The sequence below is a fragment of the Arvicola amphibius genome, chromosome 4 (genome assembly GCF_903992535.2).
Source record: "Arvicola amphibius chromosome 4, mArvAmp1.2, whole genome shotgun sequence".
Lineage (NCBI taxonomy): Eukaryota > Metazoa > Chordata > Mammalia > Rodentia > Cricetidae > Arvicola > Arvicola amphibius.
Window position 1 is genome coordinate 74,793,791 of NC_052050.1, and position 72,089 is coordinate 74,865,879.

Genomic DNA, 72,089 nt, shown 5'->3' on the forward strand with positions numbered 1-72,089 from the left:
TACTCTATGTTAAGACCAAGGTCCTCCCAACTCCCCCCAGGTCCAGGAAGGTGATCAACCAAGCTGAGACGGCTCACACAGAGCCTGTCCATGCAGAAGAGTCAAAGATCAGCGCCTTTGTCCTTGGCTTCTCTGTCAGCCTCCACCGTCGGCCACATTCAGAGAGTCTGGTTTGGTCTCATGTTCCATCAGTCCCAATCCAACTGGAGTTGATCTCCCGTTAGTTCTGTCCGACCGTCTCCATGGGTGAACGCACCCCTCACGGTCCTGACTTTCTTTCTCATGTTCTCTCTCCTGCTCCTCATCAGGACCTTGGGAGCTCAGTCCGGTGCTCCAAGGTGGGGCTCAGTCATTTTCTTCATCTATTGCCAGGTGGAGGTTCTATGGTGATATGCAAGAAATTCATCAGTATGGCTATAGGAACTGGCCTTTTCAGGCTCCCTCTACTCAGCTGCCCAAGGAACTAACTGGAGGCGTCTCCCTGGAAACCTGGGAACCCCTCTAGGGTCAAGTCTCTTGACAACCCTCAGATGGCTCCCTAAATTAAGATATATGCTTCCCTGCTCCCATATCCACCCTTCCTGTATCTCAAGCATCCTATTCCTCCGAGCTCCCCCCATTCTCCCCTTCACGCTTTTCTCTCCCCATCTTCCCTTGGCCGCGTCTCGCCCAACCCTCAAGTTCCCAATTTTTGCCTGGCGATCGTGTCTACTTCCAATATCCAGGAGGATTACTATATCTTTTTTGGGGGGTTCACCTTCTTATTATCTTCTCAAGGATCCCAAATTATAGGCTCGATGTCCTTTAATTATGGGTAGAAACCGATTATGAGTGAATACATCCCATGTTCATCTTTTTGGGTCTGGGTTACCTCACTCAGAATAGTGTTTTCTATTTCCATCCATTTGCATGCAAAATTCAAGATGTCATTGTTTTTTACCGCTGAGTAGTATTCTAGCATGTATATATTCCACAGTTTCTTCATCCATTCTTCCACTGAGGGGCATCTAGGTTGTTTCCAGGATCTGGCTATTACAAATAATGCTGCTATGAACATAGTTGAGCAAATGCTTTTGTAGTATGATTGGGCATCTCTTGGGTAGATTCCCAATAGTGGAATTGCTGGGTCCTGGGGTAGGTTGATCCCGAATTTCCTGAGAAACCGCCACACTGCTTTCCAAAGTGGTTGCACAAGTGTGCATTCCCACCAGCAATGGATGAGTGTACCCCTTACCCCACAACCTCTCCAGCAAAGGTTATTATTGGTGTTTTGGATTTTAGCCAATCTGACAGGTGTAAGATGGTATCTCAAAGTTGTTTTGATTTGCATTTCCCTGATAGCTAGGGAGGTTGAGCATGACCTTAAGTGTCTTTTGGCCATTTGAACTTCTTCTGTTGAGAATTCTCTGTTCAGTTCAGCGCCCCATTTTTTTAATTGGGTTAATTAGCATTTTAAAGTCTAGTCTCTTGAGTTCCTTATATATTTTAGAGATCAGACCTTTGTCAGTTGCAGGGTTGGTGAAGATCTTTTCCCAGTCAGTAGGCTGCCTTTGTGTCTTAGTGACAATGTCCTTTGCTTTACAGAAGCTGCTCAGCTTCAGGAGGTCCCATTTATTCAATGTTGCCCTTAATGTCTGTGCAGCTGGGGCTATGCGTAGGAAACAGTCTCCTGTGCCCATTTGTTGTAGAGTACTTCCCACTTTCTCCTCTATCAAGCTCAATTAATATTGAGGTCTTTAATCCATTTGGACTTGAGTTTTGTGCATGGTGATAGATATGGATCTACTTTCATTCTTCTACAGGTTGACATCCAGTTATGCCAGCACCATTTGTTGAAGATGCCCTCCTTCTTCCATTGTGTACTTTTGGCTCCTTTATCAAAAATCAGGTGTTCGTAGGTTTGTGGTTTTAGATCCGGGTCTTCTATACGATTCCATTGGTCAACTTCTCTGTTTTTATACCAATACCAAGCTGTTTTCAATACTGTAGCTCTGTAATAGAGTTTGAAGTCAGGGATGGTAATGCCTCCAGAAGTACCTTTATTGTATAAGATTTTTTTTTGGCTATCCTGGGTTTCTTGTTTTTCCATATAAAGTTGATTATTGTTCTCTCAATATCTGTGAAGAATTTTGATGGGACCTTGATGGGGATTGCATTGAATCTATAGATTGCTTTTGGTAGAATTGCCATTTTTACTATGTTGATCCTCCCAATCCACGAGCAGGGGAGATCCTTCCATTTTCTGGTATCCTCTTCAATTTCTTTCTTCAAAGACTTAAAGTTCTTGTCAAATAAATCCTTTACTTCCTTGGTTAGAGATATTCCTAGATACCTTATGCTATTTGTGGCTATTGTGAAAGGTGATACTTCTCGGATTTCCCTCTCTGCTTCCTTATCCTTTGTGTATAGGAGGGCGACTGATTTTTTGGAGTTGATCTTGTAACCTGCCACATTACTGAAGGAGTTTATCAGCTGTAGGAGTTCTTTGGTGGAGTTTTTGGGGTCGCTTATGTATACTATCATATCATCTGCAAATAATGAAAGTTTAACTTCTTCCTTTCCAAATCGAATCCCCTTGATTCCCTTATGTTGTCTTATTGCTATTGCTAGAACTTCAAGCACTATATTGAAGAGATAAGGAGAGAGTGGACAGCCTTGTCGTGTTCCTGAATTTAGTGGGATAGCCTTGAGTTTCTCTCCGTTTAATTTGATGTTAGCTGTCGGCTTGCTGTAAATAGCTTTTATTATATTTAGGAATGACCCTTGTATCCCTAATCTCTCCAAGACCTTTATCATAAAAGGGTGCTGAATTTTGTCAAATGCTTTTTCAGCATCTAATGAGATGACCATATGGTTTTTTTCCTTCAGTTTATTTATATGATGGATTACATTGATAGATTTTCGTATGTTGAACCAGCCCTGCATCTCTGGGATGAAGCCTACTTGATCGTAATGGATAATTTTTCTAATGTGTTCTTGGATTCGGTTTGCCAGTATTTTATTGAGAATTTTTGCGTCAATGTTCATGAGTGAGATTGGCCTGTAATTCTCTTTCTTGGTTGAGTCTTTGTGTGGTTTAGGTATCAGGGTAACTGTAGCTTCATAGAAGGAATTTGGCAGTGACTCTTGTGTTTCTATATTATGAAATACCTTAAGGAGTATAGGTATTAGGTCTTCTTGGAAGTTCTGGTAGAATTCCGCATTGAAACCATCTGGTCCTGGGCTCTTTTTGGTAGGGAGGTTTCTGATAACAGTTTCTAATTCTTCGCGACTAACAGGACTATTTAGAGCATTTACCTGGTCCTGGTTTAACTTTGATATATGGTATTTATCTAAAAAACTGTCCATTTCTTTTACATTTTCCAATTTTGTGGCATACAGGCTTTTGTAGTAAGATCTAATGATTCTCTGAATTTCCTCTGTGTCTGTGGTTATGTTCCCCTTTTCATTTCTGATCTTATTAATTTGCGTGTTCTCCCTCTGCTGTTTGATTAGTTTGGCTAAGGGTTTGTCAATCTTGTTGATTTTCTCCAAGAACCAGCTTCTTGTTTCATTGATTCTTTGGATTGTTTTCTGTGTTTCTATTTTGTTGATTTCTGCCCTCAGTTTGATTATTTCCAGTCTTCTACTTCTCCTAGGTGAGTCTGCTTCTTTTTTTTCCAGAGCTTTCAGGTGTGCTGTTAAGTCACCAATGAGTGCTTTCTCCATTTTCTTTAAGTGGGCACTTAGTGCTATGAACTTTCCTCTTAGCACTGCTTTCATTGTGTCCCATAGGTTTGAGTATGTTGTGAGTATGTTGAGTATGTCTTTGTTTTCATTAAATTCAAGAAAGACTTTAATTTCTTTCTTTATTTCTTCCTTGACCCAGGTGTGGTTCAGTAGTTGACTGTTCAGTTTCCATGAGTTTGTGGGCTTTCTGGGGGTAGCATTTTTGTTGAATTCTAATTTTAATCCATGGTGATCTGATAAGACACAGGTGGTTACTAATATTTTTTTGTAACTGTGGAAGTTTGCTTTGTTACCAAGTATATGGTCAATTTTCGAAAAGGTTCCATGAGCCACAGAGAAGAAGGTATATTCTTTCCTATTTGGGTGGAATGTTCTATAGATGTCTGTTAAGTCCATTTGGTTCATTACCTCCATTAAGTCTTTCAATTCTCTGTTAGGTTTCTGTCTGATTGACCTGTCCATTGGTGAGAGAGGAGTGTTGAAGTCTCCAACTATTAGTGTGTGTGGTTTGATGGCTGCCTTGAGTTCTAGAAGTGTTTCTTTTACATAAGTCGGAGCTTTTATATTAGGGGCATAGATATTCAGGATTGAGACTTCATTCTGAAGGATTTTTCCTGTTATGAGTATAAAGTGTCCTTTTCCATCTCTTCTGATTGATTTTAGTTTGACGTCAACTTTGTTGGAAATTAGTATGACCACACTGGCTTGTTTCTTAGGGCCATTTGCTTGATAAACCTTTTCCCAACCCTTTACTCTGAGTAGGTGTCTGTCTTTGTGGTTGAGGTATGTTTCTTGTAAACAGCAAAATGTTGGATCCTGTTTTCGTATCCAATCTCTTAGCCTGTGCCTTTTTATAGGTGAACTGAGTCCATTGATATTAAGTGATATTAATGACCAGTGGTTGTTAACTCCGGTCATTTTTTGTAGTAGAGTTTGTGTGTTTCCCTTCTTCTAGTTGTGCTGGTGAAGGGTCGCTAGATGCCTGAGTTATTGTGGGCGTTGTTGGACTCCTTGGTTTGTGATTTTCCTTCTATTACTTTCTGCAAGGCTGGATTTGTGGCTATGTATTGTTTAAATCTGTTTTTGTCCTGGAATATCTTGTTTTCTCCATCAATGGTGAATGCAAGCTTTGCTGGGTATAGTAGTCTAGGCTTGCATTCATGTTCCCTTAGTGTCTGTAGCACATCTATCCAAGCTCTTCTGGCTTTCATGGTTTCCATTGAGAAATCAGGTGTAATTCTGATAGGTTTCCCTTTATATGTTACTTGACCTTTTTCCTTTGCAGCTCTTAATATCTGTTCTTTATTCTGTATGTTTTGTGATTTGATTATTATATGGTGTGGGGATGCTTTCTTTTGATCCAGTCTATTTGGTGTTCTGTAGGCTTCTTGTACCTTCATAGGAACATCCTTCTTTAGGTTGGGGAAGTTTTCTTCTATAATTTTGTTGAATATGTTTTCTGGGCCTTTGAGTTGTAATTCTTCTCCTTCTTCTACCCCAATTATTTTTAGGTTTGGTCTTTTCATGGTGTCCCAGATTTCCTGGATGTTTTGTGTTAAGAATTTGTTAGATTTGTTTAGTTCTTTAATCTGTGAGTTTATTTCCTCTATAGTAACTTCAGAGTCCGAGATTCTTTCTTCCATCTCTTGTATTCGGTTGGAAATACTTGTCTCTGAAGTTTCTGTTCGTTTACTCAGAATTTCCATTTTCAGTCTTCCCTCAGATTGTGTTTTCTTCAATACCTCCATTTCATTTATCAGGTCTTGTACTGTTTCCCTTACCTGTTTGATTGCTTTTTCTTGTTTTTCTTGGGTATCTTTGAGAGATTTATTTATTTTGTCTACCTTTTTGTTTGTCATCTCCATTTCTTTATGGCAGTTTTTTACCTCCTGTTTAAGGTCCTCTATTATTTTCATAAAGTACTGTTTAAGGTCGGTTTCTTCTATATCTTCTGGGGTAGGGTGTTCAATTCTTGTTGTTTCGGGATGTCTGGATTGTGGTGATGTCATGTTGCCTTTCATGTTGTTGGAGGAGCTCCTGCATTGGCACCTGCCCATCTCTTCCTTCAAAAGGAGCTGGGAGGCGCTTGGTGTCCTAGACCAATCTTTGCTGTGACTGAAACTGGTTGGATCTCCCCAGTGCCAGAGGAGGACCTATTCCTTGCAGTCAGAATCTGAAGAAGCCCGCACTCCCTTGCAGGAATCCTCAGACCTGCCTGGAGGCCAGAGTCTGACCCCTTTGGGTGGATGGCCTTAGTACAGGAGCAGGACACCTGAAAACACTAGGGAAGGCTTGGGAGAGGCAGGGGCGTGAGAAACAGAGAGAAGCCTGCAGAGGGAGCTGGGGGGAGGGTGTCTGTGCTCTCTTCCAGGGAAGGTTGCCCCAGGGTCCGCATTCACTCACCAGTTCAGATGGAACTTCAGGGCACAGGATCCGGGATTCCAGGCAGCCCAGGGACACCGCCCGGACAAAAGGGCCAAGGTGGGGGCAGGGCGGGATGGAATATCACACAGCGAACCTGGCAGCACAATCTGAAGGAGCCCGCACCCCTCCGCAGGAATCCTCAGACCAGGACTACAGGTTTTCAAAATACGACCTGATGATTCTCTTGATTTCCTCCATGCCTGTTGTTATGTCCCCCTTTTCGTTTCTGATTTTATTAATTTGGATATTCTTGCTCTGCCTTTTGGTTAGTTTGGATAAAGGTTTGTCTATTTTGTTGATTTTCTTGAAGAACGAACTCTTCATCTCATTGATTCTTTGTATTGTTTTCTTTTTTTCTATTTTGTTGATTTCAGTTCTCAATTTGATTATTTCCTGACGTCTAGTCCTCCTGGGTGAATTTGCTTCTTTTTGTTCTAGAGTTTTCAGGTGTTCTGTTAACTCACTAGTGTGGGATTTTTCCAGATTATTTATGTAGGCATTTAGTGCTATGAACTTTCCTCTTAACACTGCTTTTATTGTGTCCCATAAATCTGGGTATGTTGTGTAGTCATTTTTGGTGAATTTTAGGAAGTCTTTAATTTCTCCCTTTATTTCTTGCTTGACATATTGGTGATTCAGATGAGCATTGCTCAATTTTCATGTGTTTGTAGCCTTTCTAAAATTAGTGTTGCTATTGAATTATAATTTTAAGCTATGGTGGTTCAATAAGGTAGATGTGGTTTTTCTGTTTTTTTATTTATCTGTTAAGGTTTGCTTTGTTACAGAGTGTGTGGTCAATTTTTGAGAAGGTTTCATGAGGTGCTGAGAAGAAGGTATATTCTTTTATGTTTGAATAGAATGTTCTATAGATGTCTATTAAATCCATTTGAGTCATAAAGTCTGTTAGTTCTCTTATTTCTCTGTTAATTTTCGGACCGACCTGTCCATTGGTGAGAGTGGGGTGTTGAAGTCTCTTACTATTAGTGTGTGAGGTTTAATGTGTGATTTAAGCTTTAGTAGTGTTTCTTTTACATGCAAGGGTGCCCTTGTATTTGGAGCATAGATGTTCAGAATTGAGATTTCCTCATGATGGATTTTTCCTGTGACTAATATGAAATGTCCTTTTTTGTCTCTTTTGATTGATTTTAGTTTGAAGTCTATTTTGTTAGATATTAGGATAGATACACCAGCTTTAGGTCCATTTAGTTGGAAAAATTTTTCCCAACCCCTTACTCTGAGGTTATGTCTGTTGTTGAAATTGAGGTGTATTTCTTATATGCATCAGAAGGATGAATTCTGTTTTCATATCTAATCTGTTATCCTGTGTCTTTTTATAGGTGAGTTGAGTTCATTTATATTATGGGATGTTAATGGCCAGTGATTGCTAGTTCCTGTTATTTTAGTTTTTGTTGTTGGTATTGTTATTGTGTGTGTTTTCCCCTTCTTTGGGATTTACTGCTCTGAGGTCATCTATTGTCTGTGTTTTTGTTGATGTAGCCAACTTCCTCGGGTTGGAGTTTTCCTTCTAGTACTTTGTGTAGGACTGGGTTTGTGGCTAGGTTTTAGTTAAATCTAGTTCTGTCATGGAATATCTTGTTTTGTCCATTGATGGTGATTGAAAGTTTTACTGGGTATAGTAGTCTGGGCTGGCATCCATGGTCTCTTAATGTCTGCATAAGGCTTGACCGGGACCTTCTGGCTTTCATTGTTTCCATTGAGAAGTCAGGTATAATTCTTGAAATTCTCTTTCCATCTCTTGTATTCTGCTGGAAATGGAAACCACCTAAGAGTCCTGATTTTTTTCCCCATATTTTCCATTTCCAGAATTCCCTCGGTTTGTTTTCTTTATTGTCTCTATTTATTTATTTATTGTTGCTGACTTGGGCCTACTCTGGCAGGCATTGCTTTCTTGGGCCTGGTCCTGTGGAAGGTCACTGGCTCAGGCCTGCTTCCTCCAAGGTTGCTCCCTCATACCTGCTCTGGCGGAGCTTGCTAGCTCAGGTCTGCTCTGGCAGCTGTCCCTGTCTCGGGCCTGTTCCCACAGATGTCACTGACATGAGCCTGGGCCTGGCCCTGTGGCACAGAGGTTGCTGGCTTGGGCCTCGACTTTGTTGTTCCTTTAGAAAGAGGCCTTTGCTGCTCTGTGATGTACAGTTATGGGTTCTGGTATTACCACTGCTCCAAACTTCCTGTGTGGTTTGTATGCAATTTAGATGGTGAGAAACAAAACAAAGCAATACAACCCAAAGTGATTTAAACCATAAAGGTGTGGTAGTTCATATAACAGGAAGCCCAGGAGTTCAGATACCTGATGTGACCAGCGACTTGAACACAGTACTGTCTACACAGTAGACACAGCTCTAGTCTACACAGACCCCAGAGCATCTCACGAGAGCAGGACTGTCTCCTTGTTTCTTTTCCCTTTTTCTCCCTTATAACTAAGGAAAGCATTTCCTAAAGGGTTTCCAGGGGGCTGCCTTAATATTTTGTTGGTGAGTGTTGATCTCCCATCTCTTCTCTGCAGTGAATTCATTGCAGTTGGCTTCCACATATTTGTTCTCTCTAAGTCCTGCTTTCTGAGTTCCTGGATGTATGCTAAATGATTAAACAAATAAAATTTAGGTCCTGACATCAAGAAATAAAAGGGTAGAATTAGTCCCATAACAACTTCCATGACCTTAAAGCAGTCTGTTGCCTCTCTGGGTTTCAGTTGGAGACAAAGTATTTACCATCACAGAATGTAATGTACCTGAAAGAATGGCATACACATTTCTTAATAGGGTTTTGGGAGGACGAACTTAACATCTCTGTCCTACCTATGTTGTCACTGGATGAGGTCATTAAAGCCCATGGTGTATCAGCTTCTTGACAGCTATGACCTGTGACAAATTCTGCCTACGTACTTTTCTCTGTATCTTGGACTTTAAATGCCTATAATGAACGTGGGCTAGGGGAGACACACACACACACACACACACACACACACACACACACACAGAGAGAGAGAGAGAGAGAGAGAGAGAGAGAGAGAGAGAGAGAGAGAGAGAACACTCTTTAACTAGCATTTTACTTTCTCAGGATGAAAGAGATTTGCCCTCTTGATTTTTGAGATGATAAACAAGAATTTAGACTCTGTAGATGATGTCAAATTCTTATTCCTCTCTCTACTGGTAGGGGTGGGGGAAAACCAGCATTTCTATTTGTTTTATATTTATAATTTCTTTTTTATGTTTTTTTCTTTGTTTTCTTTGGATACACCTAAGCTTGGGTTTCAGAATTGCTCCGAACAATAAATCTAATGTTTTCTGTTATCTAAGGAAAATGGGTTTGTAGTATTTTTATAAAGCCCTAGTCTCCTGCATATGGAGAATAAAATTAATGGAACATTGTAATAAATGCTGATTTTCTATACCCCACTTGGCAAAGTCTAAATTGAATGACTTTACTTAAAGCTTTGCTGGAAGAGACCTAATTAATTAAAAACACCAGGGTTAAACAATTGGCCATCCATCTTTGAGCACAAGTGAGGGACACGGTCCATATGACATTCCGCAGAAGAGAAAAATGAGCAATTGCTTGGGTCCTAGATGATCCTGACTTGGCAGGGCACCCTTGAGACTTTTAAAAAAATCTTTCCCATTTTCTTGAGACATATGGACTCTACACCATTGTCATACTTAATCTGAGAAATTGGGTTCCCATGCATTCTGTTTGTTTAATTCCTTGCATGAGGCCTGCGGCTGGGGCCCTGTGTGTTTGTAGTAGTTGGAGTCAGCTTTTGTTCGGCTTTAAGATGAAGTAAGACAAAACCATAAACATGCGACAAAACACCAGAATATAAAGGGGATTATTGGTGCTATAATTAAAGAAGTAGGATGCTGTTGTTCCAGTTGTCTCTCCGCCCCTGCAACCACATGCCCCTTTACTAACTTAGGAACAAAAGAGACACATTTTTTTCCAGACGGCCCTGGAGTTTATTTTAATGAGAGCCCTCTTAAGCCTGCACATGGTTGGAGAAAATTTAATGGACAAGGAAAGAGGGTCTTTCGTGGGGGTCTTAGAATTTATGGAATCATCGGACTAGACCTAAATGTCTGAGAATCATGCAATTCAATCTCGTAAGTTACGTGAGAACATCTACCTTCCCGTGTGTATATTATCTTCATTGCTGTAAGGTCCGGATACATCTGCAGTGCAGTTCAGAGGACCGGCATCTGTAGGGAATGAGCTTCTCGAGAAAAGAGAGTCACTGTTCCTCAGTCCGGGTTTGAATCCGAAAGCGACTGTCATTTCTGCCTTATGTGAGTGGACCCCGGCTATCACTCCTGACTCTGAGAAGCTGTGTGGGAACACACACTGTTGAGCCATCATTCCCTCTGAACTGAATCATTCTGTCTTGGAAGGAAGGGTGAGCCCCCTCATGGAGGTTGATGAGGCTTGGGGAGGCTTGGAAAAATTCCAAGATTCATAAGGGCTCTCCCTGAGGTTAAATTTGCAGGTAACAATTGCTGGGGAGACTCTTTGTAGGTGCCCAGGGGGTGGGGGTGGGGCAAATACAGGCTTGTTTATGTCTCTCCAAGAAAAGGCACGCATGCATACATGCACGCAATGCAGACATGCAAATTTAAAGAAAAAGTGGTTTTCAAAGAATATCAGGCTCCCTCCTAGGGAATTCAATTGAGGAGAACCAACTCAACTAACTGCTTTTGGAAAGTAGGATAAGCCACAGGGTGAAAATCAAGTGTAGTCCTGGGCTAGGAACTTCCCCTTCTCTTTCTCATCTAATCCACTGGCATTGCTGACTGTCCCTACCTTAAATATGTATCCAGGATCCAGCTGCGTCTTAGCACCCTGGCAGCATTCATGCCCATGCCCTTGATGTCCTTACTCCTGTGATACTCTTGACCCAGAAAACATTGAGCATCCATCCCATGACCCAGAAAATCTAGACCATCTATCCTATGATTCCTGTTCATTGCCAGCCTATCATTTGCCACAGCTTCTTAAAGCAGAGAGAAGGGTGGAGCCAGCCTAGGTTTCGGATATGACCTTTTAGCTTTGGGAAGCTGACAGCCTGCAGGGAAGTAGGCACCATTCCTGCTCCGTCTTTGGGAATTGAGTCAAGAAGAGAGTGTTTTCTATGAAGATGAAACACGTGGGGGCCGATCTTAATCCAGACAGTTGTAAAATGGAGGAGGAGGGGGTTGAGGAGATGGACCAGCAGGAAAAGTATTGCGATGCCTATTTAGAGACCTGGGTTTGCACCCCTATAAACCATGTGAAAGCCAGGTGTAGAAGTGGCTTTGTAAATGTCATTGTCATTACTCCTAGTATAAGATGGGAGAAGCTGTAGAAGCTCTTGGCCCAGCCAGCCTAGCATATGCAGCAGTGAATGAGAGAGCCTGTCTCAATGTGGGAGGTGTGGACCGACATCCGAGATTGTCCTCTGACTGTACATATGCTGTGTGTGGTATGCTCACACTAGTGCTCACATTTGTAACACACACACACACACACACACACACACACACACACACACACACACACACGCAGGAAGAGAATCAAGAGCTCCAGCAAGACTGGGTAGCAGTTACTATGGATTCTTGACAAGAGGGTAGTTGTCAAATTGCCCACATGGTAGAGTGTTTTGGGTATACCATGTAGAATTCTCCATTTGTCAAGCATTCGTTCCATGTTACAAAAGACATTTCCCAGAGAAAGTAAGAGAAGGTCACAGATGTCTGTTGGAGGGAGTGAGTTGCTTGTTCGTCCTGGCCGCCCAGACAAAAATAACCACACAGAAACTATATTAATTAAAACACTGATTGACTCATTAGCTCTAGCTTCTTATTAGCTAACTCTTACATCTTAATTTAACCCATTTCTATTAATCGGTGTATTGCCATGTGACAGTGGCTTACCAGCAAAGATTTGGCATGTCTGACTCTGGCCGCTCCATGGTGTCTCTCTGACTCCGCCCCTTTCTCCCAACATTCAGTCCAGTCCTCTCCATCTACCTAAGTTCTGCCCTATCAACAGGCCAAGGCAGTTTCTTTATTCATTAAAGGTAATCACAGCACACAGAGGGGTCTCCCACATCCAGTGCCTCTCAGTCATTTGAAGTGGTGTGTGTGTATGTTTCTCAAGCCTCTGTGTTCAAAGTGGACATGGAGGAAAACAGAGTTCAAATGAGATAATGCAGGTCTTGTTGGCGGCTGCCATCCTGCTCTCTACCCTGCTACTTGCAGGGCAAGAACCAGAAAGATGCTTTTATAGCTATTCGATCTAGCATAGACAATGCTGTATCTACAAGGAGCAGCAGAGCTGAGGCAATGATACCGACAACTAACTAACGACTAAAACCTGAAGTCACAATAGTAGGGGGAAAAGAGACAGCGGGAAAGGAGAGGTCCTGAAGATTGACCCCAAGTCTCAGAGCTAGGGCAATGCTTTCTGCTACTAAACTGTATCCTCAGCCAATTTCTCAAGTTTTACTCCCTTTTTGAAAAGGCCAGTGTCCTCATTGTCAATGGCGTAGGATTGATAGTTGAAAGTCAGAATCAAAGTCCCACACTTTTGTATGAAGCTAGGAAAGTATGCCTCGAACTTTTCTATGTGTGTTCTTCTTCAGTTTCTACCTCCAGGGCCATCATGGTGCAGAAGCTGACGGAATCCTGTGCGTTTCCTGCACACCACAACTAGAATGTGCGTCACCAGGGTGGGACTTGCTCGCTGGGTGAAAGGTGATGATTTCTAGGCTCATCTCTTTGGACTTCAGATCTTTCCATTGTCTTCCAGATGTGCTCCAGAACATCTCCCTCTGTGACAGGCAAATGGCCTTGTGACCTCAGCCAACCTTTCATGTGGACCCAGACTCCATCTGCACATTGATGTTTTTGCTTCTGTAATGGCCTGTCCATCACCTCAGGGCTATGAGATGGACTAGAGAGCATTCCACTCCCTTCTGGTGCTTTCTTTGTCTCCTCCACTCACTGCAAATGCTTAATATTCTCCTTCCCTTCCCCCATACAGAGGACTCCAGTTTGGGGTTTAGAGATATCTTTTTTTTTATCTCCTACTCTTCCATCATTCTTTTAAGTTTATCGTTCAGGTAGAGAGCCTATTCTGTATCTTCTGCCTCCAACAGCTTTTTACAAAAATCTGTTCTATCCTAACCTCATCCTTGTAGCCATTCCCCACATTTTCACAGCCCGAATCTCCTGAAATCCTGGAAGCAGAAAAATCTTACCTCGGAATCATCCTCTACTTTTTAAAAATGCACATGCTGTCTATGAGTGGTGTGTGTGTATCCTGTGGGTGTGTGGGTGTGTGCAATCATGCATGTGTACACATATAGAGGTCAGAGAATACTCTTAGGTGTTGATCCTCAGACGACTTTCATCTTTTGTTTGCCACAGGGATCTCTCATTGGCCTGGGATGTTGCCATTTATGTCAGACTAGCTGGCTGGCAAGCTTCTAAGGATTGGCCTGTTTCTGCCTCCCATCTTTCCATCACTGGGGTTGCAAGACTGTACCATCATGCCTAATTTTTTTCATGGGATCTGGGGATCCCCATGCTTGTGAGCCAAGTGCTTCATAGGCTGAACCAGTGCCCGATCCCTGACTTCAGTGGAACTTCAGTAGCCACATTTTGTTGGTATGAGAATTTCTAGACCTTGACCCCACTTATTTTCACTGTCAAGCAACTCCTTTCTTTTTCCTATTTTCTAAGCTTAAGTTCTATGGTGGCTGCGGTGCTGACCCCTTTAATGGTACATCTGATAGGGAGGTTCAGAGAGAATATACTGAGCATGCTTAGCTCAACTCCTCCCTGTTCTTGGTACAAAGCCAGCAGACCTGCAGATAGCACATTTGTCTGAGACGTCTTCAAAGGTAGAATATTGCCTGGCTTAGTGATGTTCTCTATGTAGGCGAAAATGTTAATGGTGGGTTCAATATTAGGAAACATATTTACCCACACGTTAAAGTACATTTATTAACATACCAGTTCAGTAAAGCTTATAAGTACTCTTCTTCTTAAACAACAAAAACCAACACAAGCAAACAAGCACTGTAGAAGGAATAATTAAGCCTATTATGAACCAGCTGATCCAAAAGTCATATGAACGGCTGTAGAGATGGCTCAGCAGTTTAAAGCACTTGCTGATGTTGCAGAGGACTTGGGTTCACTTCTAAGCATCCACAAACTGGCTCACAACCATCTGGAACTCCAGTTCCCGAGGATCTGACACCCTCTCCTGACTTCTGCAAACACCAAGCTTGTGTATAGTACATTCAGACAACACACACATAAAGTGAAACATGCAACTCTAAAAGTTATATGGCATTGAAAGATCAATCTGTTTTCAGTATCTTGTGCTTTATGCCTCCACCATAGAAACCAAAGGCAACGCAATTAAAGTTGTTATTTGTTTATTATTGTCTGTAATTCTTCAGCTATATATTGATTTTACAGTTTTTTGTTAAATATCAAGCTATGATCTAGGTGGATGCAAATTGTCCAAGTTAGGTGTCTTTGAAAACTTAATGTTGTGCCAGGATGCTATGCTAAGCAATTTAGTGTGTGACCACCTGGGTCCTCTTCCAACACTGCCATCAGTAGATGCTGCTCCTCACCCCACTTTTTGGTGGTATGGGGATTGAACATAGGGCCTCAGATATGCTAGGGAAACCTGTCTTCATATCCTTCCTTTAAAGAGACATTTAATAATTTACTCAAGGTCACACATCTAGTAAGTGGGAGGGCCTGCATTCATATTCTCTCTCTCTCTCTCTCTCTCTCTCTCTGTGTGTGTGTGTGTGTGTGTGTGCGCGCGCGTGTGTTGCATGAGTATAAAGGTGGAAGATGTAACTCCTTAGGTACCTTCCTTTCTTCTTCTTTTCTTCCCATCCTTCCTCCCTCCTTTTTGAATTAAAAAATGATTTAAAACTTCATTACAAAAACACATAAAAAAGAAAATCACGCCCTGACCTTTTTGACAGGGTCTCTCACTGGCCTGAAACTTCCCAAGTACATTAAGCTGTCTGTCCAGTAAGTTCCAGGGAATCTACCTATTTCCATCCTCCTGGTTCTGGGATTTCAAGTGTGTGCTAACATGCCTGTGTTTTCAGAGCCTGGATTCTGGTCACGATGAGAAGCTACTGCACAGCTGAGCAACAAATAAATAATGAGTTGAGCTACCAATGAAGGAACAACTCTTGATTCTCATCTCAAGTCATTGCTCTTTCTTTTCTAAATATTTCTATGCTTTGAAGGTAGGAGAGTCTAATATTTCCAGTTGTTTAATCAGGAAATTTTAAACTACAGATAACAATATTCACCGGGAAGTGGTTTAAACACTGTTATCACATGTAGGAAGAGTCCCTAGGGGAGGTGGTACTTACACTGCTGGGGAGGTGATTAAGGCCAAGAATCTGGATCGATTTCTTCATGGTAGTTGTACCAACCCTGTACCTAGCTGTTCTAAAGGATGGAAGGACTTGATTGAGAGGATCAATATCAAAGACTGAACTGGGCTGGTACAGAGCAAGATGCCTAGTAACTGAATAGGACTAGTTACTCAAGTTTATTTCAAACAAACAACCAAACAACCTGAAACCTTCTTTCAAAAATACTAACAACCCAACCTAGAAAGTCTGAATTCCCGGGGACATGTTGTGGGCTCATGTTCTATGTAGATGGATTAGGAGTGACCAAGGGCTGTAGAGCAAGCTCTAAAATAAAGCCAACATGAGGACTCAGCAGAGAATAACCAGAGCCACATGCTTAGCACCTAGGGAACAACACAGAAGCACGAGAAATTGGGGAAACCGGGCTGCATGCACAAGTGAGGTAGTTGCTTATGCATAAGGTAGGAGGTAGTGCTTACATCTTGCCTGTGTGTTATGGCACCTATCAGACCAAGACTCCCATCAACAGCTAGGGAAAGGAGCTGAACTAGTTTGGACACAAAGAGAATCAGAAATAACTGTAAGAATGGAAAGGCTTTCCCATCAAGTAACTGCTCTCCAAGGGAGGAATAAGAGGAACGATGCAGCATGAATTATGTTCTTAAAAATGTTCAGGATTATAGCATAAATCATCTACTATTTTTGGAAGGAAACTTTATTTTTGATAATTTTATACATGCATACAATGTATTTTGATTATATTCCCCCTCCCTCGTACATCACACTCTCTCTCCTCCTTCTGGAACCCTCCTTTTTCCCAACATTCCCCCCTCTGACTGTGTGTGTATATGTGGGTCATGTGTGAGTGTGTGTATGTGTGTGTGCATGTGTGTTTTTTAAATGACCACTTAGTATAATTTTGGTGACCTGCATGAGCAGGAGTGTGGGGTTATTTACTTGTTATGGGCTACTTATCAGTGGCTACACTTATAAGGGAAAAAATAATACCTGGTTTCCCAGCAATCATAGATTGGTAATAGAGCCTTAGCTGGGGAAGGGGACTCACCTGTGCCTTCTCCATCCAGGCTGGCACGGTGGGTCCTCCATTCATCCTGGCATGCTGGTGGGTCCTCCATCTGTCCTGGCATGCTGGTGGGCTTAATTTTGAGTAGGTCTTGTGCAGGTGACCAAAACTGTTATTATTTTTTAATCACAGGATCCATGCCCAGAAGACAGCTCTTCACACTACTCCTTTCTACCCTCTGCTCTTAGAGTCTGTCTGCCTCCTCTTCCAAAACGTTTCTGGAGTCTCTGGACAATGTGTGCAATACAGATGTTCCTTTGAAGACTGCCCTTCTTAGTCTCCGAAGTTTGATTCCCTGTACTAACTGCAGGCCACTGAAAAAGGGAGCGTCTTTCACCAGGGTTGGAAGGCACTGCCAATCTATGAGGAGTATTAACATAAATGTTTAGAAGGCAATTTGACAATACGAGAGGTACTGCTGTTAATGGAAAGGATGTCGGAGACAATGTCTGTGCAGTTCTGCAGCACTAAGCAGTCTATTTGTGATGGTCTTGATGGAGTGAGCAAGGCGCTCACCCATTAGTTCTGCAATCGAGCGGCACACAGTTTCTGGCATTTCCCTGCGTTACTTGTACTGCATTTTCCCTTCCTGGAATGAAGAGTTACTTACCACAGTGAACATCTTTCACTGGGTTCATGAACAATGTAGCATAACCGAGTCATAAACAGAATGCTGTCAAATATATATCTTCCCATAATAGATCCTATACCTTAAAACGCCTACAGGGAATCACTTTAAAGTCTGTAACACGCAGTAGTTTTGATACGGCTGGTTGAGCTATGTAGAAATGATTAAAAAAAGGAGTAATAAATTCAGATTTTACACCAGGCACCAAGCATTAAGCCAAAATGAAACTACCGTACTCAGATCTTCCACAGCTTAGGGCTAATTAGACCTACATTTCCAAATGGCAGGAACATCATGCAATGCCACAATTGTTATAATAACTATATTCTCATTGAATGCGGGCTGTGATTTACTCTAGCAGTGCCTGCCAGGGCTAATGAAAGATCTAGGAGGAAATCTATCGGGGGTGTTGGGATAAAAGGGGGAGCATCTCCTCTGGGCAACTCTCTGCACTGGACTTCTGAAGGGTCATTCTTTGGCAGGCTAGACACAGCCCAGGGTTCAGTAATGTGCCTTTGAAGTTTAATTACCACTGAAACACAACACTTCTCAGAATGACCAAGTTTCCTACAGATTTAAGGACAAGTGATAGCGCATATGCTCTTGGAGATGCTGGATTAAGCGTGGCTTTATCATTCCAGTTCTTGCCACACATGTAGCACTTAGTAAATAGATTATCTTTCATATGTGTCTGGGTATTTTGCCTGGGTGTATGTATGTCTGTGAACCACATGCACGCCTGGTACCAGAAGGAGGTATCCATCCTCTGGACCTGGCATTGCAGATGGCTGCAAGCCACCACGTGAATGGTAGGGATTGAATCTGGGTCCTCTGGAAGAGCAGCCAGGGCCTTGAACTGCTACCATCTTTCCAGCCTTCTCTACTATTGTTTTTTAAAGCGCTCCCTCTATGGGTTGAAATTTATTGTTGGTCCTAACTTGACTTGGGGCTCTACACGGAAGCACGATTTTAAGGGATATTTGGTACTTAGTGATTTTCATGTTCCAAATTGCCCTAGGGGAAAAAATTCACATAAGCAAAGGTAGTACAGGATCTCTGTTGATGCTGGCAAGGGTGCAAATATGCTTAGTACTGGCTTGAGAAACTAGGGCTTGACTCTATGGGAAGCTTGTCTGAATTCCCCACCCCACCTTTCTGAAGGAAAGCCTTTGTGCTAGTGGGAGGATGGCGTGCAGAGTATGTCCCATGGACAGTCACACAGAAAGCCAAGTAGATACGTAGAGAGGATTCTTTGCAAATGGTCAATGGAACCATGAGTGTGGACCTGTATATATTCTTGGCTCACAGCATTGCTATAGAATGATATCAGCAACACTACTGATGTTAGTTGTGTTTCCTGACTTATCAAATCCTTATTGGCATCTTAAGATGAAGTTCAGACATTAGAGCCTTTCTTCCATGCCAGCATCTGGACCAAGCTTTTACATGTGTAGTGGTTTCTAATCTTCTCAACAGCCCTCTGTCACGGGTAATATTAGCTCTATCTTTTAAAATCAGAAAACAGATTCGGTGTGGTTATATCTATGGCTGTGTAACAGCAGGCAGTAGTCTAATCTCAGTTTGTAGGTTTGTTAGAGCCAGCAGTCATGATCCCACCACTGTTCCCATGTTTCCTTCTGTGAAGGTGTGAGGCTGCATTCGCTCTTTAGAACTGCGTTGGCTCAGCATCCCTTGATGCTCCTGGCTTTGTAGTATGTGACTTCATGCTTTTTGGCTGTAAGTCAAGGAATGATTCAGTCCTCCCATCATCCTGGATTGAGGTGAAGTCTGGCTGTTCTCAGCATCATATTAGATGGCATTAATAAAGAGCCTGAGGAGTGGTCCCTGGTTTTGAAAAAGCTCACATGAAGCATTCACTGGACAGAACAAGGTAGTGAGTACTCAAAGGCTAGCCTAACGGTATCAGTTCACAGTGTCATAACCTGATTCTTGAACCCAGGTGTCACATCTCTGCTCAGTACTCTTTACCGGTGACTCTGGATATGATCTCAGAACCTTCTCGATACAGCACACCAGGTATAAGCCACAACTATTTAGTTACCCTTTCTCCTGTAAAGATTGTTGCCACTTGGAGGAATGGGGATGAGTGAGACCTGCAGTGGCCTGTGAAATCTGTAGGACTGATAGGTTCACACTCCACTTTAAAGGAGACAGAGATACCATGTAGGTGTGGGGTAGCAGATAGGGGTGTTCTTGCAGGAAGAAGAATGTTAGTTAAGCCCTTGGGGTTGGAAGAGAGGGAGTAACCTCCTGGGAACAGGAGGGGAGCAACTTCCTTAATATAGGTGCTCTTGGGAGAGAAGGAGACTTTTTTGACTTGCTTTTGGCCTATTTTTGAGCAACACAGGGATAATAAGAGAGTGAGAATTATCCCATGTATTCAGGTTATTGTGCCTCTCATACCGCTTCTGCACACATGCCTCATCTCATTCTCAGAGCAACCTTGGAAGGTGCCACTCATATTTGCATTTTGTAGGAGAGAAGGAATAAAACCTGGGGACAGGTCACGTAGCTTGTTATATAGCTAGTGTGGAAGGGCATTCAAATTCCAAAACCATCATAGAGACCTTACCAAGAAATCCCTACCTGATGCTAGAGACTGCCCTCTGAGTGTGGTACTCCCTGATCTGAGCTCACTAATGTATGCTCTTACAAATGCACAGTATGAATGCAATGAATAATTGTACAAGGGAAATAGATCACATTGATGCACCACATATGTACATTCTATTCACATCTAAGTATCCATGCTCTTGTTACATGCACATACACATATGTATGCACACATACATGCTTGTACCATGTATGGCTCATTCTTCTATCAGAAACTACTTGTTTCTTGGACTCCACACATAAGTTTATATGACTCAAAGCTTATAACAGGCCCAGGAGGACTCTCTCCTTCTCTTAGAAGCCTGGACTAAGACACACAGAGGGGCTAGAGAACTGGCTCAGTTGGCAATGTGCTTGATGCACAGGAATGGCAACCTGGCTTCAACCCCCAGCACCCACATAGAAAACTAAATGCTATGCAGTATGAGCCCAGATAAGGTAAAGACAGGGGCATCCCTCAAGCTTGTGGGTAAGCCAGTCTAATCAAATCTGTGAGCTTTGGGTTCAGTGAGAGATCTGTCTAAGAACATAGAGTAGAGAGTGATAGAGTTCTCTAGTTTCCACGCATATGTGCAAAGAAATGCATGTGAACACACACACACACACACACACACACACACACACACACGACATGCAAAGCCATAATACAGAAGAAGCACAATCATTGAGTTGAAGCGCTCTAGAGAAAACCCAAGTCATGACTCTAGCCACCGTGTTCTTGTCTGTCCTTTGCTCTGTTTAACCAACTCTTTATTCTGCAAGCTTCATGGTGAAGCTCCAGGAATTGCTTCACTCTGTTGAGTCAGTTTCTGTTGCCACCAAAGAGACTTAATTGATGTAAATCATCTCTCCATTTTATTGCACTGACGGGGTCCATTCCAGAGAGAATTGTGGCCAGTGAGATGCCGAAGGCAAGGAAGGAACATTTTGTTGCTTTGTTAGAACACTGTCCGTGGGGTAGGGTCATAATGGAGAAGAGACTGATATATGAGGTCCTTCTAGAATTTGCAGTAATGAACCATCTACTGAGGAGGTCCAGGAAAGAGTGTCCTTAGTCTGAGTCCATGAATTATGAAGTCTGGCCTGACATTAAATTTTCTTGGTTGTCATTTGCTTTGTCTTTTCTCTTAGCCCCCTTCCCTTCTAGTAGTAAATAACATGGTGGCAAGGAAAAAAGTATACCTTCTCTGTTCATTTCCACAAAAGTGTCTTGACTGGCGCTTCATATCACGGCAGATTCTCCGAGGAATGCAGAGGCAAGTTTCGAGCTAAAGGATGCAACTACAATAATGTAGTTCAATGCTTATTTCTACAGATGAGGAAATAGAAAGAGCAGCACGGACCACTGCTGTGATGAAAGGGCATGGTGAAAGTCTACGATCCCCTAGTCCTTAGTCCCTGTGGCAGTGGTTACAGCTCCTGATCCGTCTCTTGGAATTCAGATGAGTTGTGGCATGAAAACATGAGGACATTAGGCATACCCAGCCCTAAAAGAAGTCTTATTCCCTTTCTCAGTTGGGTAATGCCACAGAAACCAATGACCGCAACATAAAATGAATGGTTTCAGGTCTATGATAGATATTTGAATGCTTCTCATGTTTCTTCCCCAAGATTAGCACTGACCTTTGCTGTTAATTGAGATTTTGTAGGTGATAGTTGTCCAGAGGAAAGATGTGTTGAGCTGTATGACATATGGAAATCTGCTCTACATCCATAGGCACAGAGGGCCCCGATGATGAGAGGTTGACAGATGACAGGCACATATATTCACAACTTCTACTTCACAGAGAAATATGTGTACCAGACTCTTGCCATTTGTCTAGTTAAAAGATTCTGGCACTGCTTTACACAGTATGATGCAATGGATTTTCTTCTTCTTCTTCTTCTTCTTCTTCTTCGTCTTCTTCTTCTTCTTCTTCTTCTTCTTCTTCTTCTTCTTCTTCTTCTTCGTCTTCTTCTTCTTCTTCTTCTTCGTCTTCTTCTTCGTCTTCTTCGTCTTCTTCTTCGTCTTCTTCTTCGTCTTCTTTGTCTTCTTCTTCTTTTTCCTCCCCTTCCCCTTCTCCTTTCCCTCCCCCCTCCTCCTCCTTCTTCTTCGTCTTATTTTTTCTATTTTTGGTTTTTTTGAGACAGGGTTTCTCTGTAGCTTTGGAGCCTGTCCTAGAACTAGCTCTTGTAGACCAGGCTGGCGTCAAACTCACAAAGATCTGCTTGTCTCTGTCTCCCAAGTGCTGGGATTAAAGGTGTGCACCATCGCCACCTAGCATAAGGATTATTTCTTCTTTGTATTCAAGTCTGTCCTTGACTTCTGGGGTACAACACTGACTTGATTTCCTTATTTCTGATGGCTCCTTTTCAGTATATGTTCTGTGAGTGTTTTACTCACAATGTGCCCTACAATGTGTCATCATTACTAAGTCTCTTTGCTTTTCAGCTCTCCCAGTTCTGCTTTCTGTAATGGCAGCAGGTGTTGGGGTTCAGCGGCCATCACGTCCTTGTTTTACTGAAAGCAAAACTGACTTGCTTTGTTAGACTAGCAAAGGTACAAACTTGTTATATATGATTATAGGATGCTGGTAAATGTTTACCGACCAGCTTGGGGTGAAGAGGTATAACTTGTAGCATTTCACTCATATGTGGTTAAACCCCATTAAATCAATCTGAAATTGCTTGCTCAGTATAATACGTGTTAGCATAGTACTCTGCTAAGGGCTAGAAGTCTATATGATAAATCAGGACCATGGATCTCATGTCTTCATGGGCTTCATTTTCATGAACTTTATATGCTCAAGGATTTTGTATTTTAGACGTAGAGCTGGACAATAAGGCAAAAAGGATAATAATTCAATGCATAAATGAATAGATAACATCAGACAGTGGTAAAGGCTATAAAATAAAGCAGAATAAAGGTGACACGAGAGAGTTAGGAAGGAAGTTGCCTTACGTGAGTGTTTCGGGAATGCTGCTTTGAGAAGCTGTATTTTGAATCAAGACCCATTGAGAAATGATCCCCCACAAACCCTGGAGAACGGTTCAAACTTGCAGCTTTAAAATGTTTGTTGGGTTGATGCGGAGAAGGCAGACCCTTTCCCTGGAGGTTTCTGGACGTGTAAGATGTCACCAAGGAGGTAATAGTGGCCATTTCTAATTTTTTTCAAAGAGAAAAATGCTGAAAAAAGACAGACTGCTAATTTCTGATGGGTAATGTTTACACATGTGCCATCTGGGTGTCCCTACCCATCTGTGCTCAGTTCCAGTGTATTCATTATGTTCTGTTATGTGAACCAATAAGTATCATCTCCCCACCTCTGGTTTAGTATATAGCTTAATGTCTTAACTCTCTCTCTCTCTCTCTCTCTCTCTCTCTCTCTCTCTCTCTCTCACACACACACACACACACAGTCTTAGTTACTTTTCTATTGCCACAATAAGACACTGTGGTCAAGGCAATTTATGAAAGAAAACATTTATTGGAACTCACAGTTCTGGAGGATGAGAGTCCATAATCATGATGGAGGGGAGCAGGGCAGCAGGCTGGCAAGCATGGAACTGAAGCAGTGACTGAGAGCTTACAGGTTGAGACAACAACCATGAGAGAGAAAAAGGAGGAGGAGGAAGGAGGAAGGAGAGGTGGAAGGAGAGAAAGAGAGCATGAGATGGGAATAGCATGGCCTTTTGAAATCTCGAAGTCCAGCCAGTGATACACCTCCTCCAATGAGACTACACTTCTAAATCCTTTCCAAACAGTTCCACTAACTGGGTACCAAGGATTCAAACATATCAGCTATAGCAACCAGTCTCCGTCAAGCACCACACAGACACTCTGCAGGTATTGTAAATGTGAATGAGTCGACCAGACCATCTCTCTCGTCAGATTGCTTTTGACTCAAAACTTTAGCCATAAGCACACTGCTACCTACTAGGCGTCTTTGCTTGCAGGTTTAGAACATTAGGACTATAGCAGGCTTAGATTTCAGTTCATCAGTTGTCTTTCCGAATTTTCATCCCAAGTTATGAGACAGATTTTTAAAAATAGATGTCTTTGCTTCAGGTACTCAACTAGTTGAAAGAAATTCAAGTATGTTTTGAGTAAAGTTTATTCATTGTACATCAGATCCACATAGTACCTTGTAGTCAGTAGCCTGCTGTTTGACTCAACAGAGAGACTCCATGATGAAGTCCCTGACACATCCAGCTGACCATCACAACGATGAGACAGTGCTCATCTGTGGACACTCTCGGTTCTGGGATGGTTTCAATAGTTGTTCAGAAGTCAGCCGAAGTGGTGGGTCCAAGACAACTTTAACAGGCAAAAGAATTTTTCTGGGTCCTTGCTTATTGATTTCATGACTTCATTCACATGCATTCTGAGGCCCAAGGTCTAAGGTGGACAACAAAGTTAATTTTGTAGGTTTCTATGAAGATATATATATATATATATATATATATATACACACACATATACGTGTATATATATATATACGTATATATATATATATATATATATATATATATAGTTACAGGAAGTGTCAGAGGACATGCCTTCTGAAAAAAAGTATTGTTGGTGAAAAATTGTTTTTTAAATTTCATTACATTTTATTTACTTCTTTATTTGTGTGTCTGTGGGACAGTGTGCACAGTGTGTTTGTGGAAGTCAGAGGAAAGCTTGCAGGAGTTCATTGGAACTCAGGTTACTGGGTCTGGTGGCATGTACCTTTATCCTGAGCCATCTGACTGACTCTGGAGTGAAATTTTTATTTCTGTTTTGAGGGTGCCAAGGAGCATCTTGTAAAACATTTCTAATTATGAGCCAGAGTTAAGGTTCCTGGTAAGGGATGTGGCTAGGATTTACACTGATGATATAATGTGGATGGCCTTGTCTTTCTTTGTTGCCATTGACGGGGCAATTAGGCAATTCCTTCATCATCTGCTCTCCCTGTGTCTGGCCCTTATAAAGTAAAGTAGGGTCAAAAGAGCAAGAGTCCAAACAAGGCTATGAAATCCTCATTCCAAGATACCCCCAGCATCCCCCTTCCCGTCCGTTCCTCCTTCCCTATCCCCAGAGTCCCTCTTTGCAATTTGTTCGACTCCCTGTCGCCTGTACTGCAGGGACAGCAGCAGCCTGAACTCAGATGTAGGGTCAAGCACCCTGCAGAGCAGATAGCAATAGCAAAGTGTACTTTAATAACTCTCAGCTCTCAAGTGGCTCTGGGAACCAAACTTAAGATTTCTAGTGCCATTTCTCCTAGGCTTCCTTGCCTGAGGGGAGACCTGACTGATGACTTTGAATATCCATCAACAAATAATAAATAATAATAATAACCCATCTGCCTCGGGGTTATTGGAACCAGGGAGGCTGGGGTGGCTGGGGCTTTCTCACTTCTTAATTTAACTTGAAAGTCAATTTCAGGCTGGAACCACAGCCTCTGTCTCGTGCAGAGATTTCTCCTTGAAACATCCTTATGTCTGTTATCCAGGATTAAGCTCTATCCAGGCTGCCGTTGCCACTTGAGCGCCACGTCTATGGACACTCTGGATTTCCAGTCCTGGATTCTGGAGTTTTCTCTGTTTATATTCTCAAATGACCCATTGCCCTTCTTTTCCCCCATTACACTTTATGGTTTGGAGACTTACATTGAATCGCTGAGCTCCTGGATGTGATCAAGATATTCACGTCTCCTGAAACGATCACAACCTTGGACTTGACCGGGGCCCTAGGGTTTGAATTTACTTCTCCATATTTGGGTTCGTGTGTGCATCTATGTGCAAACCCTCCATCACGTTACCTCTGTGAACCTCAGCTGCCCACCCAGGAGGCAAGAATAACATCAGCAGTGGTTCTTACACAAGGGGGGCGCTTCCTTAGTGCTTAGGATAGTCCAGACAGGGTTCGAAGGGCTTTCCCTGCATCATCTCTGCTCACAGATGAAGTTGGCTTGTCTTAGGCTTATAGATATTGTACATCGCATCAGAGTCTACACAGGAGATGGTAGTATGGCCCTCACTAAGGCACTATGCCCGGCCCCATCCAAGCCCCTGCTCCAGAATGCCCAGATATAGTTAATGTGGACATTCTTCTCTCCAGGCTGAGAGACTCTTAGGACCTGTATTTCCTTTTAAGAGATTTTTTTGTTACTTTTTTTATGTGTATGTGTATAGTCATACGTTTGCATGTATACGGAGGCCACAGTTCAGCCTTGAATATTGTTCCACAGGTTCCACCTACTTTTGATTCTTGAGACAGGGTCTCTCATTGGCCTGGAACTTGTAGGAATGTCTGGTGAGTAAGGCCCAAGTCTCTAGCCCCAGGAATCTAAATATGTGCCACCATGCCTGGCTCTTGTGGCCTCTGTGGGATCAATCTAAGCCTAGCAGGCGCTCAACTGAATAAGCTATCTCCCCAGGCCTAAAAAAAACCCACTTTTAATTCTGGATGACTGTTGTAGGTGGTTGTTCTTATATGGTCTAAAGATGCTGTAACCACCGGTTCCTCCCTAACCTCCTCTGTGGTTCAGTCCTGTGCCCAAGGGAAAGGTCTGGCGTTGGCCTATCTCAAATGTCAGCTCATTGACAAGAGGGGCTGTGTGTGCTAATGCACTTTTGAGCACCGGGCATGTTGCAAAGCTTAGTCTCAGTGTCTAGGGAGTTTTAAAGACTGCTGCTGCCCTGGTGAATAGACCTTTGTGCGAGGCACCTGACTCTCCAGGCCTTCCTTCTCCCTTCTGTGTAATGTGAGGACTACACCTTTCAATCTTCTCTTTTGCTGCAAGCCCTCTGGGTTGTCATCTGTGATGTCACCTCCTTGGGGTTCCTTCATTCATTGGGTATTTTCTTATGTTTGTTAGGATCGAGTCTCAGTATCCCTTGCAGAAAGAGAAGTGGCAGTTAGGACATTATGTTCATACCCAGTTTGCTTTGGGCCACTGCTGCCTGGGGCTGGCTGAACCATGGACTCATCTGGAATGTGGCTGAGAGATGACATTTCTCTTTTACTTATAACCAGTGACCAATGGGCACCCTCGTGTCTTTTCCCGGATCTGGGATGTTTACCATTTCTGCTGGTGTCTATGTAGACTAGAGATGGGTGATTTAGCTGGGCTAGGAATCGAAGGCCTAATACTGTCATCTCGCTTTTTGTAGGATTCATGTTTGGCAGTTAGAGGTGGAAAGGATGGTGAGAATGACTCAGGGCGATTGTGAATCTGTGATGAGCTTTTTACTGCCTCCCTCATGAAGGAGGTTTGCTGGTACCAGGCACAACATAGCTAGAACCCCCACTGTGGCCAGCACAATCCTGTAGGGTTCCTAGAAAATGATTTGGCTGTCTTTACTCCTAATCCAATTTAATGATGTTGTTTTTGATAGCATCACCTATTTATTTGCTGGGCAGGAGAAAAAAAACAAAACAAAACACCATCCCCCACCAGGTTCATCAAAGGCAGGACTCCTGGAAGGAACCAATCACCTGCCTTCAGAGCACTTGGGGCTTTCAAGTGAGCACTGGGTCCCAGACATGTTGGGGTGTTTGAAATGGCAGGGGCACGGGATGAGGCTGGCAGTGCTGTAAATTCCGAGCAGCCCAGCTGGGGTGGGAACGAGGTGGGGAGGGAAAGTTATCTGGAGCAAGTCTTTGTTTCCACAGCATTGCCTCCTATGCCTCAGCCCCCCAGGATCACCAAGCTGTAAACAGCACACCTTACAAATCAGCGTCCCCCTGACATGGCTGGAACGTTCATTACCAGCTGTAAAGGTACCCTAGCAAGAGAGGTTGCCATTCTGCAGCCCGATTTTCCATCGCTGTAACCCAATTAACTGGTGCGTGTGTTTGTTTTACAAAGCTCCAAGCTACCATAAACCATCCAGATACGTGGGCTGCAGAAAGCTCCGTAATTAGGACAAGGTGTACAAATTAAACTACTCTTTTTAAACTTCAAACCAGCTAACTTCTGACATACTGTACTGCTGGGGCTTCTGGGACTGAACCCAATTAACATCTTAGTATTTTATAAGCATCGTTTTAATTGCGTTTGTATGCAATCTTCTCTCCAAGTGCCTTTCAAGGTGCAAGTAGTCCTTGTTCAGCTTTTATGACTTGGGTGATTTAAATCTCCTCTCTTCGAGGTTCCCGTTAATAATGATCGCTGCTACTTCAAATGCTGGTCCCACATAAAACTCGTCTCTCCGAAGAATTATGCTTTAAAACTGTTGCATTTAACTTTATTATTACATTTTTAATTTTTTCTCTGTTTGAACATTGTGCCCTTAAACATTTTATCAACCTGTCAGCCCTTGGAATAGCTGGAAAGTGAGATTCCTTTTAGGGCCTGGGAGGAAAGGTTTTCATTCTTGTTTGCCCTCAACTGCTCTGCATGGGGCTGATGGGGCTGGAGTAAAGATGCCCACTGTGGTTGGAGGTGATGGTGGGGAGGGGGATAAAACCGCGGGTTTTAGTTTTCTTGGGGCTAAGATTGGGTATTTCTCTCTTGTGCTATATATATATATATATATATATATATATATATATATATATATACACACACACACACACACATACCATATACATACATATACACACACAAACATACATATATTTTTCTAATGCACAAATCAAGATGAATAATCATTTAATACAATATTTTTATATTGTTTTAACATAAATAAAGTCAGTAAACTGCAATCTATAGACAAGCATCCATTTTTGTTAAAATATTTTTTTGAGCCTCATTTGGACCAAGGGAGGAGGGCAAGGCTCATATTTATAAGTGTCAATTCTCTTTCCATTGTTATTTAAAATTGTGACAACGTACCCATCATGGATTTTAGTTTGTCTGATCCTAGCCAGTTTTAAAAAGATTGCCTTGGATGGGCATGGTGGCACACACCTGTATTCTTAGTACTTGGGAGTTGAGGCAGGGAGATTCTATCTTTGAGGCCAGCCTGGGTAATATAACGAGTCTTTGTTTCAGAAGGGACACATAAATAAGGAGAGAGACTATAGACCTGTGATCCAGCTTTCTCGGCCTCCCTTGTAAAGGAAGCTCACCAGTGCCAGGCGTCAAATGGCTAAACCCTCACTGCGAGATACTCTGACATTCCCTGCCCCAAGCAAGTGACTTCCTTGCTTTGCTCTCATTTGTTCTGGGCCCTGCCACCATTATAAGAGTAATGTCAACTTTAAAAGGGGTTAAAACACACAAAGAGTGCCTGCCTGAAATATTTGCCCCAGTGAATAAGAAGTTCAGGGTGAAGGCCATGCCAATGTTAGTGTCTCTTTGTCAGCACAGTCTTCACCACGTGCAGCCAGGTAATACTAGAACTCTTGGCTATGCCAGAGTTTCTGAGCACAACCAAATAACAAACCCCTCCTCCACCACCGTGTACCACACAAAAAAAAGATTTCATGATACCCCCTCCCCACCCCGCCTCTTAATACAAGGAGTTAGGAAATATTGAGTACTAATGTTGGACTCAATTAGAGTTCCTGTAATCTGGATAGAAATATATAGGGTTGAGCAGGCAGTGAGAGCCTCTTGGAATATTTTAAAGCCTTTGGTTTGATTGAGTGTCTTGTCAAACAGAACTGGCAGCCACTCTCCTAGAGCTGCCCAAATCTATGCAGATATGATTTCGATCATGCCTTTATGATATGTAGTCTGTAATGAGGATGAACATGCACAAATCACCTCTGGGTGGCAGTTAGGATGCAATGCTCAAAGGAGAAAGACATTTCTACTTTCAAATGCCTGGTGATTTCAGATATTATATAGCTAGCCTTCCCTGGACTGCAAAATCTTCAAATCTACTCAGGTTCTTTGGTGGAAAAATGAGACTTTCATAGCTTTTCTTTGGCAAAAGCCACTAGGGAGATAAGAATTGTGTCGCTGAGATCAGGGCCCCATATCTTTCTGGCTAGACTGAAATCAAAGTTGCAATTGAAGAGAGGATCTTTCCGTAGTTTGATTTAAAGGGCAGACATGGAAAGGAGTGGGGTGTTGACCTCCTTGAGGTGGGAGATCTGAATCCATAGCAAAAAGCAGCCTCACTTCTTGTGAAAGGCGAAGGAGTTATTTTCTTTTCAGGATCAGAAATGAAGTCATAAATATCTCAGTGTGACAGCAAGGGTTTGGTAGGGGAAACAACAAAAACAGGGCTGAACTACAAACCCAAAGTTGGAGCTTTAGACCTGGCTAGAAAATGCTCCAATTGTGTGTCAGTGCATAAGCATCTCTCCAGGTGCTTGAGGTTATCCTTGACTACGTAGTGAATATGTGGTCAGCCTGGACTAACGAGACCCTGTCTCAAAACACCAAACAATCAGAACCCAATGCAAACAAAACCAACCAACCAACCAACCAACCAAACATAAAAACCCAACCCATCGCACAGTTTTTAAAAAAAGTCAGCTTAATTAGTGAACTTGTGGTCACGGAATTAGGGGGAGATCCCCAGGATTCACTGCCGTGTTTTATCTACTCTCCTTTTGTGTGTTGTGTGGTGTTGAACACCGATGGACAAGGTAGGGATAAAAGGGCTGGCCTGAAGTTACAGCAAGTGATGAGATCTCAGGAACCCATTTCTGTTATCAATAAAAGGTAGTGAATTGATGGAGCGGGCCTTTTGTTGAGTTATGATGATGATGATGTTGAGGATGATGGTTTTGGTGATGTTTTGTTTGTTTGTGTGTTGACAGAGTTTAGGGAGCTGTGTTGATAGGACAGCAGGAAATTCCTCAAACACTGTGAAATAGCATTTGTTTGCAGGGCTCCAATTCTCTGATTTAGGGCCAGTTTCTTTCTTTCCCATTGTCTTACCCGCTCCACTCTCAAGGAATCTTGGGTTTGGCTGACCCAGATCCATGACATCAGAGGGCCAGCTCTGCACTGCGCTGTGTGTGTAAAAATTGTCAAATTATGTTGCCCGTTCGGGGGTGAGGGGTCAGTGTCCCCTTAGTCCAGTAGCAGTTTGGAGAATGGGACTCCAGATGGTGGCCCTCCTCTCCAGTAGCTGTCAGGGGAGCACTGGTAGGCAAAACTCAGGCTGTGTGTTTAGGCATGTACTCTGCACAGCTCCTGCGGGGCGAATCACTAGATACAGCCGCGCTGCAAAGAAAGACTTTCTGCTAGAAGACTCTCTACCAGCTGGCTGTGGACTGGAGTCCAGATACACAGAAGAGAATGAATGCCCTTCGTTTTGTGCAGTTTGCCCCTTGACAATGAGAGAATTCGTAGTGCAAAGGGCTTTTGACCTCTCACCATTTTCACACCAAGTAGCTTCTTTGCTCTGAGGGAGGTGGGAGGTGGGAGGAGGTGAGAGGTGAGGCATAGCATGATCAAAGGAGAAGAACCCACAGGATGGAGAGGAGGGTAGAGGACAGGGAGTAGACAAAGGGCAGGGAAACAGGAGTTGTTTATGGCTGGGGTCTTAAAGGGACTAAGGGAGGACGGTTGTTCAAACACAAACCCAGGAAGTTGCTGGCTTACTCATTATCTTACACCTTATCTGAGGGCAGCTCTGGCTTGATAAGGGTGTCACTGTGATGTGTCACTGGTGCTGTAGTGGCCTCAGTGTCTGTGTATGGGCTTCCCTGGGGCTTTCTTAGAAACCCAGATGCCTGGTGCAAAGATTGGGAATTGGGCTGTGGAGAGTTAATGGGAAATTGCATGATTCTCTGGAGCTGGGTGGGAAAAACATTGTCCTGTAAAACCCCCAAGGTCATAGCACAAATCCTTTCCTGGTCTTTTACTGGTGGTAGGATCTTGGCTTTCTTTACACCCGAATGTGAGACTTTTCCTCCCAAACTACTTTCCAGGATTGTCCAAAGGTAATCCTGTCTTCATAGAAGGATTATGAAAGCTTTGAAGTTTATACAGACAGAACAAATTATCACTATGCCAGGTGGCAACCTCATTTCAGATCGAGAAGAGAAGCCTGGGTAGAGGTCAGCTGGCTGAGGCTTTTTTTTTCTACCAGCAAGGTTGTTTGTCCTTAAGCAATTTGGTAGTTCCGACTTGAAACCTTCTAGGGATGGGCATCCCCCAGCCTCATGTGCTCCTCATGTCAGGATGTCACCATTCACACTTTATGTCAAATTTGTGCATTGGCAGTGGGAAATTTTTTTTATTTATTTATTTTTATTTTTTTTTACTTTTGAAGGAAACTGAAAACAGCGAGTACCAGTCATCCATGCTGGCACGTCATTTTTACTGTAAAGGAGCATGCAGCATGCATGCTGCTGAGGTAACTAGTTTCCCTTAGGGCAGAGGTCCCTGCTAGCAGAGGTCCTTTCTACATCATTTCCAAGTCTTGGCTGTCTTTGCAACAGCCAAGTGATCTAAGTGATCTCCGCATATGGACGTTCCAGGGCATCACCTTCTGCCATATTGGATAGTTTAGAGGTGTTGCTGTACCTTACCTGCTCTTGGGAAAGAAGTGTGGTCCAGAAAGTTCTATGGCTAACAATGGAAGGAGGAGGGCCATCTGGAGCCTCTATGCTGCTGATAGTTGACCTGAGAAAGTCCTCTTGGTAGTCTCAAGCCAGATTTAGCTCTCTCTTGCTTTCTCTCTCTCTCTCACTCTCTCTCTTAGCTAGAAGCTTATGGCAGGTGATATTTGCTGAGTAGTTCAGCTTTTCTAGCTTGATGCAGACAGACGCAGGAGCATGTCCCAGATACAGGCTAAACTCAGAGTGTGCTGACATCTGCACATAGAAGACACTTAATATGTGACTCTGCATTTGCTTAGATGGCAGTCTGAGGTCAGCAGAAAGAATGCTAGAGAAACAAAATTTTAGGGTGCCTGCACTAGTCTTTGAAAAGGAGTATGACTCGGGCAAGCTACCTAACACCTCTGAGTCTCAGTGTCCTGAACTGTAGAATGAAAACAGTCTCTATTGCACTGGCTGGCTGGCTTTGGAGGACCCAGAAAGCACACCTAGGAAAATAGAGAGGGTCATTTACTTCTCAGATTATGTAAGTGATTATTGGTTATTATTGTACCAATGTTATCATTCACTCCTTCAGACAGATTTCTCCATCTCAGGCCTGAGACTACGGCTCAGTGGGTCAGTGATTGCCATATAAATGTGAAGACAGGAATTTGGTTTCCCAGCATCCACATAAGTACTCGGTAGGCGTGGTGGCTCACCTGTAATTCAGTGTTCGGAAGGCGGAAATGGGATCCCAGGAGTAAACTGGCTAGCTAGACTACTTTTATAATAGGGCTCTTGGTTCAGCTGAGAGACTCTACCTTAATGAATTGGGAAAAGAACATCCTAGAAGGACTTCTTTTTTTCCAACTTTTAAAATTGTTTTTATTGTGCTATGCATTTTTCTCTGCTCCCCTCCCTTCCTCCATTTTCCCTTTCTACCCCTACTAGAAGGACTTCTCAAGCCTCTTGGCACACACATAGACACATACCTATCTGTATACCTTCATGCATGTATGCCGCAAACAAACAACAAATGAAATAATATTTCTCTATCTCCTTCGGCAAGAAGGATAGAAGCACAGATTCTTGATATTCAAAATGGCCAGAAAGTCATACTTTCAGGTTCTCATCCAGTCACCCAAACCATCCCCAAGCAGAGCTCTCTGTTTCTCACAATCCAGGCTCTGGTGTTTGTTCTCCTTGTCTGACTGGGACAGTTGAGATGTTGATGTCTGCGAGTGATGAACAACAATTTCTCAACTGCCATTTTGATCACTATGCCATGCTAGTCAAGATGCCCATTGCCTTGAAAATACTCCAAATCTTCAGAGAAAGAATTTGATAACCCGAATTTAAGAGCCTTCCAGAATCAAATCATTTCCTTCTTCAACAATTATTGATTATTCTAAGAGTTTCTAGAACTTGAGTGTCAAACCATATGTGCCTGTGTTCATTTGGGCTTAGGAAAAAAAAACCCTTTGTACTTTGGATTAAAATCTTGAAGGTCCCAGAATCACTTTTGAATGGTTACAAACTGTAGCCTGGTAGGAAAGGCAAGCCATTCACATGAAAGGGCAGATGGGTTGTGTAATCAGCAGACTGTACTAAGGAGGTTACAGAGGAAGCGATTCCTATCAGCTGTAGTGTTAGGAGAAGATGTCTGCAGAAGGATGTGTTTGTCTTGGCTCTTAGACTGGAGGACACAGGTCAAGGGTCTCTATTGTGTAACTCATGGGAGAGCCATTCCAATCATAGTGTATAGTGCTACACAGAGTCGATTGCTGCTCAGTGTGTACAGCTGGACTTGATGGTCCTGCCTTAGGGGAGAGAAGCTACTCTCATGTCTCTGTTATGGATTTTAAAAGCAAGTTTCCCAACAGCTCATTTTGTCCTATCACAATAATGGGCAAGAAAGACCCAAAAGAGGAACCAAATAAAAACTTAGGTTGGGGAACAGCTTCATTTGTGCAGCGTGGTCATCTTCTTTTACAACTTAGATGTTTGAAATCCTCACATCCCTGATAAAAGGAACTGCGGGCTCTCCCACCGCCCTCAGCATCATCCCAAACCCTGGGTGCTCCCTTAGCCAAAGGGCAGTCAGTTCTTGTAGGACATTTACCAAGGGGATGCTGGGATGCAGTTAGCTTTGCATGCCTTGTTGTCTTACTGGTGCGAGAGCAGCTGAGAAAGTACGCGCCTGCGGTATTCCTGGGTGTGGCTTTGTCTCGAGTCCTGTCAGGTTTATCCGGGATCACTTGCTCTCTTGGCTTGCTCTCACTTTGCTCGTCTGTCTTCTGGGGATGAAGTTGTCAGCAACAGCCTTAGTGGAGACCTGGCTTCAAACACCCACGCTTTCAGCAGCTTAGAATTTGGATCCTCTTTTCTCCTTTCTCCCTCTTTCCCTGGAGTGGGGCTGACTTTTTTCTCAAAACCTTAAAGTGCAGAAGGCTTTATCATACCCTTGTCTGAGAGCAGTTAAGTGTTTCCACAACATCTTCCTCTCATTTACTTTGAAATTTCTTTACATTTTTACTTATATATGCGTGCATGCCGTGTGTATGTGTGTGTGTGTGTCTAGAGGCCAAAAGAGGGTGTTGGATTCCTTGGAACTGTTGTTACAGGCAGTTGTGAGTTGTTCAATGTGGGTGCTGGGATCCAAACTCCAATCCTCTGCAAAATGCAAACGTAGCAAACAATCTTAATGGTGGAGCCATCTTTCCATCCCTGGCTCTCTGTAAAAAGACCATTCTCTTTGGCAATTTGTACTAATGCAGCTGGTAAGTTCTTCCCACTGAAGGGTAGGGGGTAGCCCCAGCTTAGACCCTGGTAGGTAATTTCTGGGTAGGCTACCTCTCTATAGAAAGGGTTCATAGGAAGATGGCACAGTGGGAAGACCATGAGCTACAGACTGGTTCAATTTGTTGTCTATAGGCACAATATCCTTCTACAGTGTTGAAAGGATGGATCCTTCTGCTGGGGGAAGAATTTGTGTGTTACACTTGCCAGCTTGGGGGAATTTATTTAAATCTTGCTGATCTTTATTATTCTGCCCCCTCCCCATATTAACATCTTTACAATTTAACTACCCCATAAGGTGGTTACATAGGTTAAAAAAGATGACACACCTATGGACCCTCACTAAGAACTGTCCCTAGGATTGTGGTAACCCTTAATAAATTATATCTAGAGGTAGAAGTAGGTGAAGAAGAACAAGAGACAGGAAAAAGAATAAGGGATAGAGGGCTAAATTGGAGGGAGCAAATTCAGGCCAATTACTTGCTTTCCTTAAATACAGAAGAAACTGCAACCTAGGATTTCCCTGTTGCAGGGATCACGGGACAATACCTACTTTTGTATTGGTAACCTTTACTCCCGCAATATCTTTAATGTGCGAGCATTCTTTGACACCCTATCTGTGAGAGCTCAGTTTTCCCCTGCTTCCCAGTACTTCCCTCTCATTTTCCCTGCCAGATGTGCTCTGTGGGCCTCTGCCAGCCTCCCACTCAGTCTCTCACATCTGGGCCTTTAGGCATGTGCATGCAAGGTATTAGTGACCGTGGGATACCTTCCAATAGCCCCATTCTCACAGTATTCATTCAAGGGGATGAGGAACCGGGGCACTCCCGTGAGGTGTCCTGCAGGATCTAGGGTTCACTTTAATGAAACTTGACATTTTTCATACGAAACTGTTCTTGAATAAACAACACTAGTGTGGCACGGCTGTTATTTTCCCAGTGCAAGTCAGAGGGATGCGTTCGGTCTCACTGGGGGCTGTCAAGCTGGGCCCAAGCAGGGCACTGTCCCTGCTCCCTGTGTCTGTTCTGGGAATATTGTTATTTGCTGACTCAGTTTCTTCTCTGAGTATTGAGGCAATAATTCTAATTAGCTCGTGCTAATTAGAATGTAGCTCTTGCATATGTGTGTGAGAAGATGACCTTGACTCACACATCCTTATCAGCTCTGCCAAGTACCCACTGTTGTTTACATGAGCAAGTTATCTCTCCTTTGAGTAGGTTTCCTCATCTGTGCAATGGCAATTAGAATGGTGGCCACGGTAGCATGATGCTTGTAAGCCTGCTAATCAGAGCTTGCATGTGGTGACAGACTCAGGAAAGAGCTGTTTCTAGTATTATTCCTTGAATAGAGCTTTTCATTTTTCCATGGCTTTTTACACAGTTATTACCCGGAGTTTCAAACCTCACAGACAGTCCCAGTGGATGTCATTGTCATCCATCCGATAGCTGAAGGAAGGTGTTGGATCAGCTCTCCAGATTGATGGGAGTGCCTCTTCCTGGAATCAGGGAGTCTGCCTGTGAACAAGTCTGGAGGTTTCTTGGCTCCAGGCGTAGCCCATGGCCAACTTTCCTCTAAGGGAAAAGGCTTTGCTCTTCCTTGGTTTGTGTTGATCCCATGATAAAGACTTGTGATGACATCTTACTCTTTCTTCAAGGGCTTCCTCAAGTTCTCAACTGTATAAAGAGAACTTCTAAAGGTCCCCAGACCAAAATCATCCTCTCCCTTTGGAATTTTGGACATATGCTTGATTTAACACTTTGTACCGTAAGTGTAATTGTCTGTGAATCTGTAGCAGACAATAAATACCATGTGTGATCTTATATCCAACCAGATCATAGTCATTGTGCACTGAAAACTAACTTGAGTTAACAATATTAACAACAGCACCAGTTATTTCAATCTCACTTAATCCTCAAGCATTTTTGAGAGATAGACACCACTATCCTTTCTTTCTTTATAAGAACACCAAGTCTGGGAGGATAGAAGTAACTTGTCTGAGTTCACACAGCTAAAAAGTGGATCTGTGACTTGAACTTCGGACCAATCATAGGAATTCTTTTCCGGGTCTCCCTCTCCCTTATCCCATTTCTTTGGAGTTGGACTCTTTGGATGATAATTTCATACTTCCAGATGTTCCCCTGGGGCAAGTCTATTGAGCAAGGAAGATGAGAACAAGGGAGCTCTAGGAATTTGCAAGCTGAGTTGGGAGAGCCCAACTTAGGCTCTTAGCCACTGTTGAGGAAATGTCCTCGGCTTCTTAAATGCATTCATCATAAACTCCCCTATGGTCAGCCACACGCAGGGTTTGGTATGTTGGAGAACATTTATGAAGTGCCCTCCTCACTTGTAGCTAGCCTCTTCCAGATGGGCTGTTTTGGCATGTCCCCTCATCTTCAGTGACCGGGAAACAACTCTAATATAAATTCTCCTTGCCTATTGCCTATGCCAAGGGAATGGAGATTGCTGTGGATCAGACAGGACTTGGAATTTTATAAACTACCTTAAGGTTGGGAGCACCAATAGAGGTACACGTCACTGGGAACCCCAGTGGGACTTGAACTATGGGCACATACATAACTGAGATGAGAAGCCCATAGTTGTATAAAAACTACGTGGGTCATAGGATTATTGCTGCAGGACCCCAAACCCAATTTTCTGATTTAAGTTCAAGGAAGGAACTCACGAGTCCTGTGCAAGGCACACATCACATAGTATAAGGGCTGGAAGAGACTAAACAAATACAGAATATTATCTTTTGAACCCCTTATTCTGGTAGTGTTTTCCCTGGAAAGGCCTAGATGTAGCCTCAGGATCTTTTAATGCCCAGGGATCTGAGCAGCCATGGTGTTGGTAGGACCTTATCTTTGAGTTGGACTCTTTCACACAGCTGCCTTCCACTTGGTCTGTGCCAGTGGGAGACGGGTATCCTGTGTGAGTCATAGGGGAACTTCTTTCTCTGTGGGAGGTGTTATAAAGGACCAGAGATGAGAAGGTACCAAGTTAGGGTCTTACCTTGATGCAAGTAATTTTAGGTCAGCCACGGCCTCCTGTGACTTTCTTTTGTTTGCCTCATCTAAAAGGAAAGGCCGGGGAGGGCTGATGGATGATGTGGTTCTTTCAGATGTGTGGTCTGGGATATTTTCTTTCAACATTGAGATATGCTCTTGCTCCTAAGAGTAGATATTTGCATTGTTTATGCCCCAGTTCTCTGAGGGCATGTGTGGGACCGTCACATTGCCACCTTACATACCTATGGGTTAGGGTTAGGGCTAGGGTTAGGACTCGTAGGCATTGGCAGTGATCCACAGCTCCCCTCTTGACCTTATGTGGATTTGACTTCAGACTTTTCAACATACCTATTGATGAGAAATCTAGACAGTCACTGACAGCTAATTTGAGTTTGCAGCAAAAAAAAAAAAAAAAAAAAAAAAAAAAAAAAAAAAACTAAGCCGTGTAATTGTCGTAGAATAATAGGAATGCAGAGACAGTAGCATTGCAGAGGTGATTGAGCATAGGATTTCACAGAAGGACAGAAGAAGAAGCAATGCAAAAAGGAACGAGGAGCAAAGATTACTACATCTTCAAGAAGTTGTTTTGTTTTGCTTTGGAAAACGCCACCCAGTGCTTCCTAGCTTCAGGCGGAGCCTGGTCAGCTCACCTGAAACTTCGCGGCCTTTTCTGGGAATGAAGGTCTTAGTGGGGCCTGAATTAGGCTCAGGGCAAAAGAGAGTTGAAAACGGACTGAGATCTCAAACAAGGCCAAAGGGTTACAATGCTGTGTCAGACCAGTCACCATTTAACTGGCTTAGAAGGAAAAAGTCGGGAGCCTGAAGGAAGGGGCCTGAATCTGCAGAGGGCTTCTTTCAGGCCCTCAGCTACGGATTTGACATTTCATCTGCTAGATGGCGCTGTCCTCTAAGGAAAGGCACTAGTCCTGCTTGTCTCTGAGACTCAGGGAAACCAGAGCAACTGAAGGTGAGAATCAGTGCTGATGGGCAGAGCCTTTCCTGCAGCACCAGCTCCTGCTGCCGGTGTTTCTTACTCCCTCCGCGATTTTGCTTTGTGGTGTGGGGGTACTGTGTGCTAAATCTGAAAAGTTAAAAGGCCTTTTATTTTGGACAAAATTGAGACAGAATGAGAAACACACACACACACAAGACAGACAGACAGACACACACACACACACACACACACACACACACGTGCACATGCGCACACACAGAAGAGAAAGGGGATCAAGGTGGTAGCATTCAGGTCCCCCTGAAACTGCAAGTAACAAACCACAAGTCTCAACTGGTCTTGGCCTTCACTTGACCAAAGTCCCTGGGAAGCAGAAAGAGCCCTTTCTGTATTTTGCCTTCTGAGCTTTACACCTGGGACTCTGGGTGGTTTTGCATTGAAGCCTTATAACAGAGATCTATCCAGGGCCAAGTTACCCATGGGCACCAAGATCCTGTTTTCTGTGCCGTTCTGGTGTTAAACTGACAGACTGGCTCCTGGTCTGCATGTGCAGCCAGGCAGGGAGTCGGAGTCCACAACTACCCGGTAGTATCAGCAGCCAAGAGGAAGGAAAACAAAGATAAAAAAAAAGAGGAGCATGGAAACCCAGTGGGAGGGAGAAAAGAGAGGGGATGAGGTGGGAGAGGACAAAGGACAGGGATGAAGGGGGGAGGGAGGGAGAAAGGGAGAATCAGACCGGGAGGAACAGGCTTCTAGAGAAGAAGGGCAGTGGAGAGGTGGGGTGACACACTGGTGGATGGGAAGGCTCTGGGGTGCAGGAAGAAGTGGGAACTGGAGTGGAGCTTTGCCAGGAAACGTGAAAGCTGATACCCAGACCCAGCCGAGGAAGATGCCTCTGTTGGGCAAACAAGAAAACAAAATGCAAGAAATGGCTTGGAACTGGGTGGGGGGAGAGGGCCTAGCCAGGTTCCTCAAAGGTGCAGAACCGCATTGACAGGGATATTGCAGAAGAGGTTAGGCAGGAGATGGGCAAGGAGACTTTGAAGCAGAAGGTTCTGGAAGCTAGGGAGCCAGAGAGCAGAGCCGAATTCTGAAAGGAAAAAAAGGCAAGCAGAAACAATACACAAAGCCAGTACAGGGAGGGTGAAGGCAATGGGAAAAGCCATTCATTGAATGTTTACATTAGAGTTTTGAAAACCAGAATGTGTGTCTTGGAGTATAGCCATTGTCCAGGAAATACAGTGTGGCTTTTAAGCAAATGGTGGAGTGGTTGGGGTCACACTAGTGAGCAGATCACATTGGTCTGCTTTGTGGGCTGCCTTCTTGCTGGTTGGCAGTCTGGTATAGAGGATACCTGCCGGGGCCTGCTGTCTGACAGGGTTATCCCTGCTCTATTCCTGGTGCTTTGAGTCCAGAAGTGCCAGTTCCTCTTGCAGGCTAAGCATCAGGATGTGATCTGTTTGAGAGTGCTTCCTGGTGGATGCAGGGTGGAGTAGACAGTGAGACGACGTGGTGAAAGGCATCCCAGCGTGTAGGGGAAAGGACAGGTCCCCAGAGTATGGTGGCAATGGATCAGTTCTGAGTTTGACCACTGTGTCTTGTAAACTAGCACACATCTCTTTTGCCTCTTAGGGCCTTTGGTGAGTGATCTATAAACTTTACAACATGTGGGCTAGGGGGAGACAGGTCAATCAGTAAATTGCTTGCTGTCTAAGCTTAAAGACCTGAGTTCAAGCTCCAGAACTCCCTTTAAAAAAACCTGAATATTGAAGATGCTTAATGCACACCTATGATTTCAGCACAGGGAGGTAGAGCCAGGCAGATTTCTGGGCAGCACTGGCTAGCCAGCCCACCTGACTCCAGGAGCTCCAGACCAACAAGGTATCTAATCCCCCAAACCCGAGAATTTGGACTTCTGGCCTCCAGATGTAACCCCCCCCCCCATTCACACATACAACACCCTATGCACCCCCATTGGTCTTCATCAGACCTATCTGATGTGCTTCTGAGAGGTTCAAATGAGTCGATGTTTATGTCTAGCTGAGTGACTTCCCTGTATTCATGCCCACTCAGTGTTGCCTGGCCTGCTCTAGATGCTAATTGGGACCAGATTCTCTCTCTCTCTCTCTCTCTCTCTCTCTCTCTCTCTCTCTCTCTCTCTCTCTCTCTCTCTCTCTCCTCTCTCTCTGTGTGTCTGTGTGTGTGTTCTGGGGTCTGTCCTTGAATGCAGAGTAAGGGGCTTAGATGTGAGGATGTTTGAGAAAGGGAATGATTTGTACACGGTATCATATGGGGATAATGAATTTCATGGTGGCCTGTGGGCTGCTCTGGAAAGTAGGGAAGACGATGAGCAAAGAGGCTAGGGTAGGCAAGTAGGGTACTCCAAAAAAAAAAAAAAAAAAAAAATCAAGGGTATTATGAAAGACATCTGAGTGCCTGGTGATTGGATGGTTAGATAGGGAGAGACAGGCATTTCAAGCATACTTTAGAGGGTTTGGGGCCAGGAGCAGGAATCGTAGCCAACACATTGTATATATTTTTTAAAGGATTGAGAAAGCTGAAACCAAATAAAAATACGGAACAGAGACGTATAATCTGCGGCATCTAAAATGTTTATGATTTTTCCCATTATATGAAGAGCTGCTATGCCCTGGCACGGCCGGAGGATGCAGGGAAGCTGCATTCTAGAAACAAGGCAGATCCTGGGTAGAGGGCCGATCTCACAGGAAGGGACAGCGATGAGTAAACCCAGGGCAAGGGTGGGATGCTGAGTAATGTGGCATCCGGAGTCACACACTCATTTCAGAAGTATTTATATTTGAGTGTGAGCTCAGGACACACACAGATCTTATCTGAATCCTCGCTACCCAGGTCCTCCTTCTCACTCTGTGGGTCCTCGTGTCTCGCATTTAGGAAATTGGGATGATAACACTTGTCCTTCCTTTGCTATTGTTTCTTTTAAGATTAATTACAGAGATACATGAAACGTATCTGAACAGAGTCTGGCATACACCAACACAAGCTTTGTCATTCCTGAATGTGGCAAATGCTATCAGGAAGCAATGGATTTGGTTTGTGTGGGGAGTATCTGTTGCATCAGTCTTGAAATTGTAAGAACTTGGTGCCTGATCTTGGGACCAAACTGCTCTCCCTGTAAAGAAAGCGACTTGATTAGGATTCTTTAGAATGAGTTAAAAAACAGCATCAGCAGTAGCAGCAGCAGCAGCAGCAGCAGCAACAACAACAACAACAACAGCCCTCCCCAAACAACCAAACAAAAACGAACATAAAAACAATTCACACACAGAAACAATTTCTTTATTTTTCTTCATTTTCCTCCTCCCTCTGTGGTCGAATGCAGACTTAGTTCTCTGGAGCATTTCTTACAGCTGGGTCATCTCTCTCCTCAAGAATCCTGATAGTATAAAGATTGATTTTTCTCCCTCACCATTCCCAGAGATTTCGAGTCCCAGGTCTCTTTTCATCTGCCTGTCCTCTAAGGCTCTGTTTCCCAACAAAGGAGTCAAATCATGTCTCCTGCAGCATCAGCAGAAGCCAGCCCACCTCAGAAGCATTTGCCCATGCTTCTGCAAGCTTCAGTTCTATCTTCCCAGGAAGACTTTCTGAGAGCATGGAGAAGATCCCAGAATTTCTAATCCTGCCTGCTGCAAAGCCAGCCTCTTCCCACACTCTGGGAAACAGGAAAGGGCGGGTGGGCTGGGGGGAGAAAGGTGGTCCTCACAGAAGCCTGGCCTTGGCCCCAGAGCTGTGTGTGTGCCTGCTACCCTCTACAGCCCTGCTGGGTTACTTACTGCTTCCTTGAGAGGCCAGCAAGGGGAGAGAGATTAGGGTCATCAAGATAAGGCTCCGAATATTCAAACTGGAAGCAAAAGGGGGCTGTTTTTCCAATAGTAAGCAATCAGGGAACAGGAGGATGTAATTTGCAGATTAGGGAAGCGAACAAAGAACAGAAAATTAACTTCATAGCAGAGAGGAGTGCAGTCTGTTTGAAGAAATAAACCTCCGTAGAGAGTTGTTGATAAAATCAGACTGTTGATTTAAACTAGGAAATATGACCAAATCAGCTGGGGTTTAGGCAATCTGTGGAAGTTGAGGCTGAAACTTCAGGCAGGCCTGGAAAGTTGGGCTGCATCCAGAAACCTCATGAGTAGGGATAGGTGTGCTTGAATGCACACACATATGCCATATGTGCATATGTGTATGTGCATATATGCATGCACATGCATGTATGTATATATGCATATGTGCACACACCAAGGACATACAGAAGGGGGATGTATCTTACTGGAAGGTTTAAATCATCTTCATACAGGATTATTTTTATTTAGAAAGTGGCATTTTCTACTGAGAACTAGTAAGTAGCTCCTGTGCTTCTGCACACAAATAGTCTCTCTCTCTTTCTCTCCTCCCTCCCTCCCCCTTTTTTCTCCACCCTCCTCTTTCTCAGTGTTCCCAAGAGCTCACCTGAAACATCAGCCAGTCTCCCTGAAAGGACCAGTACTGACCTGGGCTCAGGAGCCAAAAAGTCTCAAGAGATGCTTTGGTTTTCCAGGTGGCTAGAGCAGGGCTGCTTCCTACTTTACAGCAGAGGACTGACCAGGTTGGGCTATCAGGCCTGTCTGCTGTGGGGAGTAAGGAACCCAGTTCCCTGGTCTAACAAACCCTGCATTTCTCGATGTTAAGCTCTCCTGGTCCCACATTAGCTAGGGCATGAGGTGTTTGTTGACACCTTTGATTTCTCAAGGCCGGAGATGCAGAGAACATCCTTAAGTTCCACAGCAGAACAACCTCTGCCTCGGTATCCCCTTCTCTTTCTTCTATCTTGTTCTAGATCTTTGGAAACTGTGGTATGGAGACCCCTTCCTTGCTGGCTTCTTTGAGTTCAGGTGATGGGAGGCTCTGTAGGCTAGTGGGCTGGAGGAGTGCTTGATCTCTTCCTCCTCCCTGCCTTCTGTTGGTGGACCGATGGCTTTCTCTACTCAAGTTAGGTCTTTTATACCCCTATCCTCAGCTAAAATTCTCTCTGGACTCGGGTTCCAGCTTTACCTCTTTCAGTACAGGAGATTTGTGGCTCCTAGTTCTTGGGCTCTTGGAAGCCTCCCCATCCTTCTGTATAGGATTCTGTATGGCACAAGGGATGAGATTGTTTACCTGGAAATTTGGGCAGCTTGGGCTACAACTAAAGAGCCTGCTAAAAGTTGATCATGGGCTCTTGGCAGGTTGCTTATCTTTAGCGTACTCAGTTTATTCATCCTTGAAATGGGGATGATAATGAGGTGACCTTTTCACTGACATGTGCTATGAATTCTGCTTGTGGTGCAGTATGTGCAGGCATTTGGAAGAAAATAAACATGGATTGAAATCCTAGTACTGAGGCTGATTGGCTGTGTGGTTTTGGGCAATTATTCCTTTTCAAAAATGATTTTTAAAATTTAAACCAACTTTTACAAGTTGGGTGTTTTTGTCTACATGTGTGGTTTTGTACCACTTGTATACCCAGTGCTTAAGGAGGCCAGAGAGGGTGGTAGTAAGCTGCTGTGTGGGTCCCGGGAATCGAACCTTGGTCATCTTGAAGATCATCCAATGCTTTTAACTGCTGAGCTATCTCTTCTGCTTTGGTCAGCTCTTTTAATCTCTCTGAACCTTGGCTTATGTCATCAGTTAAAAAGGGTTGACAACCATGCTAAATATGCAGCCACATGTGATGGTCACTTAAACATTCCCCGTGACATAGGAGACGCCGGTCACATCCCAGTCCACCTCTTTCGTCCCAGTGTTCCTGCAGGGGAGACCCCGGTGCACAGTGGACCCTGGTTTTTCATTTCTAACATTGTTCCACTGACAGCTGAGCTCAAACTCTGTTTCCAATCTGTCTGTGCATAGAACACCTCTTTCTTTAGGCATCCAGAATGACATGGGCTGGAGGAGAGAGGGATCCAGAGGCTGTGCCTGCATCACACCGTTTGCGTGGTGACCTGAGCTCTTCCTTTCAGCTTGGGAGGGCTCTGAAATAGTTGACAGCTCTCAAGGACCTTACTTGTCATTCTTTGTACAGACGCCCCCTATATAACCCAGGAGGAGGGTCTTAGATTTTTCTGGGCACCTGTGCATACCTATGTTTCAGATCCCAAAGGTCTCTCATCCAACTGCTCCTGCCGTCTGGAACCAAACTTGCCATTGTTTATTTTGTACAGAGATCTTTGTAAAAATGTGTAGAGGATATAGTATATTTATTTTCAAAATGTTGGTGTAAAGTTTCAAAGTTTCAATGTGTGAGCTGCTTAAATGCACCAGTGTGAGTGGAGCTGGAGTAAAGGTTTATCACACGTGTTCTCCTGCTCTGGGCCCTCATCTCGACATGCAAGCGCTCAGTGTCGTAATGTTAATAGCTGAGCAGCCACTCCTTGGTGTTGGCTTCACCACTGTCAAAGTGGAGAATCGTAACTCCACTATCATTGAATATGAACATGCCATGCCTGTCAGTACTTGCCAGTGCTTTCAAACAGAGTATCATTTGGTTTGTTCTTCCAATTGTCTACCCATCCACCCACCCACACATCCATTCATCCATCCGCCTACTCATTCATTCATCTACCCATTCATCTAACCATCCATCTACCCACCTATTCATCTACCTACCCACCCACCTACCCACCCACCCACCTACCTACCTACCTACTTACCCACCTACCTACCCACCTATCTTGACATTTTATCCATTCACCCACCCATCTAGCCATCCATCTATTCACCCAGCCACCACCCACCTACCCATCCAGTCGCTCAACCACCCATATACACATATATTCATCCACCCATCCATTTATCTACCTCCCATCTGCAAGATGCCACAAACGGCTTTCTTTAAAAATTTAGAAATGGATCAGTTATGGCTCCAGACTTAATACAAAGTAAATTTGCACACCCCACAAATAAAGTCTCTCACAATACAAGTGGGATACACCAAGTAATCAAATAGTGGGATTGGGTATTCTTGAAACACACATAAAGGGACAATGGGGCTGGCTAATAAAGTCTTACAGAGTGTGGAGACAAAGCTGTGTCTTAAAGGATGACTAAAGTTGATCTGGGTCCAGAGAAAGGGAAAAACTGACCAGAGGAGCCATGATAAGGGAAATGAGGAAAAGATAAGGCAGCAAATTGAAGTCCAAAAGTAGAACTGCAGTGAGACCACTGGGAGGAAGCAGGGAGTGGGAACATTGGGAAGGTTGGTTGGCGCCAGTCTGCGGAAAAGATGGTTTTTGAACAAGGTCAAGTCAGTTAACCTGGCCTGGAGCAGGGAAGAGCTCCTGTTGCCCCATTCCTACCTGAGGAACTTTCTGGTTGTTAATAAATTCTGGGGGATTCACGTTTTGGGGTTATATGTGACCACTGGTAGGCTGCCCACTCACACATAGGCAGAGCTCATTGGATTTAGTGGGTTATTAAAAAGAGAGAGAGAGAACCTGAAACTGGGGAGAAGTTGTGTTGAGGGGAGGCCAAGCAGAGTTGCCAGGAGGGAGTAGGAGGCAGGCATAACCAAGATACATAGTGTACATGTATGACATTTTCAAAGTATATGTAAAAAAGTAAAAGCAGGAGAGGCTGGAGTATAAGGTTGGGGAACATGATAAACGTAAGCCTCTCTTACTGGGATTTGAGACCTGAAGAGTCTCCCTGCCAGCGAGAGATCTCTAGGAAGAAAATGCAGCTTGACTTAGGATGTTGAGTGCATTATCTCTCGATCAAGACATAGACCATTCATTGTGAAGACATAGAGGATTCTGCTGTGTGTTTAATTAAGGCACCATGGATGGACACTCATTATGACACCCCAGTTCTTTGAGAAAGGGAAGAGAAAACAGACTTTGCTTCCAGGGAATGTGCCTCATTCATATCCAAATGGTAACTTAATGTGAAAAACAAGTAAATTATCACTGTAATCAAAGCTTTACATCATTGGAAAATTAGACATCTAGAAAGACAAAGACAACGTTCAGCTTATTGAATTGGTAGATGATAGATAGCATTATAACTACCACACCAATCAAGAAATGAACAGCTGCCTGCAAATGCAACTCTCTACACACCCCAAACGGAACAAGTCCCCCTCTCCAAGATAGCCATTGGCCTCACTATTATAGTGACCACATCTTGCGTTGGCCTGTGGCTTTATTACTTGTGGGCATCACCTCACACTCTAGTCTTCCTCATGTGCATGTTCTTCTGCTTTGGAAAGAATTTAGGTCTTTTTAAGCCTACGGCTTCCCCTTCTACATTGTTCTTTTTATTTTATTCCTTAAAAAATTGCATCTTTGTATCTGTTTTATGTGTGCAGATTTCAGAGGACAACTTGCACATGCCAAGGTCTAGCCTTTCATCATGTATGCCCCAGGGAGATAGCTTGGGCCAGATGGTAGGTGCTTTTACCCTTGAAGCATCTCTCTGGCTGGGCCAGTTACTTTTGATATCAACCCAAGACAAGGTAGGGTCATCTGGGAAGAGATTGAGAAATGCCTCCTTAAGATTGTTTTGTAGACCAGCATGTGAGGCATTCTCTTGAATAATGACTGATATGGGAGGGGTCAGTCCACTGTGGGTGGTACCATTCATGGGCAGGTGCTCCTGGGTTGTATAAAACACAAGTGGTACAAGCCATGGGGAGTAAGCCAGTAAGCAGCATTCTTCCATGATCTCTAGTGATTTCAACAGTGGGCACACAATAAAAAGACAATGACTACCCTTCTCCCAGGAATCTATCAGTATCCACTAGTTCATCTGGAAGGGTCTGGGCCCCAAGGCTCTGTAACACCCTCTTCCAGAGAGACCCAGTCTTGGACAGGTTCAACAAAGGCTGTTGCAACTGCAGTGACATTCTGACTGCACTGTGGTGACCGTTTTTATAAAGACACTCTTTCGTCTTCTATGTCATTCATTCCCTACAATTCTTGTAGGACAAATAGGATAAGTTTTTATTTCCCTAGCTTCAAAATAAGAAATGGACAATTAGGGGACTGGAATGATGGCTCGGAGGTTAAGAGCACTGGCTGCTCTTCCAGAGGTCCTGAGTTCAATTCCCAGCAACCACATGGTGGCTCACAACCATCTGTACTGAGATCTGACGCCCTCCTCTGGCGTGCGGGCATACATCAAGACAGAATGTTGTATACGTAATAAACAAATAAAAAAAGAAATGGACAATTATTCAAAATGTATCAGCTTTTTTGTTTGGTGAATGTGTGTGAGCTCTTCTTATATTTTACTCTATTGTGAAGCTCAAGTCTTTGTCCAATGGAAACCTCATTAAGGTCTTTCCCGATGCCCTTCGATGTGATCCCAGTAGCTTGGGGGGAGATTCTCCTAACTTGATGGCAATGTGTTCAAAGCCCATTTCAGACACTTCCTGCCTCAGACCCAGAGCCAGAAATTTACACAAGATACCCTAGGTTCACTGAAGAAGAAAGGCCCTTTCTTTCAAAAGACTAAATCTGAGGAAGAGATACTCAACACCACTGGCTTGGCCTTTGTTTCCAGATCACTTTTTGGAAAGAGCTAGAATATGCAAATATGTCATGGGTTTACACCGATATTTCCAGTCCAGAGTCAGGTCTGCAGGGAGTTCCTTGGTATCTTCTTGTTTATGTCAGAAGAATCTGTGAACATTCTGTCCTCCTTCATGATGGGGATGATGAACTATTTCACAACTAGCACTGCTTTACTCTACAAACACAGCATCAGAGAAGTCGTGCTGGGAATGTCATGACATTACTATTACTAAGAGCCAGTGGGACTTTTTGCATATGGTGATCATCTCATTTTTATAGGAGCAGTGTACTTGCATTTAAAATGATACAGTACTTTCAAACTGGACTCTTTTAGCTTTCAGTCCTTGATTTTTAAGTAGCTGTATATTTATCATGTGTGGGGATATTTGTGTATGTGTGTGTAAATACCAAGGCCTATATGTGAAGGTCAGAGGACAACCATAGCTATCAGTCCTTACCTTCTACCTTATTTGAGACAGTTGATCCAGGAGTTTCTGCTCCCTGCCTCTCATTTAGCTGTAGGTACATGTTGGGTTTATAGATGTGTGCTCTACTGCATCCGGCTTCACATGGGTTCTGGGAATCCAAACTCAGGTTGTCAGACTTGTGTGGCAAACACTTTACCTATTGAGCCAGCTCCCCAGCCCAAGTGCCTAGCATTTATAAGAAGTTCTTACCCAAAAGTTTTTAATGAATTTCTTGGGAAGAATTTTTTCATGAGAGCAATGTTCTCAAGGCCTTTGGATGTTATTAATGGTTTGTAATTTTCATTCTCTGAATAGCTTGCACATGTGCCTCTAACTTCTTCTGCCATCAAGCCTTACTGTCAAAAATCATTCAGGGAAATTTAGTTTAACTTCTTTCATAAGTTATATGGTTCTTTTGCTCAGCTTTCCAAATTGTTTTCCTTTCTTTTTTAAATATATTTTTTCTTCACAATTGCATCTTAATTTTGTGTATTTTGAGTCTGAATGCACCATGTTGTGATCTTTAAATTATAGTCCAAATAATTCTTTGTATAAGAAAAATTTTGTATTATAGGTCTCTATATTTTTCTCTATTCCTTTGAGGTTCTGTCTATTCTATGTTTTCTTCTTCAGTGTTTCTTGTTAGCTGTCTATTCGATTTTCTTTATGTATTTTCTGTTTAACTCTCTCTCACATGAGTCCTATGTTGAAGTAAAATGTAATTTATCAAAGTTCTTGGCAAATATGGGCCTATTATGACTGATTTATAATTTGGAGTGATGATGGTTAATGTGTTTTAAAATATTATTTTTGTTTCATTTGGGAGAGCATGGGAGAAGATGAACTGTACTCATTGTGAGGGACGGTAGACATTTACTGATCCACTGCTGGCACAGATTACACACATTACACAGTCATAAGTCTGTTAGCATTGAATGTAAGCACTTTCTTTTTGATTTGGTTTTTATTTGTGTGTGTGTGTGTGTGTGTGTGTGTGTGTGTGCACGTGTGAGTGCAGTACCCACGGGGGCCAGAAGAGGGTATTGGATCCTCTAGAACTGGAGTTATTGGTGGTTGTGTGCTTTTGAGGTGGATGCTGGGCACTGAACTTGGGCAGTCTGGACCAGCAGTACATGTTCTTTTCTGTTGAGCCAACTCTCCAGGCTTTCAACTTTTAGTAGGTGAGAAACCCATTCTTTGCAGTTTTTAATTGCTAATTGTGTTGGAAAGATAGACGTTAATACACTTATGGACTTAGGGCATTTTGCTGTAGAACTCAGTGTAGGCTGCTACAAGGAGAGCTTCCTATGAACAAGTACACAGTAGGTGACCTGAGAGAAGAGGATTTCGTGGCTTAATAGAATAATTTGTAATAGTGAGAGGATAAAACAATTTCCTGAAAACACCGTGTTCTTTGTGGTTCGGAGTGAAATCACTCACCACCACAGTGCGAAGCTGCTGCTTCCTGCTGTTGCCCGGACTCTTATTTATGGAAACTATTTGCTTCCTGTTGGTAGAAAAGCAAATAATTGGGATGGTTTGTTCCAAGTGCCAGCTTGGCACATTGGAGAAACAGCTGGGAAAAGAGTCTCACTGGGGGATTTTCTATCTTGGGTTGGTCTATGGGCATGTCTGTGAGGGATGGCCTTGACTGAACTAGTTGAGGTGGGGAAAACGTCTCACTTTGGGTGTCACTACTCCATAGGCTGGGGGTCCCAGTCTGTAGACATGGACACACTGAGTGGAGCCCAGGCCATGGATGCACTAATTCTCTCTTTGCTTTTGACTGTGGATGTGCCTAGTTGCTTCAAGCTATTTCCTTGACTTCCCCGCAGTGATGGACTTAGAACCTGGAGTTGCAAGCTGAATTAAATTTGTTCTTTTTTTTTTCCCCAGAGCATGTTTTTTTTTTTTTTTTTTTTTTTTTTTTTTTTTTTTGGGGGGGGGTCATAATAACAGAAGTGAGTGGAGGTAGGTCAGCACTGTGATGAATTTCCACACCTATTCAGTGGCTGAAGACAGCTCAAATTTATTTCCTTCTGGTTCTATGGATCAGAAGTTGAAAATGATATCTTGGTCTGTTTGTGTTTCTGTAGCAAAATGCCTGCATCTGGGTACTTTATGCAGAAGTTTATTTGGTTCATGGTTCTGGTGATTAGAAACCAAAGCATGATGCCTGTCCTTAGCCAAACCACAATGTGTCAGAAGCGGAAAGGAGAATGATTTTACCCGGAGAGAACCAAGAATGGGATTTAGCCTTATTCTATCAGTATGCTCATTCGGGAACTAACCCCACTTCATGAGAGTTATGATAATCTCTCCCATGAGTAGTGCCCCTAATCTAATCACCCCACCTTCCTAGTCCCTGCTTCTTAAGGATTTACCGTATCTCAATACCATTATAATAGGGACCAAGCTTCTATGAATCTTTGCAGCAAACAAACTTATACCATAGGGCTTATTGGGGCTGGCCAAATTGAGAGAGCGTGTTTTCTTCTGAGGAGAGAACTTACCTCCCGGGCCTTTCCAGCTGCTAATGGGCCTCTATATCACTTTATTTGAAGCTCTGTCTCCTGTTTCACATCGCATCCCTCCATCCCCTGCCTGTACCTTCACAACCTATTTTCTCAGGAGTCAAATCTACACCTCCTTTCTAAACGTACTCCTGATAATGCCCGCTCCCTAACTAGACAGTGCAAGGTTCACCTAGTACTCCGAGCTGAACTACACCTACCAAGCCTTTTCCTGTCATCTCAGGTAGGATTCACAGGTTGTACTATATATATTTGCAGGAGCACTATTTAGCTCACCTCATGTGTGTATTCCTTTCATAAAAACCCCCAAACAAGCAAACAAGAAAACAAACAAAACTCTTAAAAGTGAGGAAGGAAAATAACTTTTAGGGAAGTGGTAAGGCTGAGCCTCATTAGCGTCCTGATGTTGCAATTTCTTTGAAGACAGATATTTTATCTTACACATCTATTTGATTTTTCTGTTTTGCATTTGTGTTTGCTTCTTAACAGTAAGAAGACTCTTCCCGTCTCACTTTCCACCAAGAAAAGAAAAACCGGTGCCTGGGTTTGGCACATAGCTGCAGAATCCATGCTTAGCATGCGCAAGGCATGGGTTTAATTTCCAGCACAAAGGAAAAGAGCAACGAAAACTGATGTGGACAGATGTGCTACTGTTCTATGGCCGTCTAGAATCTGGTATCTCTTTGTGGTAACTGTCTCATTGAGATTGGCATGATGTCACATCCCAGGAAGGAGCGCCAGTGAGGAAATGCCTGGGCTCTCAACTAGAGCTGATCTTAGTCTAGCTCTGTAGTTTGGAGGATAGGAAAAACCCTGCATATCTTCTCCCAGCTTGGATGGCCTCTCGCTTAGCCTTCTCTATTTATACCTGTGGCCCACAAGGCTGGCCAGGGGGCTCAGCAGAAAGTAAAGGGGACAGCCAAGGCTCATTCACCAGTTAGAAGGGAGGTTCCCTGAGGGTCACAGACACCACATTCTCTGCAGGATTGAGTGGGCAGCTGCTCCTCCTGGAATACTCAGCTGAGGATTGAATCTTAGCGTGGACCTTCCTGGATTTCCTGATCAGAATTCCTGGCAGCTCTTTGATTTCTGTGAAGAGGCCTCCTTCAGCAAATAGCATCCCTCCCCAGCTTGACTTCTACCAAAGAAAGAGCGAGAAGCCATCATTTCCGCCTTGCAGCGTTTCTCCTTTGCTAATAACCTAGGCATTATGTTGCATGTTTTTCTGCCTCTTCCCTATTCCCTTCCTGCTAGCCCCTTCTGCTCTAAAACAGCTCTGAGTCCCAGGACAGTTGAAATCCGACCAGCCACGGTGCTATTTTTAATGTCTCCACGCATCACAGCTGAGGACTTGACCGCAACACCCAGGTGCATCCACGGCTGCTGTTTCTTCCTCTCTGAGGACATGTGCAGAAAAACCAATGCCTCTGCCTGGGGTGCCAGGAGCCGCGGAGGGGAGGCCAGGCAGGCTCTATACCTCTTGTCTGTGGCTCTGCTTATCACAGTGTATAGAACAACCACGCAGCAGTTTATCAAGTGTGACACTCATGTGCAAGGCACACTGCTGTGGGCCTGCCTGTCTCGTTCCGTGATGAAGGCTCCGTCTGCTGTGCCTGATCTGTCCATGTTTGGGGCTAGTGGAGAAACACCACTCATGCTGCCTCTCTTCCTCTCATTCTCTAAAGGCAGCACTCCTCACTCTCTTTTCTGAGCCCCTTGAAGGATCCTCTCTCTCTGGGGTTGAGTCCCTGGTGGACCTCCCATTTTCGTGAAAACAAGACAAGACTCAACATCAACTTGTTTCTTTCTTTAAAGGGTTTGCCAGAGAATGCCAAAGAATTCCTGCGACCTATTAAGAATGATGTATTTGCTTTTTATATGCATTATTATATTGTTATTATATACATATGTGCATGTTTTTATATATATATGTACATACATATATAAGCTGTGTGTGTGTGCGCACGCGTGCGTGCACATATGTGTAAGTTCACTTTGGTTTTGGTTTTGAGACTTTGCAGCAGGCAGCTTTGTTTCAGCTAATCATGTTTATTTTACAGTCTGAGAACTTTTAAAACATTTCTAGCTGCCCCCCCGCCCCTGCTCCCAGAGGCTTAAGCATTATTTGATAATTAGCCTTCACAATTATGTTATACATTTTAGAGAGAAGTGTGGGCCGAGGGGGGGCGAGAAGAAGAAAGTTGTGTGTGTTAGTTAATGTGGGAGGAATGGGGGTATTCTCTGGGGACTGGAGGAATGCTTAGGAGGGAAGGAAGGTGCCTCTGTCAAAATTCATGAAACCCTTACCCAGGACACAGGGGAAGGGGGCACAGGGGAAACTTTCTCGCCTTTCCTAATTAAAAGGATGCAGAAAACAGGACCCACAAAGAGACCAGCTTCATGCCATTTAGAAAAAGAAACACTTTGTTAGGTTTTCTCTCCATTTTCTAGAGCTCACTGTGGGGCCATGAGTAGAATGGGTGGGAACAGAATGTGTTGAAGAAACAGTCTTTGTATTCTGGTGTTCACCTGGCTGTGACTTGGATGGTTTGATGAAGCGGCCCTTGCTAAAATGATGAGGCCTCTCCTCTGCTTTCTGCCTTTTGCTTTCTGCCTTGTCTTTCAACGTGACATACTCATTCACATCAAACATAGTGTTTGTCTTTTTAAGCCTCTGCATTAGAGTTGCTTGTGTTTGGCTCTAAAGAAGTGGGTTTATCTAGGCTGAGCAAGGTATACATCCAAAGAGAATAGGATTCCCCAAAGCCAGTACATGCAGTAGAGATAAATCCCAGCGCCACTGCCAGTAGCCCCTCAGTCTGCCCCAGCCATACAACTGTCAGCCACATTCAGAGGGACTAATTTGGTCCTATGCTTGTTCCTTACCGGTCCAGCTAGAGTTGGTGAGCTCCCATTAGCTCAGGTAAACTGTTTCAGTAGATGAGCCCCTCATGGTCTTGACCTCTTTGCTCATATTCTCATTCCTTCCACTTTTCAACTGGACCTTGGAGGTGGGGTGGGAGGGTATGTAGAGGGAATGGGAGGAGAGGAAGGAGTGGGAATTTGGATTGGTATTTTTTTAAAAAAATAAATTAAAAAGAAGTGTGTTTATTTTCATTTTCAGAAAATAGTCTTCTTTAAACAGACATTTGAAAAATTAGTTACAATGAAGTTGAATATTTGATAGATTTTGAGAGAGAATATGAGGAGGGCATGTATTTTTGTATTATGTGCGTGTATGTCTGCATGTGCTTATGACTATGTGCATATATATATGCTGTGTGTATATGCCTAATATGTGTGTATGTATATATGGTGTGTATGTGTATCTATATATATTGTATATGTATGTCTGTGACTCTCTTTGTATGTTTGTATATATATGTCTCTATCTGCATATGATGTGTGTATATATGTTGTATGTGTATATTTTTATATGTTGTATGTGTGCATGTCTGTTTCTCTCTGTATGTATATATGCGTGTATGTCTGTGAATGTATATGTGCAGGTATATAATGTGTGTGTATATGGTATGTCTTTGTATATGTGATGATGTATGTGTAGGTGTGTGTATATGTGTGCGTGGGGAGATATGAGGATTCTTAGAATCAAGAATGAGTTTTAGTGAAACTTTAAAAGTGGGCAAAGGTAGCATGTACCAAGGGGCATTTCTTCTTTTTTGCAATTTTTTTTTTCTGAGTCAAGATGTTAGAAGGCACCACATTGCCCCAAGATGCAGTAAAACTTCGCACAGTACCAGACAATGGGAGAGTTTTTATGCTTGCTGCTTGCTATTTAATAATATTATTTATTTTGGTAGGAGTAAAGGGGACTCTCAGGTTTTTGATTTCTCTAGAATATAGCCAGATATACAAAGCTGCCTGAGGACAGTCACCTAGTTGTTTGTTTTCCTTGTTGTTGTTATTCGTTTTTGGTTTTGTTTTGGTTTTGGACCCAGATCAGGAAGCTGTCTGTGGAACCAGAATACTGGGTTTGAAGGGTTTTAGGGTGCATGGCCAGGACAGAGATGAGTTAGTAGGATGCAGAGTAAGGCCATGACAATCAGGGGCAAGTGCAGCCAGACCCCCTGAACAGTGCAGCCCAGATGACTATTGCTGGTCTCTGCTGTGAGCAGAGTTGACAGACCTCTGGTTTCCCTGGGTGTGTGAAAGTTCTCAGTTTAGAAATGTTAATCACCCCTTTGAGCTGAAAATGAAGCAAAACCAAAACTTCCAGCATCCTACAGGCCAAAGAAAACATGTCACCTTAGAGACTCAGCTGCCACAGGGGAGAGAGCACCTGTAGGTCAGCAGCATAAAAAAGAAAAGATAAGGAGCGGCTCTGGGCTTTCAGGGTTGTCTGAAGTTCCTGGCTGAAGCTTGACCAGAGCATGGAAGTGCTGGGGGGGGGGGGGGCAGGGTCTATCTGAAGAGTGTAGGGCAGGAGGGGGTGGAGTCTATTTGAAGGGTGTGAGTTAGAAGGGGGAGGGGGTCTATCTAAGGGTGTAGGTTAGGAGGGGGTGGGGTCTATATGAAGGGTGTAGGGTAGGAGGGGGTGGGGTCTATATGAAGGGTGTAGGTTAGGAGGGGGTGGGGTCTTTTGAAGGGGGTAGGGTAGGAGGGCTCTGCCTGCATTGACAAGTAAATGCAGCAGCCATGAGGGCACACTTCTTACAGAGGGGTGAATTTGGCTCTTACCGTTCACCTATCCACTCTTGGTGTCTGTTTTCCTCCCTGGAATGGAATGATGTCCTCTGAAGACTCTCATGTGATACCTGTACATAAATCCCGGACTTCCCCGCCTCTAGAATGGCCAAGGAATAAATTTCTATCCTTTCTGAACCTCCTAATGTGTAATATTTTGCATGTCATATGGCTGAGACAGAAGTATATGCAGACGAGAGTTAGACAGGTCTACATAACAGGGCTATCCTTACCTGTCCAGGGGCTATCTGCTATGAACTGGTCATGGACTTCCTGTTCATTCTTTGGGAAGAGCCTTCCTTCTTTGAATTACTTATGACGGTTGTCTCCCCTCTCCCACCATTCTTTTCTAACTCTTTCAACAGGTATTCTCATTTAGTAGTTGCTTGTCTTCCTCGGACAGGCATGCTGGGATGAATTCTATCCTCTTGCCCGCTGTTCAAAAGTTATTGAGTGAAGGATGGAGAAAACTTACTCCCCCAGTTTCCAGGATGCCAAACAAGGAAGACTGATCTGCTGGAGGTGGTCACTGGGAAAAGAGAGTGGGGTGGGTGGAGATGAGCTTATTGCTGCAGGAAGAAATGTACCAGCATGGCAGGGGCCCCTCTTAGAAGGCTGAACATTTGAGAACCAGTGGAGTGAGAGGTTGAGGCGGGGAACCCACAAGATAACAGATGGCAGTGGCATGCAATGATATCTTTCTGCCCTCCAGAGTTTTCCATGTGAAGCGACCAAAAGTCAAGAGGCCATGGTGCCGAACCAATGCAGCACGGTCAGATATATAAACAGAGAAGTCAGAGAATGTGCAAGACTGCCCTTTCGAGGACACTGCAAAGTTCTCCAAGTCAACTCCTCTGTTACAGTGAGACCCTTCCCTGCCCCAGGTCACATCTGAGTACTTCTGTGCACATGTGGGCATGGTGTCTTGTGGTCTAAGTTATGACTCTCTGGGTGCCTCTGCATACATCTGGGCATGTCACTTCCTGATCTAAGCAATGAGCATCCTAGGATCTCTGCCCTTCTGGGCACACTGCTTCCTGCTCGAAGCTGAACGTTGAATCCTTCCACAGTTGTCCCTGTGGACGCTTTGCTCTCTCTTGCCCCCTCTTGCCCTTCTGCCTCACACAATGGGATGACGCAGTAGGAATTCATTCACTGGGTACCAGTGCCTTGGTCCCGGACCTTTCAACCTCAGGATCTGTGAGAAGTTAAGTTTCTCATGTAAGGTGTTTGCTTGTGGCCTGGACTGAGACATGGAGCTAACACATGGCTTTTCCTCAGTCAGTAAACACTTGCAGAATAAATGGATGAGCATTGGAGAAATCCGTTAATTAGCAGACTGTTTACACAAAAAGTAGGTGTGGCACCCTGATTACAGATAAACCCGCCTAGAGAGAGTTAATTTCTGCCTTTAGCATTCACAGGAAGGATAATGTATGCCAGGGAAGGAGAGCATTAGTCTTTCCCCTTTGAAACTCCCCCTGAAGATTTGTCTGAAGCATATATTTAAATGGGCAGCATACAGGTGTTTTCAGAGCTGTTCCAGCCCTGGAGAAGGCCTCAGGGCAAACCAGAGAAGATGGCGCTTGGGAAGGAGAGCCCTTCTCAGCTGCTGCTCTGCTTGCTTCAGTGGGAAAATGCAAATCAACTCATTTCCGCTTTTGTGGACAACTTCAGATAAAGGGGTCCTGGGGCAAAGAAACCCCTTCAATATGCCTGTCTTTTCCCATAGCACTCTTTCCTGATACTACCTGCAGAGTGAGCTGTAGGGGGTGGGGAGTGAGCTGTGCCTGGGATGTGCAGGCAATAAGAGAGCCATGCATAGCAATGAGGAAGCTGGGGCGAGGAGGCAAAAGGACCTGGGAAGCTTGTATAGGGACAGTTTTATGGGAAAGGCCTTGAACTAGGAGGTAGACCTATCTGTAGTTTGTCCTCTGCCAGCCACCAGCTGTGGGTGACACTAGGCAAAGGGTGAGGTCTACAGGCAGTCAAAGCTAAAGTGAGCAATGTTGGAAATCCTATTAATTCTAGCATCTAATTAAAAATATTTGTATAGCAGTTTTGAGCAAGTTGTCCCTGGGGAAGAAGTGGAAGGCTAGGGTTAGAATCCTAACCTTAGGACCCTTGGCTTTCAGACTAACGCCCCTGTATTTTCTATGTCCTGCTGACATTCCTTTCTATGCTTTATCATTGGGATGTCAATGTCTGGGTACGCTTCAGGGCTCCGTTAAGATTTTAAAGATCCTAAAAGCTCCAAAAATTTTTACCAGTCTCCCTGGGTTCTTCACGTTGGTAGCTGAAAATAAAGCAAGGAAAAGTTAGGACATAAATGTAGGCAATTAGAATAAAGAGTTGATTTTTTTCCCCCAATGATAACTCTGCTGATGTTCTACAAACAGCAAATCCTATGTAATAGTTTATTTTTCTTGTTGGTGTCCTGTTTTATTGCTGCCTCAGGCATATGCTTTTCTTATCTGGGAAATCCAGTTTATGCATGTGAGTGTTATATACTCACTTTTGAGTGAATGCATGTGTTTGTCTTTAGCTATTTTTGTGTGGTACGGTTTTGATGGTATTGGGAGGGGGCACGCGTACAAATGAGTAGGTACACAAATGTAGGTTTGATTTTCTCTTTTCCTCAGAGTGAGGCAATCAAATTATCAATAAAATTAGCAGGCTTCTGTTTTCTAAATTAGACCCTGTAGTAAGGGCACTCTGCACAGCCCATACTCAGCGCGTGAAGGAGTCTCTTTCAAACATGTAAAAGATGCCCCTACATGCAAATCTTAACCTATGCTTGGAATGATTTGCATTAGGACAACCTGGGATCTGGGAGCCACGTGACAATGGTGCATCTGCTGTGAGATTTAGAGATGATCATGGTTTACCCTTTAGTCAGTATCTGGCTTTTCTCCCATCCGCAAGGGGTTTATTGTAGTTTTTCATTGCTTGTCTTTCTGAAGCTCATATTTATATATCAACATATAGCTATCTGAACATGTGTAACATCTGTTCTAATACACTGATATTTATTATATCAGTGGTATTTTTGGTTTGGACATGATGTCTTTCTCTGGGAGCCTGAACTTCGAACTGGACAGGTTCTGCTGATTTGTCTTGGTCCCTCTTCATCAAGTTAGTCTTGAATGATAACCTGAGATGTTGGCTACATTCGGAGAAAAATTCCTACAAGTGACTCAAAGTGAAATCTGGAATTACTCCCCGTGATGGTGAGAGTTGGAGGAACTGGTTGGCAAGTTCCTTCGTCTTTCTTCCCCCCGTGTATATGTGTGTGTGTGTGTGTGTGTGTGTGTGTGTTTTCTGTGCTGTCAGCTATCAGAAATGGTCACTGTAGTACTAAGCCATGTGTTCTGTATCCAAGGCAGTGGTTATTCACATTGTAGCTGCCCTGTCATCTGAAGGGTGTTTGGTGATGCCTGGAGTCAGTTTTGGCAGTTCACACTGGGGGAGGAAGTGTTGACTGCTGTTGCTACCCAATGCTAAAGGCAAGGATGCTTTCAAACTGAGTATGAGACAGAGCATCGTGACACTAAGAAGAACCTATGCCAAATGTCAGTAGTGTTTGGAAATCTTGTCGTAAGTTCTGTGTTCCTTCATTATAGATGTGTCTTTGCCAGTTCTCTTTAGGGGTCAAGGACTGAGTACTGTTGTCAGTCTCCATTTTAAGAATAAAAGGTGGGGGCTGGGAGATGTCACAATTGGTACAAGTATGTTCTGTTTTTGCAGAAGACCAGAACCCATTTCAGGCAGCTAAGAACCGCCAACTAAACTTCAGCTCTAGAGAGATCTAGGTCTAGATGGCTGACATGTGGTATGTCTCTACCCCCATAACTGTGTATGACAGTTAAAGATCATAAAAATAAATCTTAAACAATGAACAATGATTCGACGCAATGGCTCAGCGAGTAAAAGTGCTTGTTGATTAAACATGAGGACCTGAGTCTGGATCTTCAGCACCAAGTAACAGCTTGGCACAGTGATGCATATATGTATCCCAGTGATAGAGGTGGGGTAGGACAGAGACAAGGAAGATCCCTTGGGCTTACGGGTCACTCATTCTAGCCAAAATGGTGCTCCAGGTCCAGGGGGAGACCCGGTCTCAAAAACTAAAATGGAGGACAACAGAGGAAGACACTTGAGGTTGATTTCTGGTCTCTAATATGCATGTGGAGTCAAGCCCTCCTCTACATAACACACACACACACACACACACACACACACACACACACACACCATACCACATACATACTACACACACATACTAAATACATACATACTACACACATATACTATGAATATACATACTACACACACACTACACACACATAAACTACACACATACACACATATTGCACACATATACTGCACACACATACTACATACATACCACACACATACATATACTACATACACATACACACATATACTACACACATATATCACACACATAGTACACACACTTTCACACATATACCACACACATATGCTGCATACCCACAAACACACATACACAATACCTTCTCTCTCTCTCCGATGGAAGATTGTGTACTGTGGAGAGTAGGTAGAAACCCCACCAGGTCCTACACTTAAATGATCATGTGTGCTCACCTCAGGTGTGAGCACTCTCCTGTATCGTAAACCTTCTTACCCTTGACTGATCAGTATGCCAAGGCAAAACCTGGGATTTCTACCCCTTGAGCAGGTTGGGGTGAGTTATTTTTGTACTGGAAAGATCATGCCTAGATTTTCGAGCCAGAGTTTGCCATATATTGGACTCTGGTCTGGAAGTCACCTCTAATGTAAAACTTGTCCCTGATTAGTTTCAATCTCTTTTTCTTTTTCTGTCACCCCTTTGATTTGGAAAAAAAAAATTCTATTAATCCATTGAGGATCTCATATACTGTATTTTGGTCATATTCATCCCTTTCCCATCTACTCCCAGGTCCACTCCTCATTCCAGATCCACACAACTTTATGTCCCAGTTCATTTCCGAAAAGCACACTGAGTCCAATTAGTGCGGCAGGTATGCTCTTGGATGTGTGGCCATTCACTGGAGTGGGGCAGAGCTACCAGGAGTTATATATCCTTAGTGAGAACCAACTCACTTTTTCCCAGAGCTATACCAATAGCTCCCCAGCTACTGTGCGTTCCCCTCTACACTAGGACTCTGGCTGGAGCTCGTGCAGAAATTGTGCACGTTTTCACAACTGCTGTGTTGGTCTGTGAACCTGTCCCGTCTTGTCCAATCAAACACTGTTTCCTTGTTGCGGTCTGCTGCCTCTGGCTCTCACAGTCTTTCTGCTCCTATTTTGCATTGATCCTTCTGCTTTGGGAGGAAGGGGTGTGACTGCAGATGTTCTTTTAAGGCCAAGCATTCCATAGTCACTTATTCTCTGCACAATGACAAATGCTGGTGTGGGTGTGGCAAAGAGGAACACTTACTCAATGTTGGTGGAAGCACAAACTAGTACAGCCACTATGGAAATCAGCGTGGCTGTTCTACAAAAAGATAGATCAACTATGTCACCCAGCTGTACCACTCTGGGGCATAAACTCCAAAGAACGTACATCTCACTACAGAAATATTTATGCATCCATGCTCTTGCCTTTCTAGTTACAATAGCCAGGGTGTCTATCAACAGATGAATTCATAGTACAAATGCGGTATATTTGCACAATTGAATATTATTCAGCTATTACAAAACAATGAAATTATAAAATTTGCTGGGAAATGGATGGAAATGAAAACAATCATACTGAGTGAGATAACCCAGACCCAGAACGATAAATGTTGCATCTCCTCTATCCTTTGAGGATGTTAGCTTGAATATTCAGATATGTGTGTTTTATTTTGCTCTTTTTTTTGGATTCACAATTATATCCATCTTCTGTAGCCCCTTCTATGGTCCTACAATGACTGACTGGCCACCAACATTAATGACCTAGTTAGAAGACTGTCTTTGGGGATAAGGGTGTCAATTCTTGCCTATTAGACCAGAATAAAAAGGCCGATTTAAACCTGATGATCACATTTTGAATTCTTTTGATAAAATCTCCAGCTGTTTATAGGCAAAGAAAATAAAAAAAAATGAACCCAAATGTAACTTTCATATTGTGCCAAGATTCCACTTGGAAAGCATTTCCTTCCCCAAAAGCTTTCTAGAATGGAATGAAAAAGAATTCCTAGAGAGCTCAAGAGGCAAATGGCTCTCAGATTAACATATTTTATTAATTACCTATTATGGGTTTCCAAAGCTAAACAATCATAAAAACAACGAAAAGGAGTAAATATAGTTCCTGGTGACTGATAGATTTTTATGAAAGACATCATCAGCAAAATCAATTATATGCATTATTATAATGAAAGGTACAGTTAGTGCTTTAAAAAATAATTAGGTTATTGGCTAAGAGGAAACTACCCTCTTCCATTACCCCAGAGCAAGCCCCGGAGGCTTCACTCAAAGGCTTTTAGTATAGAAGTCATTGGTTTTTATTGGCCAGGCAAATTAGTGACTCCATTAGCTTCGCCAGTGGGGGACCCTGCTATTCTGAAACCACCAGGTGCTTTTGATCTGGTTGTTCATTTTCTCGAGTGGGAAAAATATAGGCTTGGAATAAACGCGTCAAAATGTGTTCAAAACATTTGCCTTGGCCAAACATATGGTGAGGGGTAGGAACAAAGAGGAAAGGGGAAAGTAGTCTGGTGAGGGTTGGGTTGTGCATGGTTTCTGTGTGCATGCATTCACTTGTCCCTTGGACATGAATGTGGTCCCTGGCATCCAGGAGCGCCAAACCTCCATCCACACCTCAACTTGCGTGTCCTGCTTTGTATGTAAAAATATTCCATCTAAACTTGGAGCAAAGCTACTTCCAAAGTGCTAATAAATAATATATGCAAGGCTTTTCTTTTCTTATCAATATAAAGAAATGTGGAGTGGGAGCCCGGCGAAACTCGCATTAGACAATGTAATGAAGCAGGAATTAGAACAGCGCAGTTCCTCTGGCCATTATAAATGAGGACGGCAGCTACCTGGAGAATGGGAAAACTGATGAGTACAGTCTGTTGGGGGAGAGCAGGAGGAAAATTTCCCCCAGGAACACATTTCAAATTACTTATTTATGAACTGATGAACTGGGGACCACCTATCGAGACATCGGTGTAAGCAGTCTGCTGCAGACAGCTACAGAGCTCCAGCTAATTGTGCGGCTGTTTTCTGTTACAACCCCCGCTATCCAGCTGTGCTGGGGAGGCAGGAAATTTAGGCTCTGCCTAGAAGTAACGTTTTTCCTTTTTCTTGTCCATATATATATATATATATTTATGCCTGTTTGACTCTTTCGGCTATAGCCTCGGAAAAGCTGGTCCAGTTGAGCTAGGATGGGCTCCGCTGGGGAGTAGGGGGGACCCACCATGCCTCACAGTGTTCTGGAGGTGGATAGGGTTCTGGGCTCTCTCAACAGTTCTCAGAAGGCTATTGGATCAGGTTGCTGAGGGCTGTGTCTGCATCTGCCTCTCTCTTCTCAATACCTCCATCGCTATGGTGACCGAGCATGGAGCACTGCTTCTGAGCTAGGCCTACTTGAATGATCTCATTTTATCCTCACGCGAGCCCTGTGAAAAGGCACCGTTGTTATCCATATCACGGAGACGAGTAATTTGATGAATGAGAAGCCAGGTGACTTCTCAGGGCCAGGAGCCCAAGTCCATAGGACTCAAGGGCTTAGATCTCTAACCACCCCCTGGGTGATTGTTGATGAAGATCAGTGCGAGGAAGCAGTGCCTTTCCTTGGGGCATGCTAGGAACTTACTCTGTGCTGCAGGCTGTCTGGCGAGGAGAGGAATCAGACAGGCAAATGGGAGGCTAGGGTGCTATTGTAAGACAGGATATTCATTGCTTAACAACCCAGACTCTTAGGATCTTTTTTTCTTTCTTTCTTTTTCTTTTTTTTTTTCCTGTGCTTGGGCCAAACCCAGGGGTTTGCAAAACTAGGAAACTGCCAATTCTCTAACACTACACCCCTACCCTCTTCCTGGGGGGATTTTTATTACCTTCTTCAAGTGATGACTAACAATGGCTAAGCAGAGTCAAGCAAACTTGTGTAAGTTGTTTCTGTAAGAGGAATAGATAGGAGAGCTAGCCTATGATTCAGGGATGGCTGCAGAGTTTTCAGTAGAGAAGGCACCCCCTCAAAGTGGGTTCAGATTTGATCCATTCTTTAACTGCCAGCACCACACAAAACAAGTGGGATGGATCTCTGATAGGTACTTGCTGCGATTTCACCTCCCAGTCTGTGAAGTTTATGAGCTCTTGACAAGGCCCCTTTCCTCAACAGGCACATGCCACTAGTGCCAGGCAACATCTATTGTGTGTGTGCCAGCTCCTATGCCATCTCAGCATATGGTCCTTGTTTTTAGTCCTTGGGGTCTGATGAGACAGGGCTCTGTGTCATTGCCTCCTTTAGCTGAGGGCATTGATGCCCAAAGAGGTTGTTAAGCCAGTGGTTTCCAAATGGGAGGAGTGTTGCTCACTCCTTCCCAAGGGTTGATTGGCAAAGTCAGAAGTGCTACTAACTTGGAGGTAGAGCCTAGGGTCACGACTAAACATTCTTCGGTTCACAGGCCATCTTCCATGTCACAGAATGCTCGGGCCAACATGTCAGCAGTGTCCTGATGATCTAATCTGGACTAAGTGCTTGCCCAGGGTACTAGGTGGCAGAACAAGATTGAAACTCCCCTTTGAAGGGTGTGTGTGCTAATGTTCCACTAGAAGCCTCTCCCGTGCCTTCTCCTCTTGTGGTTTGTTGTAAGGACACAGATAATCATGTGAGTTATGGGGCAGGAAGTGATGGGAGAGCCAGAAGACACCTCTGATGTGGATCTCTGCACGACTGTATCCAATATCACGTTAGTAGGTGGGTTCTGATGGGTCAGATGCCTAAATTTTCTTGTGTGTCAGTTCTGTCCCAGACAGTTGTAGCTGGATCTCAGGGCTTTGGTGGAAAGATAAGAACAGTAGGGTATTGGAGATCCTAAGTAGATAAAAAGTGTTGCCGGAGTGTTGTTGCTTATGGAAAATTACCCCTTTGTCAGAGCCTCTCTTAAGCCAAGGGGGGAAGAGGTGTTTGTGAAAACCACATGAGAATATGGTCATCCAGATCTCTTACAGAACTTCACATCACACAAGAGCCCCTTCATTTTGTTACCAGTCTTGTAGTGATAAGAATGACACCTGGTACCTTTGTCATTTACTCTTTGGGTGACACTGTTTTAAGGACCGGGAATTCTTATCTTGTGTTTTAAGATGGACCCACAAAGAAGGTGACATTAGTAGGGAGTCTCACTTGGCACAATGTCTTGATACTGAAGTTTTGTAAGGGGCCCAGTCATCTCATTTTAGAGCAGGCCTAGCAAAATGTGCAGATGGCTTTCTCTTTAGACTCGTCTGCCTCTAGCACACATGGATGGAATAGAAAGAATAAGACACTAGCCGCAATAAATGGCATCGTGACAGCGGTCACAATCAGCAGCCACAGTAATGATAATAATGGAGCTTATGCAAGTAGAAATGGGTGGATATCTCTTATCTCTATTTGTGTTTTTGAGACATTCATTGGCTGAAGCAATTCACCTAACCAAACGCAGAGCCAATGGGTTGGGCTAGTCACTGTTTCCTGAGATGGACCTATGGAGGCCAGTTATGCTAAGAACCTAACAGAGTTGAGTTTCTTTCTTATATGTGTATTGAGTTATCGCAAATCCTTGATGACATGATCTTGAAATTGCTTCACATATGGTAAATGATTTGTAATGTAAGATTTCCTTACAGGGACAACAATCTGCCAAAGTAAGTTCTAGAGCTCTCAAACTGATTACCTTCAAAGGAGGATTTGACCATAACCAACCAACTCTGTTTTTTATTTATTTTATTTTATTTTTATTTAGAACTTCCAAAATATTTTTGGGGAATATAGTTTTATCTAAATTTTTTTTTTTTTTTTTTTTTTTTTTTTTTTTTTTTTTAAAAAAAAGGAATAGAATTTTACCAAGTTCCAAAGTAGTTAATGAGACTGTTTCTCTAGAATCATGGTAATAACAGGGTTTTGAATTCCTCCAGATGAATCCCATTCTCAAGTTCCCTTGGCCCCTTTATATGTTGTCCCTCCCCTCCTCTCCTCTGCTCTCTTCCACTCCTTTCCTGTTCTCCTCTTCCCTACCGCCCATCTCCCCCTCCTTTTCTCTCCTGTTCCAATCCTCTCCTTTTCTCTCCTCCTCTGCCTTCCCCCTCCCCTCCTGATTTTCCCCCTCCCCTCTCTTCCCTTCACAGTAGAAATAGGTACCTTAAATGTATTAACTGTCTAAACATTCCTTTGGGCAATCCTATAGCTCCTAGGACAGAACCTCAAGCTTGAATTTGGCCTGTTGCCTCTTGGCAGGCCCTGCCTGTCAGCTCCTGTGGGTTGATTGTGGAGCAACAGGGCCCCTGAACTGTAATTTCTTTTCTGAGGTTGAGGAGTCTGGTTTCTCAGTGAGTGTGTGTGTGTCTCTGTGAGAGCTGCCACTGTGTGCGGCGACGGATGATGACAGGTTGGTTTAATGCAGCTCTTGCCAAGATTAAGGGGTTGTCAGACAAGTATCCTGGGAGACTGAGGGATTGCTCTCTGAAAAGTCATTCTGAATTGCTAACTAACTTAGCAGGCGCTTTCATCTGGGGTGGGTTTTCTTGCATCTGAGCAGCTGCAAAGCAGCTACTGGGGTGCCTCTAACTTAGGGCATATGGTTCCCAGGAGGGTCCAGAGCTGGTAAGCAAAGGATCCATCAGCCCGATGTAACTGCATGTAAAAGTATATTTTCATTAGCACAAGACTGTTTTGATATTCATTATTTATTTATTTAACGTGTGTGTGTGCATGTGTGTGTATGTGTGCGTGATGTACAAGCATACTTAAGTGCATGTATGCTTGTGTCATGGTATGTATATGTGGACATCAGAGCACAGCTTTCAGGAGATGGTTCTCACTTTTCACCTGGGCAAGGCGGGGTCTCTTTTTGTTTCTGCTGCTGAACTGTATAGTACAAGTTAGCTGATTCTGGAGTTTCTGGGCAAGTCACCCGTTTCCACCTCTCAGGTCACTATACTAATGATGTGATTACAAATGTAAGCCACCTCCCCCAGCTTTTGTGAGCTTTGGGGATGGAGCGCAGGTCACTTTTACCTGCTGAGCCATCTTTTGTCATTAATAGAGGTATACACCTTTCATTGGACTCTGAAGGATTCATGGCCTCCAAATGGACTATCTCCTTTTGTCCCATTTAATCAGTGTTACAGGCAGGGTTAGGGATTTCATTTGTACAGTTTAAATAGCTCAGGTGATAGGACTAAGTCTGATTTCCTCAAAGTCTAGACATAGAATCTAGCTGTAGAGTGGCCACATGATACAGATATAGCTACTTTTCTTCCATTTGTGTATTCCAGTATGAATGTCGAGTACCTGCTTTAGACCATGGGGATGCTGCTCACAAAAGTTTTGGTCCTTGGAGTACCAGCCCCCATGGAGAATGAGAAGGGAGAGCTGAATAATATCGTGCTGTTAAATATTCTAGCAGAGCGTGAGAAATGCCCTGTGACCACCTGTTTACTCACTCACTCAGAAACGTTTGCTGAGTCCTTTCCATCTGTTAGACCCTGTGATGGGTTGTGGAGATATTAGTATATCTGGTAGACCCTGTGCTTGGTTTTGGGGTTATCAGTACATCTGGTAGACCCTGTGCTGGGTTGTGGGGATACTAGTACATCTGGTAGACCCTGTGCTGGATTTTGGGGTTGTTAGTACATCTGGTAGACCCTGTGATGGGTTGTGGGGATATTAGTACATCTGGTAGACCTTGTGCTGAGTTTTGGGGCTATGAGTATATTTGATAGACCCTGTGATGTCTTGTGGGGATATAAAAAGCTGTAGTCAGGCACTGTCTCTTTTTGTACTGAGTTCATAGTCAAATGGGGCATATAGATGTGTGGGCGAGTCATTATGACATTCTGTGGCAGATGTAAGAGAGGGTGTGGGAAAGCAAAGAAGATACAGAGATAGTATATTAGCACTTAGGAGCCAAGGACAAAAAGGCAAGTCATTTCAAATTATATTGAGAGGGTAGAGGGAGAAAACAGAGTTACCCAAAGTCATAGGCTCTGTGAATATAGTTCCTGTGTAGAAGAAACCTCAACTTCTTGGATTAGTTTTAACTCTTGCTTATCAACAGGCACTTGTATTTGCTGAGGAACAGACTAAGTAGAGATGGCTGGGTAGGATTGATAGTCCTTCTCAGGACTCGGGTGTAACTCAGTGGTACCTAGCTTTTCTAAGCTCCTGGGCTTGATTACCATTACCTCATGAATGGCACATGGGCAAACAGTTAACCAGTTCAAGTCATGAGCCTCACATTACACATGATAGACTTTTTATTTACTGTGGAACCTTGGTCAAGTGACATCACCCATCTGAATCCCACCTGTGAAATTCCTTGTATACGCCTAAGAGTCTTAAGAGTACTCCTATACAGAGGCGGCAGGTACCCTACAAAGGTCTTCCTCATTCCATTTTAACAGTCTAAGCATAGGCTTCATGTAAGTTGGGGTCATGGAGGTTACTTTAGCTTGAAACTGATGATATAGCTCTCAGTTCAAGGATAAAGGTGAAAGAACCTGGCTTCAGGGAGGGAGTCCAGCTGTTCTTATATGTTGTTGAGTCCAAAGGATCTCTGACGTCTAAGCACACAAGACAATGAAGAGAAAAAGAGTGGGGTGGGGAGGGAGGAGGAGAGAATGGGAGAAAGGGAGAAGGGAAAAAGGGAGAGAGGAGAGAGACGGAATATGAATATATATGAGATTATTTGTTTTCCTCTGCTTTTTTTCCTCTCCGGTTCTTGGGTAATTAGATGGCGTTCATCCACATTAGCGGAGGGTGAATTTCCCTCACTCTGTTTTTTGACTTGAATGACAACCCCTACCACAGATGCCCTCATAGATGTATCCAGAAATAATACATTGCCAGCTGTTTGGGGTATTTCTTTATTTATCTGAAATTAAGCCTAACATTAGCATGTAGTGTAAATGCTTGCTGTATGGTTGACATAGTGCTAAGTATGATTTTTAATGCATTATTTTTTGTATTTCCTCACATGCCTAGGAGTATGTTATTTTATTTATAGGGTGATAGCATAGGGATCATTGGTCATTTCCCATAATGTGCACTAGATGTAAATAGATAATTTTTTGAATAAACTGATTGCAGAGGTGATTGTCTTTATCAATAATCAAATTCCTCATGCAGTAAAGGAACAATGAAATTCAAAGGGAAGAATGGTCTGGCATGAAAATGCTCTTGCTTTAGTGATTTAGGCCATTCTAATGAACAAGTGAAAAATAGGGGGCTTATACTGTATTTCTTCATGGCAGAATATTCATACAACACTGTTCTTATACCATCAATGCAACCCATAATTCCTGATGCTGACAACGCAGCAATATGCCCCGTGTTCTTTCACCATTGAGGAAACCCAAGTTTGAAACCGAAGCTGCCAACACAAAAATAAAAGCCATAAATCACAAATATTCAAATTCTTCCTTCTGTTCTGATGCACACAACTTTGTGATTTCAGGTTTCAAAGAACAGTCTGGCTTAACACCTCCTAAATTCTCTCCCCTAATAGGATTTAGGCTCTCAAAAGTTCCTGGCTTACCTTGTGGTTGGGCATAGCTGTGGAGAGAGTTGGAAAAGTAATCATCAAGCAGAGTCAGCCCAAGAGATGGGGACAACCAGAAAGCCATTTAACAATTACATGAGAAGACACTGGAAAATCAGGCGACCCTGTTTGCAAGGGCAAGGAGAGGCATGAAGGACACTCTGTCCTGAAATGTTTGCTGGAAACACACCCTTTGATTTTCTGTTTGCCGAGTTGAGTTCAGTGATACTTTGATGAATGAAATTCTTCTTCTGATTGCAAGAAAAGTAGCTTTTATTTGGGGCCATGAACTAGGTGTCAAGTTCCAAATTCCAGCAGAGGGCTAATGTTGTTTATGACAAGGTTGCATAGCTGCCCTTGAGGATTGTGTTCTCTCTTTGCCAAGTGTGCAGCCAGCCTAGAGAGGCGCTGTCCAGCTGAGGTCTGCAGTTCCCAGCATCCCTTGCACCTGCTTGTTGTCACATGTCTAGGTCCCCCTAGGAATAAGGGATGAACAGTGTTAGTGGCTGAATTTCCCAAGATGTCAGTTTATCTTTTCTCTTTCCTGTTTTCCCACTTGTTGACCAAATAAGCCTTTGAGGCTTTAGACAATGCTGTCAGTTTAGTTACAAAATGGAAATTATCTGTGTTCTAAATCAGTACATGGAAAAAAATGTCATCTAACTAAAAGAAAATCACCTGGATTATTACATGAAGAACAAATTTATATTTTGTAAAGACATTGAAATATTATGACATTGGGAACAGCAACTAACTTACCCCAATTAATATATATATATATATATATATATATATGTAAATAAGTTAGCAAATCATAATTTTCATTGTGTATAGACAAAGGAAGTGGTAGTTGCTATCCACTCCTGAGTTCTATGAAATTCAGTGCTCCAGAAAAGTGATCCTGAATCTGTTACAAAATAAACAGAAACTAAAATATAATTTAATATTATTATTAATATTAATAATAATATAATTTAATATTATTATTAATATTAATAATAATATAATTTAATATTATTATGGCATGATAGTTGTCAGCCACAAATAAAGACAATTAAGCTACTAGGTATAGCCCAGCATACAACTCTATGAAGGCCTGTTTTCAAATTTATTGGTCCTTGATAAGCAGGATCCAGGCATCATAAGAAGTCTTGACACATACAGAGCAAAAGTCTACTTACAATAGATGGATTGTAACAGGAGTTGTAATTACTTTTTATGCCTAATTTCTATTCTGCATTACTGAAACTATCCATTCAATATTTATAAAGTACCCACTATGTACGTATCACTGTGTGTGTTTGATTCCCTTTCCATTCATTTAACCACTTAAAATTTTTGTATTACATTGTGTGTGTGTGTGTGTGTGTGTGTGTGTGTGTGTGTGGTGTGCATGTGGAAATTAGAGACAACTTGTAGGGATTGGTTCTCTCTTTCTTTCATGTGGGTCTCAGGAATCGAACTCAGGCAATCTCCTTTACCTGTTGAGCTTTCTGTAGTACTCACCCAACAACTTTCATGGACATATGTGAACCAGTGGTTGTCCTGCCCCCTTCAGTATAGGCCAGAGATAATACTAAGTCAGTATTAAGAAAATGAAGACATGTCCAAGCCACCATATAAAGAAAGAACTGTGGCAGCAGGGCCATTTTATGATAATAGTAACATATCGTGCTCATCAAGAGAGTGCGTTTCAGTCTGCTTATTGCTAGTCTTTCTAGACAGGCTGAGCTGTGGTTCTCTGCTGAACTCTCATAGACCTGGCCTGCATGACATCCTTGTACCAGGAGCTCCCTTTCCTATCCATTCTTCGCTTTCTAGCAACTGTTCTCAAAGCCTGGGGTCCGACCTGCTTTTCCTCTTTTGTAGAAGCAGTCGTGAAGCAAACTTCTAGAAAAGACCTGGGATTGGACGCTGAAATCCTAAACCCTTGATATCTCCTGCATTCTAGGTCATCCTGTTAAGGC